Below are 70739 nucleotides of genomic sequence, written 5' to 3' on the forward strand. Positions count from 1 at the left end.
CATAGAGAAATGAGCTCATTCATAACAACGCAGAGGGAAGTTAGTACCTTACCAGCCTCTCTGTGAGCTGTGAAGCAGCTCAAGAAGCGTCATTATATTCCTTTACTAGAGTCACTGCGCGTCACGCACAAAGGTCAGAGAACATTCTAAACTGGACAGAGATCACTTGATCTCTACATTGCAGCCAGGAAATTTCCTGAGGGTGGACTGAACTATCCAGTCCTCTGAGCCTTTGCTGGTCACCAGGTACATACTTTCTCTTTACTACGGTAGATTATTAAGAACAAATCTCATCCTTGTGTAGTCAGTTACAATACCCCACGCGTTTTTACATATTTTACCGGTTAGAAAACTTGGGTCAATCCTCAGAACCGAATGTGAGACAATCACTTGGTGCACTGGCTGTCCATAATGCATGCTCAGTAAACAAACTCCTTACTATTTCTACCAGCCTTTTCCACGGGGTGGCAGTTTTCCAGTGAGGCGAGCGGAGTGCAGGAATGACCCGTCCGGCGCCATGCCGCCGGTGGACGAAGCGGCCACTCCGAACCTGTGCCAGTGAGCCAAGACTGCAGAGTCACACAGGGAGACTAATTCTTTAAAGCAGTCTTTTCTTAGCCTATCCCCCAAATAGAATTCTGTCAGCTCCTGCCCGGCTCAGTGCGTGTCTGACACCAGCAGAGAGACAGAGAGGCCCGAATAGGCCTTGCCGTTGTCTGCTTTGACTGCTGTCTTCTGGAGTATTGGGAAGAAAGCGTTTTATGGAGAACTGGGAAAGGTGATGTGTTCTTCCCTAGAATAATGCCTACATATATACATGTATGCTGTCCTCCTTATAGTCTTGACATCTGTGGAAGCCACAACTCAAAATGACTCAGAGAATGCCATGGAGAGAGCAGAAATATTTTGAAAGATATCACCTGAGGGGTTTCGCTCTGAGACCAATTACGCTCAGACAGGCTTGGTCTGTGCCTCCCGATGTATCTTAGGATTTATGGCAGCACAGGGGCTTGGGACACCAGAAAAGGTGGTAGTCTGTATGTTGTGTTATTCCAAAGCGGTGAGCGTTAAGTGCTTGTCACCGCACAGGCATGTGTCTGTGCGCGGCTTAGACAATGTTAATGCCGTCATTACACAGCTTCTCTAAAGACTGCGCAGAGTCCGGAGCAGCAGCGCAGTGAATGCTCCCAGGAGGTACCTTCTCTGTCTAAAATGTTAAAAATGGGAACATCTGAAAGCCAACCATGGCATTTCTGATTCCCTTTTTTGGGTTAAGTGCATCTACATTCATTGGTTTCAATAACCAGGATTTAATTGTCCGTGCGGGAATTTTACTCAGTCCGAGCCATGTGTGTTCTGCCAGGTTATTCTGAGAACCCTTCCCTCTTCCATGTGCCGCCGGAGTAATGGGACTGCCTGTTCTGATGGGGAGATGGGTGCCTGGGCAGCTCATTTTTAAAAAATCCTCACCAGAGGAGAGTTTCTTGATTGGTTTTCAGAGAGAGGGGAAGGTAGGGAAGGAAGCGGAAAGAGAAAGAAACATCGACACTAGAGAGACCCACGGATTTGGTTGCTTCCTGCATGTGCCCTGACTTGGGGTGGAAAGGGAACCCACAACCCAGGTGGGCGCCCACGTCCTGGAATCAAACCTGGGAGCCATCTGTGCCCGGGTTGGCGCTCTAACTACTGAACTCACTGGCCAGAGCCAGGTAGCTCATTTTTAAGTTCTGAGTAATTTCCCGTCTTTATTGTCCATTTTCTCTTTTACTGAATGCTGGGGTTTCTTTATTCCCTTTCCCTCCCAACTCTCCTATCACTCTGTCTGCACCTTGCGATTCCTCTCTCTCCAAAACCAATGGTGAGGCGAGGGAGGAGGGTTTACCGATGTTCTACACTGCTTTCCTAACGCAGGGCTCTCACAGCTAACGAAGGCTCCGGAGTCTGAGGGAGTTCCTGTAGGCTGCAGTCTTCCCTCTCTTTGGGTTTTCTGCTTTTCCAAGGTAAGCCGACTGTGTTTACAGGGTCCCTTAAGGTTCTTCTCTTGGGGAGATGATTTGTGTTTGCGGCTGGACCTGACCCCAGTGCTTCCCACCATATTTCATAGGATGCTGATGGTAATTTTGTGGCACACCTGGTGTCACCGGCCTCTGCCTGTGCCCAGGCCCGGCCTGCCGCTCTGGTCCTGCACCCCGGGCTGGCCTGGTGCTGCCTGCTTCCATTGCTTTCCTTTCCTGCTGTTGGGGACAGTCATTTAAGCAGAGAAGGTACCTCCTGGGAAAACAAACCCCTCTGGCACTTTTTAAAAAACGGGTGCAGCCATTCAGACTGTTGCTGCCAGTTCCTGTTGCTCTTTAAGTTTGTTGCTATCTGCTCAGCTGCCATTTTCCCCGCAGAAGGACTGCTCTAACTTCAGTAAGTCCTCGTTCCCCAGGAGATCCCTCCCTACGGCAACATAATGCGATTTCCGCCGGAGGTCCGAACCCACCTACGTAAGCACCTATGTCATTCACGAGGAGCAGAGACATAGCAGGAAGGAAGTGACACAGGAAAAAAATTAAAAGATAACAATTCCTGACCTTGTGGTAAATAAATAATAAAAAACAGACGTCAAAATGATGGTACTTTTTAAAAAATATATATATATATTTTTATTGATTTTTTACAGAGAGGAAGGGAGAGGGATAGAGAGTCAGAAACATCGATGAGAGAGAAACATCGATCAGCTGCCTCCTGCACCCCCTCCCCCCCCCCCCCCCCACTGGGGATGTGCCCGCAACCAAGGTACGTGCCCTTGACCAGAATCAAACCTGGGACCTTTTAGACCGCAGGCTGACGCTCTATCCACTGAGCCACACCGGTTTGGCTGGAACTTTTTTTTTATAAATGGGAGATGGCAACGTAACCACGAAACGATATACATCAAGTCCGATGTAACCAGAGGACTGCCTGTACTTAGGTACCTTTATGCACCTAGACGATAAATGATAAGAGGATGATCTATAATAATGAAAGCATAATGTGCTAATTAGACTGGATGCCCTTCCAGATGACCTTCCGGACGAGGCTGGGCTGCCAGGGAAGCCCAGGTCCGGGTGCCAGAGGGCAGCCCGTGATGGCAGCCGGGGGAAGGAGGGCCTGCTTTGCATGAATTTTGTGCATCGGGCCTCTAGTAAGATGAGAAAAAGCCAGGTGTTGGACACACGTTAGTGGTGGACAAGACTTTGTTTCAGTTCTGAGTTCAGTACAAGTTCTTCCAAGTTGATCTCATCCTGTTAAATCCAGATGCTGCAGAATGGTTCTTCCCAAGGCGTAAGACAGTGAGAGAATTAAATTCATAAGAGTCACTGCTGTTAGTAGAACTATAAATTGCCTTCCCTTTTTTCCGAAGGATGACCTTCGTGTTTTCATCCTTTAGGTCTTGGTTTAAATATAACGAAGCCACCCCATCCACTTCACACTTGTACTTGCTGTTTCTGCCCTGTGGGTCCTGCGGGTGTGAGCTCCACGGAGCAGGAGTGCTCGTCCAGCTGGCTCCACTGTGCCCTCTGTGCTGCCAGAGAACTCACCCAGACTTGCTGAACGAATGAAATGCATGACTGTTTTCGGGCAAAGATTTACTTATTTTTAAAAAATCGTATTTTATTATTTAAAATGTTTTTATTGATTTCAGAGAGAATAGGAGAGGGAGAGCCAGAAACACTAATGATGAGAGAGAATGATTGATCAGCTGCTTCCTGCACACCCCCCATTGGGGATCGAGTCCAAAACCTGGGCATGTGTCCTTAACGGGAATAGAACGCAGGACCCTTTAGTCCTCAGGCTGACGCTCTACCCATTGAGCCATACCAGGTAGGGCCGTGGTTGGCAAACTGCAGCTCAAGAGCCACATGCGGCTCTCTGGCCCCTTGAGTGTGGCTCTTCCACAAAATATCACGACCTGGGAGAGTCTGTTTTGAAGAAGTGGCGTTAGAAGAAATTTAAGTTAATAAAATGTGACTCTCAAAAGAAATTTCAATCGTTGAACTGTTGATATTTGGCTCTGTTGACTGATGAATTTGCTGACCACTGAGCTAGGGCATATTTGAAACAGAAAACTTTAAAATACACATTTCCCCCGCCCCCCCAGTTTATTTTGTTTGTAAACTGAGACATTGATTTTGAGCCTCATTAATGTTGGGTGACATTTTATATACACGTTTCGTGTTCTATAGAAATTTAAACTTTAGAATTAAAAACAAACCCCATCCTAACACATTGATTTTACCACGTTCCTCCTGTAAGTTGAGGATTTGGGTTTTCTCCCATTTTGACTGGCAGCCTGACCGCTGGGCCCTGGGGCACCCTCCCGGGCCAAGTGCGGCGTGATGGTGCGGAGGCGCCGCCCAGGTGCGCTCGGGGCGGGCCGAGCCGTTTGAACCGGCCAATCCGCGCTCCCCGCCCCCGGCGGGTGCCACCCCTCCTCCCGCTCCCTTCCGCTCCGGGACGGACAGGCCCCCGGGGGCGAGGCTGCAGTGGGGGACTGCGCCAGGCCGAGCCGGCGCCGCGCCCAGGGAGGAGGCCGGGGGCGCGGAGGGAGGAGGGAGGAACCCGGTGTGGAGGGCGGGGCGGAGGGAGGAGGAGGAGGAGGAGGGCGGGGCCGGGGAAGGAGGGAGGAGGGCAGAGGGAGGAGGGAGGAGGTGGAGGGGGGAGGAGGAGGAAGAGGGCGGGGCCGGGGAAGGAGGGAGGAGGAGGAGGGCGGGGCCAGGCGCGGAGGGAGGAGGGCAGGGGGAGGAGGGAGGAGGGAGGAGGAGGAGGAGGGCGGGGCGGAGGGAGGGGCCGCGCCGGAGCGGGGCGGGCCGGGCGCTCGCACTTCCTGTGCCGGCGCCGCTCCCCGGCGGCGGGCCCGTTTCCTGGAGGCGGGGGGGAAGGGGCGGGGCGGGCGGCGGGCCAAACCACTTGGGCCGCGGGGCGGGGGGGGCGTGGGAGCCGCGGCCGGGGGGCGGCAGGCGGGCCGGGCGGGGGCGGGCCGCGGGGCTCGGGGCGGCCGGACGCGGGCCCGGGAGGCCGCCTGCGGGCTGGGCCTGCGGGGCGGAGCCGGGGTGGCGCCCGCGGCCTCGCGCCCCGCGCCAGCGCCCCCCGCGCGGTGGTTGGGCCCGGAGGCCGCCCCGCCGCCGCTGGGGCCGCCGGGCGGGAGGGCGGGAGGAGCGGCGGCAGCATGTCGGTGGCGTTCGCGGCGCCGCGGCAGCGCGGCAAGGGCGAGATCACGCCCGCCGCCATCCAGAAGGTGCGGCCGCCTCCGGGGCCGGGCGGCGGGGGCCGGGGCGGCGGCGGCGGCGGGGCGGTCCTCCGGGACCTGGCGGCGGGCCCCCCTCGGGGCCGGAGCCCAGGGCCGGCCCTCGGCGGGTGGCGGGGCGGCCGGGGCGGGCGGCGCGCGGGGCCGGGCGGTCGTCCCGAGTTACTCGGAGTCGCCCCGCCCCTCGCGCCGCGGCCGCTCCGCGCTCCGGCCGAGGTCGCGGGAGGCCGGGAGGCCGCGCTGCGCCCGGCGGAGCTGGGAGCCCCAGGAGTTGGGGGACACCGCGGGAGAGCTTGGGGGCGCCCAGGAGGACGCGAGGACGCGCTGGCGTCCCAGCGGAGTGAGGGGCGGTGCGGGAGTCCCCTCCCATTCCGGTTCCCCCGCGCCCCGGGGAGCTGGGCCTGCCCGGCGCTGACAGCGGGGTGTGGGGAGGACCTGGGGGCGCTGGGGGCGGGGTCGCCCCCTCACTGGGAGCTGAGTCCCCGGGGCAGCCCCTGCCCTCGGCCTGCCCGGCCCCGCGGAAAGCCCCCGGCTGAGCTCAGCCCCTCAGACACCGCTCTGCCCGGAGCAGGGTGAGTGAACAGTCAGCTTCCTCACTGAGGGCGCCATCCCGCGCCAGATAGATGTACGAAACTTTTCTTATTGAGTTTACTGGGCGACATTGTTAATAAGATGACACCGATTTCGAGAGGACAGTCTGTACTCATGGCCGGTATGTGGATTGTGTGCCCACCGCCCAAAAGCAAGGCTCCTGGAGTCACCCCTTTTCCTCCTCCCCATCTCCCTCTACGATCCCCACCCCTCTTCCTCTCCTGTTGTCTGCAGTTTGTGCTTAATCCCTTCCCCTTTTCCTCCAAGCCCCTCAGCCTCCCTCTGACAGCTGTCAGTCTGCCGGCGGCTTCTGTTTACTCCAGGTTCCGTGTAGTTTTCCTAACTGTTGCTTTAATTCACGAACTGCGGGCTTGGCGGTGTCTAAACAGGCAGGGTTTTCACAGAGTGAACGGGCTAAGTGTGCACCCTGGCCTACAGCTCTGAGGACACACACACACACACACACACACACAGCATATTTGGGCGCGGGTGAGAATATTTTTGGACTGTAGCAAAGTTCTGAGTATGTCTCTTTTTCCTACAGTTATTCTTACATACTAATACATCTTCAGGTATTCCTCTTGGGTGATTAATTTAGGAGATGCTGGTCAATTGGTTTTCATCCTCCGATGAGAAGGAGAAAGGGATTCCAAATTAAGTGCTCCATTTTGTAGTGTGAAAGATTGATTTTAAATATGAGACATATTCCAACGAAGTTCGTTAGGTTGAGGAATCTGCTGAGAAGATACGTTGTGAGGTTGTTGGTTGGACTAATGCATTTTAAGGATTTGCTTTTCGGCATTCAATGGTTCTATTTAAGAAATATCCACTTTTTAGAGAGGAATGTTAATATGTATATTTTTTCCAGCAAGTGCAGATTATGATTCACATCCGGAAAGAAAAGTCACAGTTAATGTTAAATGGGTCTTGGTTTTTCATAGAAACAGTTGCACTCACTAAATGATGGCATTTTCTACTTGGCGCTTTGGTGGAAGATGGGGCGGGTACCGGAGAATCAGTCACTCCTGCCTTCCCATCTCACAGATAAGCCTGAGCCCTGACTTCCCAGTGCTTGCACAGAATGGCCTCACGTTGTTTTAAGATGATAGGATGGACGAAACTGGTTTGGCTCAGTGGATAGAGCGTTGGCCTGCAGACTAAAAGGTCCCGGGTTCTATTCCAGTCAAGGGCATGTACGTTGGTTGCGGGCACATCCCCAGTAGGTGTGCAAGAGGTAGCTGGTCGATGATTCTCTCTCATCCATGTTTCTCTCTATCCCTCTCTCTTCCTCTCTGTAAAAAAATAAATAAATAAAAATATTAAAAATATTTTTAAAAAAGATGATAGGATGATGTAAATGCATACACTTTTGTTCTTAAGCTTCTGGGACGATCTCAGAGTGAGGTAAGCTCAGAGAGTCAGCCATGCACGTTACGCAGACGCAGGAATCGTGTTTGACTCCATATTTGGAGAACCACAGAGCCGTGCTGTGTGAAGCTGAGAAGCCAGCCAGCTCCCCCGGCCCCCTGGGCTGCATTGCTCCTGTGTGGGCTTCATTCTGGATAAGGGGAATTTTTACTAAAAAGCTTATGAGTGATACGGAGCCAACTTGGACTCAGTTTGTCGTCTTACCAGGCTGAAGCCTCAATGACATTTAGCAGAGGTGGGTAAGTATTCCCTTCGAGCTGCCGGTAACGACTCAGAGGGAGAAGAACTGGAATAGAGTTACTGAGAATGGTTGGTGAAACGGGACATTATGCCCAAGGTGTGAAATAGGTTTAAAAGCTGAGTGGGTTCAGCTCCTGTGTAGTTAAACATTTCTAGAAATCTGAAGGATTTTACCATTTTTTACTTGATATACGAGATTTTCAATAAACTTTTTCTAATTTTATTTCAGATGTTGGATGAAAATAACCATCTGATTCAGTGTATAATGGACTATCAGAATAAAGGGAAGACCTCGGAGTGTTCTCAGTAAGATTGATTTGATATTTTGAAAAGTTTTTATTTTTCTGTGTTGGTTTACTTTTTAGCTTTATTGAGATCTAATTCACGTACCATACAATTCACCCATTTTAAAGTGTACAATTCAAGGTTTTTAGAATACTCATAGAGTTGTACTGTCGAACATTTTCATTATCCCCAAAAGAACGCTTGTACCCATGAGCAGTCACTCCTGGTTTCCAGCCCCCAGTTTCTTACCCCCTGACAACCACTAGCCGTTCTGTCTGCCGATCTGCCCAGGGTGGCTGTTACATTTAAATGGATTCACGTAACATGGGGTATTTTGTGACTGACTTCTTTCACTTAGCACGTTTTCCAGGTTCATCCATGTTGAAGTATGAATCAGTACTTCCTTTTCATCGCTAACAATGTCCTGTTGTCAAGAGCTATGCCACAGTTATCCACCAGTGATAGACATTGGGTTGTTTCCTTGGCTATTCGGAGTGATACTACTATGGACATTAGTGTACCCAGTTTTGTGTGACTCTCCTCAATTTGTCCATGAGGAAAATATGTTCTCTGGAATGGAGTGGGTATTAATTTTTCACTCGCTTCTTATCCTGCATAACGTAAGGACTTCACATTTGTGTGTGGTCTGATTTGTGGAAAAGGTAGGCCTTCACATACGTAGGACCTTTAGTTCTATCCGTATATGTGACGGAGGAAGCACGGGTCAGGTGTAATAGTAGAGAATTGGTCAGCACTATAAGAACCCAGTTGGAGGTGTTATGTTGGAAGTAAAGAGTCTCCCTTAGGAGACTGCTGGAGTGGAACAAGCTGAATGTTTTATCAGAAGTCTAGAACAACACCATCCGGTAGACATGCTTGTGAGCCACATATGTACTTTTACCTTTGCTGGTAGACACTTAAACAAGAAGAAACAGGAGAAATTAACTTAAATAAAACATTTTATTTAACTCCTTATTTTAAAAATAATGTCACTTCAATATATAATCAATATAAAAACATTAATGAGCTGAAACCGGTTTGGCTCAGTGGATAGACTAAAAGGTCCCAGGTTCGATTCTGGTCAAGGGCACGTACCTTGTTTGCAGGCACATCCCCAGTAAGCGGTGTGCAGGAAGCAACTGATCAATGTTTCCAATGTTTCTGTCTCCCTCTCTGTAAAAAAATCAATAAAATATATTAAAAAAAAAAACATTAATGAGATAGTTTACATTGTTTTTTTTTTTTTTTAATATATATTTTATTTCAGAGAGAAAGGGAGAGGGAGAGAGATAGAAACATCAATGATGAGAGAGAACCAATGATTGGCTGCCTCTTGCATGATCCATACTGGGGATCGAACCTGCAACCTGGGCATGTGCCCTTGACCAGAATCAGTCCACAGGCCGATGCTCCATGCACTGAGCCAAACTGACTAGGGCTAGTTTACATTCTTTTGCTTCATATTAAGTCTTTGAAATCTGTTGTGCATTTATTCTAATAACTAGAGGCCTGGTGCCCAAAATTCATGCATGGATGGGGGGAAGGTGGGGTGGGGTGGGTGTCCTTAGCCTAGCCTGCACCCTCTCCAATCTGCGACCCCTTGGGGGATGTCCAACTGTCGGACATCCTTCTCACAATCCAGGACTGCTGGTTCTTAACCACTCACCTGCTTCCCTGATTGCCCCTAACCGCTTCTGCCTGCCAGCCTGATCACCCCCTAACCACTCCTGCCGGACATCTTGTGGTGGCTATCTTTGACCACACTGGGTGGCCATCTTGTGTGAGAGTGTGATGGTCAATTGCTTAATGCCTATTTATTATATAGGATAACAATATTTTGGACCAATCACATTCCAGTGTGTACCTGGAAACGCCTATTTGTGGTGAGGTGGAGAGGTGGGTAGTAACCAGCTGGCCAATCCTGTCAGCCACTGCTGCGAGGGAGAAGGAAGATGGTCCCACCTGCACGTTTGCAGAGCATGCTGGCTCTTCGCGGGGTTGAGGTTTTGACGACGTGACAGTGGCCCAGGGCCGGAATAAGCACACACTTCCGCGCCCTCTGCATTGCAGACCTCTCCGGAAAGCGTGTGCCCCGCTAGGGAATGGTCAGCCGTGTGGTTCCCTTTAGGCCCCTCCCTGCACCTGTCCTCCTCGGTAAAGGGCGAAAAGAACTTTGCTTGTAGTGCTGTTTGAGGATTGAATGAGATGGGGAAGCATATAAACTCCCTGTAACAACATTGAGCCCAGAGACCCTCTGCATTTCTCATCCTCTGTAAAGGTAGGTAGTGGAATTATTGTGCAGAGGAACTAGGAAACAATGAAATGCTACTGATGTTCAGGTAGTAAAGCTTTCGTTAGCCTTGAGAAATGATTATGATGCTGTTTGTATTTAAGCACGTAGGAAGAATTATTTCCTACTGATACTTGTTTTATTTTAATAGGTACCAACAGATGCTGCACACGAACTTGGTCTACCTGGCTACGATAGCAGACTCGAACCAAAACATGCAGTCTCTGCTGCCAGCAGTGAGTACCTCCAGGCAGGGCACGGGGTCTGTGCAGGCCTACGTGTGTGTCAGTTTTGTTTAGTGATTTTTGAGGTTTGTTTAAATCCGGTCCCTGCCCCTCAGAACATGAAACTGTTTAGCTAGCACAGTGGTCGGCAAACTCATGAGCCAACAGAGCCAAATATCAACAGCACAACGATTGACATTTCTTTGGAGAGCCACATTTTTTAAACTTGAACTTCTAACACCACTTCTTCAACATAGACTCACTCAGGCCATGGTATTGTCTGGAAGAGCCACACTCAAGGGGCCAAAGAGTTTCATGTGACTCTTGAGCCGTAGTTTGCCCACCATTGACCTAGGGTTGAATGTTTTGCCTTCGTATTTGATTTAATTCACCTAGAATTGATCCTTCCCTGAGGAAGTCCTATTCATCCACCCATTCACCCATTCACCAGTCCATCTACCTATTTTGTTATTTATTTTAATAGGTAATTGCACAACTAATTTATGAATAAATCTGTAGCAAATCCCAGATATCTTATAAGTTTACTTATTAATACTTCAGTAAGCCTCTTTATCAGATAAGACTATTACCCCACTCAACAAGAGTAACTGACGTTTCTTACTGCCTTGTAATACCCAGACTGTCCACGATTTTCACCAGCTGTTTAGAAAATCCACCGATGTCTCATAATTGTTGGCCACAGAACCCAAACAAAGCCCACACGTGGCATTGAGTGCTGTGTCTTAGGTCTCCCTCCATCGGTTCAGGGGTCTTCTAGTCGCCACGTATTTGGAGAACAGATGGGGCCATGCATTTGTAGAATCCTCACATCTGGACTCGGCCGAGTCTGCCTTCCTGGCCTGTAACAGGCTGTGTCCGTCGCCTCTTCTTTCCTAGAGGCTAATAGAGCTGCGTGAGAGGTGGGGTCGGCGCTGTGGTCCGTTGGTGCTGTGGACTGCCTGCCTCAGGAGGACGTGTTGGCTGGCTGTTCCGTTTTTGGCGATGGGAAGTCTAAACTTAGAGTTCTGTGTTTTTCATGTGTTTAAATCTGTGGCAGGCCTTCTCTGGGCCTCGGGGGTGGCGTCTGTGGTGCTGGGAGCCCTCCGGTGGCTCCTGTGTCCGCCTGCGGCGATTGCAGGACCTTGTGGCCACTCCGCTTTGAGGATTTGAGGGCGATCAGATGGATCATGTTTGTCCCAGAACTGTCCTGCCCTCCGTTTTCCGAGCCTTCCTTTTCCAGTGGGAATTGACACTAGAGACCACGATTTGAATGTTTGGGGCATTCATCGTTACTGCGGTTTCATTGTCTCTTAGGTGTTTTCAGTGGACAGAACCAGGGAACACATTGTTTTAGAAAAAAATAAAGTATTGGATTAGTGATATTTCCCCTTCGGGGAAGGTTTTTTACTTAGTATCTCTTCTGTCTTACTCTAAAAATCTCGGTACCTATGACATTACTGTAGTTGTTTATTTGCTATATACCACTACCAGTAAAATAGGATTTTATTTATTTATTTATTTATTTTAAAGAGTTTAAAATTTTTATTATTATTTTTTAATATATTTTATTGATTTTTTACAGAGAGGAAGGGAGAGAGACATCGATGAGAGAGAAACATCGACCAGCTGCCTCCTGCACATCCCCCACTGGGGATGTGCCTGCAACCAATGTACATGCCCTTGACTGGAATCGAACCTGGGACCTTTCAGTCCACAGACTGACGCTCTATCCACTGAGCCACACCGGCTTTGGCTAAAATATGATTTTAATAGAACACTACCAGGTTTACCACTAGCAATAAGATGCTTCTCTTAAGATGTAGCCTACTCAGGATGTATAATTAGTAAATTTTGTTTTGAATCTGAAATAAGTCTTTGTGTGACGATTGACGTGAATTTGGTTACCAGCTGAGTAGAATTTATTTTTGTGAATAATTGAGTGAGGAATAGGTTCTATTTTACTTGTTTCCACATGCAAGTTCTCTGTCCCAGCATTCTCTCCTGGACACCAGAGCGTCCTGCCTTTGTTTGTCATGCCATCTAGATCGTGACTACCAGGCGGCCACATACATCTGTCGGATCTCTCTCTCCTGCTTCTTGGTCTGTTTTTGTAAATTCCACAGTCTCGCCACACTTGGCATAGTCTCGGAAGTCTGAATGTGTTAGAGAAGTTTACTAACTCCTCGTTTTTCTCAGAATAACTTGACTATCAGTGCTTTGCGCTTCCACGTACACTTAAATCTCAGCGTGTCAGCATACTCCTCAGATGACCTTGGCGTTCCCTTGCCTCTCAGTCAGGAGGGGGGAATTGACACTTTACAATAGCGAGTCTTTCAAATCATGAGGATGGTCTATATTTTCATTTATTTAGTGCTTTAGTATCCAATGAGGTTTTATGATTTTCCTGCAGAGGATTTGCGCATCTTTCTCAGGTGCTTCATGGTTTTTTCCAGGCAAGTAGAGTCTTCGCGCTTTAAGTTTTATTTCCTCTGATTGCTGTCTACATGGAAATGCAGTTGAATTTCACAGTCTTGTTCAATCCTTTCTAATAATTGTTCTGTCGATACTTTTAGTTTTCTATATTCACCACCATATTATTTATGAATAATTGGTTTTGCTTCTTTCTTCTAATTCTTACACCTTTTATTTCTCTCTCTCTCTCCTTACTTCCCTGGCTAGGACCTCCGTACCTTCTGAGTAGTCTGGTGAGAGAGGACATCCTGTCTGTGGCTGACCACAAGGGAAGCTTTCCCTGTCTGACAGGAAGTGCGGTGCTTGCTGTAGTGCTCCCAGATAATGTTTCCTCATCTAAGGAACCATTCCCCTTTGGTTTCTGTTGTGTTCAGAGTTAATATCTTGAATGAATGTTAAATTTTGTTTGAATACTTTCTATTGCATCTAAGGAGATCACAAGTTTTTCTTAATCTGTTAATGTGGTGAACCACATTAATTTACGTTATAATGGTCAGTCAATCTTGATTTCTTGTAATTAACATACTTTTTCTCTGGTCTTGGTCTTAAAAAATTGTATCATTCAGTTAGTTAACATTTCGATCTTGATTTTTATGTCTTTGTTCATGAGTGCAATTGGTGCTTAATTTTTTTTCTTGAAAAGCGTTGTCTGGCCTTTATTGTGACTGTGCTGGCTTCATAAACTGAGTGGAGTATTTCCCTCATTTTCTTAGTCTGGAGTGATTTCATAATGGAGCTGCGGGTTCTCAGGAGTCTGCAGTTCCGTAGCGGAGCCTCCTGGGCGACAAGACTGTACTTCATTTCCGTCGTTGTCATGGGGTCATTGGTGTAGCCTGTGTTCATAAATTGCCTATTTTTATAAATTGTGCTTTTGAACATTTTATCTAACTTTTCAAATTTGTTGGCATAAAGTTTACGAAGTAATGTGATTATTTAATATTCTCAGAATATATAGCGATTTTTTGTTTTAACATACTTTATTTGTATGTTTTCTTTTAAAGTATATTTTTTATCCCTTTTTCCTGGTGTTTATCACATTTTTTTAAAGTCTTTTTAGAGAATCTTTTCGGTTTTAATATTTCTCTGTTGCAGCATTTCTCAGAACTTTTTGTTTTCAGAACCCCTTTACATTTAAAAATTATTGAGGATAGCCGAAACCGGAGCGTCGGCCTGAGAACTGAAAGGTCCCAGGTTCGATTCCGGTCAAGGGCATGTACCTTGGTTGTGGGCACATCCCCAGTAGGGGGTGTGCAAGAGGCAGCAGGTCAATGTTTCTCTCTCATCGATGTTTCTAACTCTCTATCCTTCTCTCTTCCTCTCTGTAAAAAATCAATAAAGATATATTTTAAAATTATTGAGGAGCTTTATGTAGACTAAATAGATATATTGAGATATTTGTTGAAAAGGTATTTATTCACTTAAAATGAACAATAAAAAATGAACAATAAACTTACTGCATGTTAATATAAAATTCTTTAAAGGAAAAATTAACTATATCTTGTGAATAAATGTAGTGAAATATGAATGACATTATTTATAGTAAGCTTGCAGATTTCCTTTAAATGCTTGGCTAAATAGAAAACAGCTGTACTGGCTGCTCCTCTGGGTTTAATCTAGGTTAACACACTTCAGTTGCGGTAGAGTAAGATCTGGGCTGGCCCAGATGGAGGTAGGAAAGGGAAGAATGTTTTACTAACCTTTTCAGATTGTTGTGAATCATCTGATAGCATAGCAGATCCCAACAGAGGTGTTTTTTAAGGTTATTGAAGTATGAAATCTGAAATCATGTTCTTACTGATACTTTAAAGTTCATTGGTCCTTCTTGCATTTTGGATGGGTCTTGTACTCACGCGTGATTTTGTAACATCATGCTTTGGTCATTCAGAAAATGTAAGTTCACTGAGTATGCACTTCTTCTAAACATTGACATATTTTATTCTATGATACCCAAAACCACGTTTGGTAAATCACTGAGTTACCACCGTCTCATCAGCGAAGTCTCTAGTGTTAGGATACTTGAAACTCAAGAGAGTAGTTAGTGAGTTTGCCAAATTCCCAGTTCTTGCTTGAAAAGTCAAGTCTGATCATTGGCTGCAGATGCTATAAAGGTGCTGATCCGTGAAAACGACCTAGGTCAGTGCTCGGCAAACTGCAGCTCTTTGGCCCCTTGAGTGTGGCTCTTTCACAAAGTACCACGTGTGGGCACCCACGTACAGTGCGATTGGAACTTCATGGCCTATGCGCAGAATTTGGTTTTCGGCTCTCAAAAGAAATTTCAATCATCATACTGTGGATATTTGGCTCTGTTGGTTAATGAGTTTGCCGACCACGGACCTAGGTCAGCAGGCAGCGGTGCAGTGTGCTCTCACTCCACTCTGATGTGCAACATTGGTTGTTACTGTCTCATCGTCACACAGAATGTTTGATTGACATGGAGCACTTAATAAATGAGTAATTTTACTGCTTCTTCAAGGATATTTTTAAGTAGAAATGACCTCTTCTCTTAACTGCTGCCTGTGGCCGTCAGTAATAAGTGATTTCCAGTCACTGAATACGTACAGAGGATCAGTTTTGAAACTTGACTGATGATGCCGCTCGCTGAGATTGAGTGTATAAACATGACTCTTAATTGTGAAACAGGCTCAGAGTTGATTGGGATTGCTAATCTGGCTTTCACTTAATTCATTACAAGTTTTTAAAAATCCCTAATTTAACCAGATATACATACTTATTAAAATTAAAATTCATTTAAGATAGTTTTGTTCAGTAGATGTTCTATACAACAAATTAAAGCCTGTACTATTAATAAAAGCTATTTATAGTAAACTTTATATTTTATTTTCTGAATTGCATTTGTTTGCGATGCTGCCTATGCTTGACGTTCCTTTTTTTTTTTAAATTTTATTTTATTGTTTAAAGTATTACACATGTACATATATCTCCTTTTTCCCCCCATTGACCTTCCCCCAGCCTCCACACCCCTGTCACATGCCCTCACCCCACCCCCAGTGTCTGCCCATGGGTCGTGCCCATGGCGCACACACACACACACACACACACACACCCACCCACCCACCCCTCGGTTGAGCTCCCTTGACGTCCCGAGCTCCGTGGGGAGCCCCCGGCTGCCTGCTGCACAGGCCTCAGCGGAAACGCGCTGGTGGGTCTTCAGGGCCGGGACCGAGCTGTGGGGCAGGTGCTTCGGGGCTGCAGTTCGGTGCTTGGAGCTCCCGCTCACAGGTGAGGCCCGGTGCAGGGAGGGCGGAGCTTCTGTGGCCCACCTCCAGGATGAGCAGGATGTATTGCATTCATTGTTCTTTTTCATTTAAATTTTAATTAACTTTTAGCATACGTGATATTTTGATTCGGTTAGAACTTCAAAAGCTATGAAAAGATCTTACAGAATCCTACTGTCTCTATCTTCTACCTGCTTTTTAAGCTTATAAAAGCCACTGTAAACACAGCAGTGGGCAAACGCAGGTTTGTAGTTATGAATGCATGAAACAGCGCTTTCTCATATTGTTACTAATGACTGTTATTTACCATGGAAGCACTTGAAAGCCTGCTTCTGCCCCACCCTGTAGTATAGATTACCACCTCAATTATCTTGAAGTAAGGAAGCTTTGTTAAGAAAAAGGAGAAAACTAAAGAAGGTGCTCATTTGATTCTTTCAAAAATGTAAAATAAAATCTAATATGCCTGTAAGATTTATAAATGAGATTAAAGACAACTCAACTCAAGGTGTATGTAATACATGGTATTTTAGAATACTGTATATGTGAGCACATTTGCAACCCAAAGTGATGCGTTCTGATTGTTGGGGACATCTTCCAGGGCAGGTGAGCTGTGTGTGTGAAGTGAGTTATGGGCACACTTCTCTGATTCAGATAGCACAGGTAGCGTTTGCCAGCCTTGGAGCCTGTCTCGTCTTTTCGCTGTTCTATAGAAAGTCGTGTTAACTATTTGCTGGGCAGTACATAGGAAATTCAGAGGACTGAATAATTGAGTCCAGAGACGTAAGGAGGTCGGATACCTCTTACCATGAGGAATGTAGCTGTTAGTGTGTGTTTGCATGCATGTGTGTGAGTATGATTGTGAACTTGTTCTTGCAGATCTGTATTAGGTAAGTGAGAGCAGCCTGCGTCCCAGGAACCGGAAGATTGCCCCTGTCACTTCTTGAAAACAGCGTATGTAGCTCCTCTCTACAGGAGCAGCTGTCTTGCTGGGTGGCAGGGACAGGACCTGCTGTTGGAATAATGAAGGTTTCCTCTGATTTGCATAGAAGGAGCACAGGAAGGGATTTGTACAAGGCTGTTGATTCAGACATTGTTCATACTCGGAAAACAGACTAGGAGTAAGTTTTGAGGGTGGATTAAAACTGTCACAACTTCCACAGTTGAATTCTATACTTTGAATTTAGTTGAATTTTGTACAGATAAAGAATAATGTCCACAGGAGAACAAAAGGAATCACAAGGAGTGTGACCCTGCTGCCAGAAACTAACCCCCCCCCCACACACACACCCCCTCCACACACACGAATTGTCAGAACTTTCTGGAGGTATGCATATGAAGCTTTTAGCAATGGCTCCCGTTTTCATTTATTTCTGTGTTTTTTTTTTAATGACTACACATTACTTTTGTAATTTAGCCAGACTGGTGTAAATGTTGAAATAATACAAAAATACATTCCTGAGTTCACCATGATAGCTTCCTGTTTATGACTGGATGGTGGTGCTGTGCTATCTTCAGGGAGGCTCAGTGTCTGCCCCCCTAACCCTAACCCTAACCCTAACCCTAACCCTAACCCTAATGCCCCCCGTGTGTGCTGTGGGGTTAGTTGTCTTGTTTTATTTTTTGTATTCTGCAAGTGTAGTCCAGGGATTCTCCTGGTCTGGGAGGAAGGCACTTACTTTTGTTCTATAAGATTATATAGATCTGGAGTGATTGTTTGGTGATTAACATCATCATAGGATTTCAGAGCCCAGGAAGTGTTCTTGAATCTATCACCTGAGGATATGTTTGTTTGTTTTTTTTTTTTTTTAAATATATTTTATTGATTTTGTACAGAGAGGAAGAGAGAGAGATAGAGAGTTAGAAACATCGATGAGAGAGAGTCATCAATCAGCTGCCTCTTGCACACCCCCTACTGGGGATATGCCCGCAACCAAGGTACATGCCCTTGACCGGAATCGAACCCGGGACATTTCAGTCCCCAAGCCGACGCTCTATCCATTGAGCCAAACTGGTTTCGGCTCTGAGGATATGTTTTTACTGATTTTTAGAGAGAGAGAGAGAGGGAGGGAGGGAGGGAGGGAGGAAGAGGGGCGGTGTGAGACAGTCAGACAGACAGACGTGTGTGAGAGAGAAACATGGTTCGGTAGTTTCCCATATACTCCCGACTGGGGGTCAAAGCTGCAATCTGGTGACACGCCTGCCTTGGAATCGAACCCGCCACCTTTATTGGTTTGCGGGACGATGCTCCAGCCCTCTGAGCCACCAGCCAGGGCCAGAGCTGAGGCAGTTCAACGTTCACTTGTTATCGTGGGAGTTTGCTGTTTCATAAAAGAAAGATGCGGTTTAATGGGGAACCTGGGAACGTGGTGTTAGTAGGTGAATCATTTTGGATCCCAATTTCTTAGGAAATTTGGGAAACAGTGCTGTGAAAACACGTGGGCCTGATTATTAGTTAGGACAGTTCAGCTGGTCAGGGTCTTAGGAAGACTGACTCTGTCTGCTGTCTGGGGAGGAGGGGCAAAAAGACAGGACGCGGATGTGCTGATTCACTGCGGAGGTGAGGTGGTAGGTTGAACGCCGCAATAAATCCCAGGCTGCCCAGGGTGCCCCGGACATTGCTGTGGGGCCGAGTGAGAAATCCGGAGATCTTCCTGACCGTTTCACGTGTGCACAGAGCTCATTTCTGGGAGACGGACCTTGGACTAGCAAGTAAGGCAGATAGGCTAGTAACGCTGTGAGCGTTGGCAGCTGTGGGCTGACTAACAGGGCTTCCATCTGTGTAAAGTGCGAACCCTCTCCTGTGCTGAGGTTCTTTTGTCTGTGTGTCCTCTTGGTGCCTCCTTGTGGGGAACTTTATGAATGACACCTATATTAAAGAGAGTTCTACAGCTAGTGATCATTGAACTAAAAGTTGTATTTTGCAGTGTGATATTTTATGTTTTAAAAAAGCATTTAAAATAATTTTATTGTGAGGAGAATTTTTAGTTTTGTGGTAAGTCATTTAAATGCGTTTTTTTCACTTATTTACTAAATATTCGGTATCAGCTCTGGGCCAGGAGGAGTAGTTAGGTATTTGTGAAACATGAGTGAACAAGCTCCCGTGGTTGTGTAAGCCAACAAGCCCTGCAGCACGGGAGGTGGGGATTCTGTTTGCTATTTTCCTCCGAGAGTTAAGTTTTACTTCGGTAGGCGAAGCACTAGGGATCCCCGGAGCCTTTTGAGGGTTCACTGTAAAACGTTTTAGGGTTGAGCTATGTCAGTTTTGACCTTCATCTGTGGGAAGGCTGTTTGGACATCTCAGGAGAGCATGCGTTGTTCATGGAGGCCCTTCTACCTGGGTGGGGCCTACACCGCAGTCTCTGCCCCTCATCCTGGCAGAAGCTAACCCCGCCCCCCGCCCCCCTCCCCTTTTTAGTCTCTGGCTCTCTGGTCCCCAGACTGTCTTCCACTCAGTGCCGGGAGCCTGCCACTTGCCACGGGGCCTCCATACTTTCCCATCACACAGCCGGACTGGGAGAGCCGGGCCGGGAGAGCCGGGGGCCGGGAGAGCTGGGGCCGGGAGAGCTGGGGGCCGGGAGAGCTGGGGGCCGGGAGAGCCGGGGGCCGGGAGAGCTGGGGCCGGGAGAGCCGGGGGCCGGGAGAGCCGGGGGCCGGGAGAGCCGGGGGCCGGGAGAGCCGGGGGCCGGGAGAGCCGGGGCCGGGAGAGCTGGGGGCCGGGAGAGCTGGGGGCCGGGAGAGCTGGGGGCCGGGAGAGCTGGGGGCCGGGAGAGCTGGGGGCCGGGAGAGCCGGGGCGGGAGAGCCGGGGCCGGGAGAGCTGGGATCCTAAGCTGAACTGGGCTTCCCTTTCCAGTCAGTCTAGAATCTAGACTCTAGTCTAGATAATCCTATTATCTAGGCCACATGTGTCAAACACAAGGCCCGCGGGCCAAATCCAGCCCGCCAGGCCTTGCAATGTGGCCCGCACCGCGCTGTCATCACTGCACTCTGCTGTCAGTTTATGACATTGTCAGTTTATGACTGTTCAGTAAACCATTCGGCCCGTGATTTAGGCTGGATTTTAGATTTTGGCCCCTTCTCTGATTGAGTTCGACACCCCTAATCTAGGCAGAGGGTTAGATGGAAGCCCTCTTACTATGACAGGAACTGCAATACTTATGTTTTATGACTCGAATCACAGGAAAGTGAAAATTGACACCTATTGAGAGGGAGAACATGAATTTTCAATAGGAAATTTGGACATGACAATAGGAGGAAGGATTTTTATTCTCAAGTGAGGGTCCAGGTCAGCCATGTTTGAAGGCTGATAAAGGATGCTTTAAAATGAAGAGTATGTGACACTGAGTTGATATTTGGTAACCTTTTTGAAAATTGAGCAAGATCAGTAGGTGCTGAAGCATTTAAGGTCAGCATTGAGAGGAAAGACTGATGGAACTGCCTTTTGTGTGGCCGGGTCGTGAAGGGGCCGGGCGGTGAGTGGCCGTTTGGCACATGAGTGAGTGACCGTCACTGAGGTCGGAGGGCTGAGTGCCAGTGCGGTGGGCTGTGTGCGCGGGGTCTGGCTGAGGGGAACTGGAGACCATGGGGTGGCTGGATAGGAAGAGACGAAGGGCATAGAGAAGTAGAGAAGGAAGGCTGCCATCGACCTGGACAAACCCCGCCCTGTCCCCCTGCTCAGAGGGCTGCAGAGACTGACCATTTGCTCCCCATCACAGCGTCCCGAGAAGGCGGCAGGTGGTCTGTCTCCTTCGCCCTTGGCGAACTCTCAAGGTTAGGCGATTCCTCCTGCCATTAGGCCGGCTGCCAGAGGCTCCTTCGGAGGCAGCTGTCTCTCCCCCGCAGGCCGGCAGCCCTGCTCCGATCGGGGAGGGAGGGGCGCAGCGGGCTGGGCTGACGGCTGATCACAGGCTGGGCGTTTAAAGCTGCCCCCAAACCTCTCCCCCTCCAGCACAGGGGGTGTATTACATTTTGGGTCTTCTGGTTCTGTAATAACTTCTTGTTACTGTTTTTTCTTTCCAGGTAAAATTCATCATTAATAGTGAACACATCTAAATACATTTATAATGAAAGGAGACTTAATCTTTAAAACAATTTAAATAACAACAATGGACACATTGGAGGTCCTTACACATAATAAACGGAAATGGTTTTTGGATAGAATGTTAGAATTTTTATTTTCATCCCTGGGATTTTATAAACTAAAATATACCGTTATTGTGTTCCTGTGTTCTGAGGTGGACAGGCGATGTGTTCACGCTAACGATGGTGTGAAGTGTTGCGCGTATGTTAAATATGTTAATAAGCCCATGACAAAACACTCTGAAATAAGTGGAAATGCACTGTTTTTGCCCCAGTTAGTAACACAGGCCGCTGCGGTCCCACGTGCCCTCTCCTGTGTCACGTCTAACAGCTCCTCCTGTTTCCTAAACTGTCTCCGCAGCCGCCCACGCAGAACATGCCTCTGGGCCCCGGAGGGATGAACCCGGGCGGCGCCCCGCCCCCTCCGCGCGCGCACAACATGCCTTCAGATGGGATGGTCGGCGGGGGGCCCCCTGCGCCCCACATGCAGAGCCAGATGAACGGCCAGATGCCGGGTAAGGGTTTCTCCTCCAAGACATTAACACCAGAGTTGCTTAGCAACCGGAACGACATGGGGGCTCCAGGGACCCTAGATTGTTGATGACAAAACTGCTCCGAATGCCCCCGAGTGCAGGCGCTCGGAGTTTGTTAGCTGCCGAGCTACGTGACCTGTATTCAGTGTTCACCAGGCCGCCCGGGGCTCCGGCTGGCACGCAGGCGCCTCTGATGCACAGAGCTGCTAAATTTAGGCCTGGCCCGGGCAGGGGGCTGGCTGGAGGAGCTTCTGGAAGAAAAAGGCATTGTGCGTGGCTGAGGCATCGAGGTCTGTGTAGGAAAAGGCGTCTTAACGCTCGCCTGCGTTTTGTTAGAAACGTGCTGGTCTCAGACCAGCGACCCTGGGCACACGGGGAAGAACAAAGCCGGTGCAGGCCGAGCAGCAGCGCCTCCCTGTGCGGGGGGAGCGGGCTCAGGTGTGCGCGTGATAACATCACACACACACACACACACACACACACACACACACACGGACGTTGATATTAAAGCCAGGTTAAAAGCTGAACAAGAAGGTCAGTTTTCTTACGCCGTGAGCCATCCTTTGCTATTTACTCGTGGTAAGTTCAGAGGCTCTTGGGATATATTTCCGGCCACTGGTGCTTATTTAGTTCCCTGTTGCTGGTTTGAATTTTTCATCTGAGTGGTATCTTTAAACTGTTTTGTTTTATAACAGTCACAACCCATGACCATAGTTTTTGGTGGAGTGTTTTCTACAGTAAATATGAGAATATTTCTACTTTCTAATGACAGAGGTTATTTTCATTCACAAAGGAAAGTGTCATACAAATGTCAATAATGAAAGTAAATTCAAGTAACAGAATACTTTACTTTTAAAATGAATAATCAGCCTCCTTAGGACAGCGTCCTCCGAGCTGGCTGTGTTGGTGGGCAGCTTTGGTGACCAGGGTGAGGGCAGGCGAGGAATGGAAGGGCAGCGAGCGGCAGAGGGGGCAGTCTCGCCCATAGAGGTCGATGGGCCAGGGCAGGTGGCCCGGGCTGCTGCTGTTTCCTGCCACAGCCAGGCCCTCGCAGCGCCAGGGCGGCCGGGGAGGGCAGGAGTGCTCCCCGGGGTGGGGGGCAGGAGGAATGTTTGTGCTGATCCACACTTGTTCATCAGGACCCGTGTGTAAAACGGAGAGGCAGCGAGTTAGAAGTGTTGTGATTTATTTTATTTTTAATTCAGGATACCTTTAATTAGGATTTGACCTAACTTTTCCATATAACAGTCAAGCCTTACACCTGAAGGAGCAGTTGGGTGGCAGGGTGATTGCCGTTAGCATGCGCTCTGGTTTGTGTGCGAGGCACCTGGAGCAGCGGCAGTCTCTAAGCCGGAGGCGTCAGCTGGTTGTGACCCGGCTGGCCAGAATGCTGCAGATCTTCCAAACAGCGGCTGACAGAGAGCTGTGGCCAGTGTGGGAGAGGCTACCAGTCCCATTACCTGTGTTTCTTTATTTAATAAGTTCTTTAGAGCATTTATCCAACTCTTCTGTACACACAAATTCATATCTAGGCTTTTACTATTTTAGTTTCGTTTTCAATATTTTATCTAAGTTGCAGAACTATTTATATGCTGCTTGTTCTTAGTCAAATGACCTCTCAGTCTCAGGTTTCTGTGTTAAAATTTAACTGATTTTTAAAAAAAGAATAGGTAGTCCAGGCCTCTGGTACCCGGATCAGAAGGTACGAGAGGCAGCCTCTGCCTCACCAGACGCTTGGTGCCGGGTCATGGGCGTCTGGTGTCCTTCAGCAGGTGCTCTCTGTGTGAACCTCTCCTTCTTGTTTCAGACATTAGGCGTTTACATGTCACTGTTCCCCTCCTAAAGGTGTGTCAGCGGTCACGAGAACATACAGACCTCTTAGACAGCACTCAGTATATAGAGGTGTCTCCTTTTTGGTGAGCCACTGCATTCCTTTTTTAAGGATGCCTCCAATATGTGAGCCGTTCCCTTCTGGTAGAAATACAGGTTATTCTTTTAGTATTAAAAAATTATACTGCTGCGAATATGTAAAATATAAGAAAATAAGCAAACATACAATTTTGTGTGTGTACACACGTGTACACAAAAGAGCTTGTTTATTTATAAGATAAACTCGAGGCCCAGTGCATGTAATTTGTGCACAGGTAGGGTTCCCTAGTGCAGTGTTTTTCAACCTTTTTTGGGCAAAGGCACACTTGTTTCATGAAAAAAAATCACGAGGCACACCACCATTAGAAAATGTTAAAAAATTTAACTCTGTGCCTATATTGACTATATATAAAGTAATTCTCTTGAATAGGAATTAAATAAACACAAAGAAAGTATTTTATAATTACTTTATTATGAAATATTAAGTAAACAAAATAGTGAAAAATTATAAAATTCTTGTCTTGTCTGCACCTACAGCACACCAGGCAACAGTGTGCCGCGGAACAGCGGTTGAAAAACGCTGCCCTAGTGGCTGCCAGCTGCTGGCGTGGGCCTCCCTTTCCGCGCCGCCCCCTGGTGGTCAGCGCATGTCATAATGAGCAATCAAACTCCTAGAACTGAAATTGCTGAGTTAAAGTTTTCATGCATTTTCATGTATATATTCCCTGAACAATGCATGAAGGAACTTCATAATAGTTGGGTCAAAACTTTTATCTTTGCCAGTCTGAAAGATGGAAGATGGGTTTCATAGTTTTAACTTGCCTTTTTTATATTATAAGCAAAGCAAACAGTCTGCTATGTTTATGGCCTCCGGTTGCTTTTGTGTGAGATGGTCATTCATGTCCTTGGCCCTTTCATTTACTGCTGGTGGTGTGTTACTAGTTTGGTCTGTGATAGGACTTATTAGAACATTTTCCCAGTTTATATTTGTATTATTTAGTAATTTTGGTTTGTATTGGTCTTGTTCAAATTTTTTATTTTCATATAGTCTAATTTATCAATCTGCATGACTGCATTTCCTGGCAAACTTAAGAAGGCCTTTCCATTTAATTATTTTAAAAAATTTTCTTTCTAAAATTTTCTTTTATGGTTTCTTTTCCTTTCTTCTTTTTTAATGTTGAATTTTTTTAGTCATCTGGAATTAGTCTTCATGGAAGTAATGTGGTAGGGCTCAACTTGGTTTTTCCAGGCAGCTACTCAGCTGTCAGAACATCATTTACTGAACCGTCTTTCTTTTGTCCACCGGTACTTACTATCACCGTTACAATTATTTACTGGATTAGTATTTGGGTCCCTTTTTAGACTCTGCTCTGGGTTTATTGATCTTTTAGTTTATTTATTGGCTAATGCTACAAATATTTTTAAAAAATGAAATTTAACTTTAAAAAAATATTTTTATTAGTTTCAGAGAGGGAGGGAGAGGGAGATAGAAACATCAATGATGAAATAGAATCATTGATCGGCTGCCTCCTGCACACCCCCTACTGGGGATCAAGCCCACAACCCGGGCATATGCCCTTGACTAGAATCAAAGCTGGGACCCTTCAGTCTGCAGACCGACGCTATATCCATTGAGCCAAACCTGCTAGGGCGAATGCTACACACTTTTAATTCCACTGGCTTTTTTTTTTTTTTTTTTGTTCTCATAAGATTAGTCCTCTCCGGTTTCTCTTTTTCAGGATGTTTTCGGCTTTTCAAAAGAATTAGTTTCTCAGTCGGTAAAATGGGAATGACAACATTCACTCCACAGTGTCTGCTCTCATGTAAAGCACTTTCCTGGTTTACTATTGATCAAATACTGAAGTCACTGTTTGGTATTGTTACTGTGGTAATGCACCCCCTCCCCTCAAAAAAAACGCTAAGGTCCTTCATGCAAAGCCTGTGTTTAACGTTCGCATTTTGGTTTTGATCGCTTTCTTCAAGGGCCCAACCATATGCCTATGCAGGGGCCGGGGCCCAGCCAGCTCAACCTGACCAACAGCTCCCTCAGCATGCCCGCCAGCAGCCACGGGTCCATGGGCGGCTACAGCCACGCGGTGCCGTCCTCCCAGAGCGTGCCGGTGCAGAGCCAGATGACCATGAGCCAGGGCCAGCCCATGGGGAACTACGGCCCCCGGCCGAGCATGAGCATGCAGCCGAACCAAGGTAACGAGCTGTGTGCGTGCGGCAGAGACTCGGAGGAGAAAGCAGCGCTTTCAGGCTGTTGGCTGATGTAGAACAGTCTAGGTTGGATGTGAGCAGCAATGAAAAGGAATGTTGAGTTTGAAATTAGCTTAAAATACGTTTCTTACATTTAGAAATTAAATTGCTTAATCTTTTTATGTAAGCTTACTTATTTTTATGTCTTTGATAGTTTATTTGAGATTCTGTGTTTTTGGATTTTTTTGTAAGAAAAGTTAATCAATGAATAATTTGAACGCTAATCAACGAAAGCTTTAGAGCTAAAAAATTGAGAAAATAGGATTTTATTGTTGTAAGTACAACCCCTAACAATTCACCTACTCTCTGGTTCATTTTACCTGGTAAGGATATGTTAATTTGTATGGATTTCCCTTGATTTACATGAATGTCTTCTGATGCTGAGCTTCAGCATTTACAGATAATTGTCACATAATTTGTTATTACAGCATCAGTGGAGGTGCCACTCTGTTCTTGTGTTAGATGGCGTGAGGTCTATTAGCGTTTATTATAGGCTCAGAGAATGGGATTGTTACCCTGTTCCTCTTTTAAGTATTCTTGTGCATAATAGCTAGAAACCGGTAAGTGGCGCTCTGTTCTGCTAATTGCCCGTTAAACATTTGGCATGTTGCCAGCCTAAAGCTTTCTCAATTATGAAATGTGGTGAGGTTACGAGCTTAAGATAGATTTAATGTATTTGCAATAAAATTTTCTAGATTTTGATTACGATAAATCACTAAAGTGAATTCAGATAACGGAAGTCAGTGTTAATCTGTTGACAATTCTTTGTGATGAAATAATATATTCTAAATTTTAAATATTAATACAAGATATTTTCTGTAACTTCGATGAGACATACTGAAAACAAAGGGAGACAATAGATAAATTGTCAGTGAAAGTAGCTGCACAAAACTGGTGCCTGCTCTATTTTTCTCTCCCAAGTGCAGTGCCAGGATGGAACATTGCTCCCTTCTCTCAGGTCAGTTAGGTCAGTGGAGATCAGACATCTCTCCGTACAGCTGGCAGCCAGGAGACAGCACGAAGTCGATAGTGATTCTGACAGCAGCTGCGGTAGGTGGACAGCTCCTCAGAAGCCGAGCGTGCACACAGGAAATGGAGGTGGTTGCAGTATAGTTGCTGTGATGTAAGATTTGAAGAAGAAAATAATGGGTGTAGGAGAATAGTTATTGTTTTTGGAGAAAGGTGTGGTATTCATAAGAATTGTTCATTTCAAACTAAGGACCAACTATTCTTTTTTAAAAAAGTCATCTTTTGTACTAATGTGTAGTTTTTTCTTTTACTATAATTGTTACATTATTTTTTTGTTTTGTTCCCATAAATGACGAATTTTGTAATAGAAAGAAGACTTCAGAAAATGATTATCTAGGGATTTGATTTAAAGAAATATAAGTTACTTTTCAAAAGAGAGATTAGGATGGAAATAAGTGAAGAAATTTTCAATATATTAAAAAATCTCTTCAGTGAAAATAGAATACTTTCAGTTAAGTTTTGATACTTTAGAATCAAAGAAAATTATCCTATATAATAAAGAGGTAATATGCAAATTAATGCTCACACCCTTACAAGATGGCTGCCTACAACCAGGCCAGTGAGGTGAGTTAGTGAGGGACGACCAAACAACTGAGCAGCAGGCTGTGTGGGGCGACCAGGCCGGCAGGGGTCCGTGAGGGGCAACCAGGCTGGCAGGGGGGGTAGTTGGGGTGACCAGGCCAGCAGAAGGGGCAGTTGGGGGCGACCAGGCCAGCAGGGGGGACAGTTGGAGGCGATTAGGCTGGGGGGGGGGTAGTGAGGGGCGACTAGGCCAGCAATGGGGGGAAGGGTGCAGTTAGGAGCAACCAGGTTGGCAGGGGGGCAGTAAGAGGTGACCAGGCAGGCAGGCAGGTGAGTGATTAGGAACCAGCAGTCCAGGATTGTGAGAGGGATGCTCCGGATTGGAATTGGAGAGAGTGCAGGCTGTGCTGAGGGGACTCCCCCACTCCCCGTGCATACATTTCATTCATTGGGCCTCTAGTTCTATATAATAAAAGCCTAATATGCTAAGTGTTTAACCATTCGTTCAACTGTTCAACCAGTTGCTATGATACGCACTGACCACCAGGGGGCAGACACTCTGACTGACAGGTTAGCTTGCTGTCGGGGTCAGGCCAATCAGGACTGGGTGAGAAGGGCCAGAAACGCCCTGAGCCAACCTCCTGCGGTCCCTCCTCAGCCTCTAAAGTATTTCTTCTAATTAATTTCCTTTTAGTGTGTACAAATCCGTGCACTAGGCTTTTAGTGTGATAACAGATTTTTGTGTTTCTCTTTAAGATGTTAATGTTATTTGTAAACAAGATCGAGTGCGTGTTTTGTTTTTCCAGGTCCAATGATGCACCAGCAGCCTCCTTCCCAGCAGTACAACATGCCCCAGGGCGGCGGGCAGCACTACCAGGGCCAGCAGCCGCCCATGGGGATGATGGGCCAGGTCAGCCAAGGCAATCACATGATGGGCCAGAGGCAGATGCCGCCCTACAGACCGCCCCAGCAGGGTAAGAGCCCAGCGGACGTGTCCTGCTTCAGAGAAATAACAGTGGGTGGGAGGCTCTCCATTTAATGACCTTCATCCAGGCAAAGTTAGGGCTTTTATTTCCAGACTAGAGGCCTGGTGCACGCATTCATGCACGTGTGGGGTTCCTTGGCCTGGCTGGCGATGGGGGCTGTCTCACCCGTCCCACTCAGGGCAGAGCAGGGCCAGCCACCCTGGGGGAGGGACTGCGGGAGGTTGGCTGTGGGAGTACATGACTACCAAGGGGCAGCTCCTGCATTGAGCTGTGTGCATCATAGTGACCAGTCATAATGACTGCTTAGGCTTTTGAGTGTGTGTGTGTGTGTGTGTGTGTGTGTGTATTTTTTAAATACACCCCACTATATATTTTTTTCCTGAGAGGTAGTGGATATAAAGGGTTACAAATTGGATAGGAACTTCCTGGTATTCAGCTTTCCTTTAATCTTTTCTGGGAAAAGATTACATCATAAAATTTTATATCAAAAGCTCATTTGCAGCAGAAAATACCATTTATTTTTGAGTATGTACTAAATGTATGGTCAGAAACAAACCCTCATTTATTTTAAACTGCTCTAATATAAAAATAAAAATAAGGGAATTAATTTCCTAATAGTTTGACACTTTTTAAGAAGCTAGTGTTTGTGTTTTTGAGTTGATAATTGCTTGGTACTGCATATGTGGTCTTAGCAACAGTTATTGTGAAATGTGTGTGGTGTTGGTGCGTGTTTATGCACGTGTGTGCATGGGCATAGGGAGAAGTGCATGAACGCCGGAGCAGGGAGGGCCCTGGGCAGAGAGGAATGCACTCCGGGGACATCATTGGAGGAAGCGTGTGGTGCCGAGCCCGTGGTGACGTCTCGCCCGTTGTGGTTTCAGGCCCGCCCCAGCAGTACTCGGGCCAGGAGGACTATTACGGGGACCAGTACAGTCACGGCGGACAGGGGCCTCCGGAAGGCATGAACCAGCAGTATTACCCTGACGGTAATCTCCCTACGCTCGCTTCCCATGCCTGTGGCCCCCCCCCTCTGTTCACGCAGGAAGCTCCCAGCATGCCGTGGGGCCGAAGAAACTGCCGATAGGCTGCCTCTCCGTTAGGACACCCGCCGCCTCAGCACCAGGGCCGCGGCTCTCCTGTGTCATCCATTGTGTTAGAGTGCCACAGCACTGCCGTCGGGTCCTTTCGTTTATAAAAGAGGGTTCTTTCATATTGGTTTCTCTGAACCAAAACTGACGTTATCGATTTGCTTCCCTAAATAACTGCTTTATTGAGGTAGTTCATATACCATAAAGTGTCTGTTGGCTTACTTTTATGCATTGTATAAATGCACAGACTTCCTCAAGTTTTTTTGTTTCATCATTTTAGTTGATGCTGCATACTCTTAAAGAACTATGGTTTGTATATAGCAGCATTTGCATTTGAGGAAAAGTTTGGAGGCTAAATTATACCCAGAATATAGTTGTATGTGGAGTTATGGAAGAGGAAAGGTGTTTAGAAAACAGATTTCATTCTAGGTGTTCGGTTTAACGGTGAGGTGTTCAGTAGGAGGCTGCACTGAGGGTGGCTACTAAAATAATGGCCTGACTTGGTGGCCCGCCAGCACCCGGGCCTGTCGCTGCCCGCTCAGCTTGTACAGCTTCCTGCGTGTCTGGCCAGCTCGCAGTGCAGAATGAAGAGGAAGGATCCCCTCACACAGCGGGCCCCTCAGTGGTTCCCGAGCCACAGAGGGTTGTCTGCTTATGCAGGGACTTGCCGAAGTCCTCACTGACGTAGTCAGCTCCCGGGGTGTGTTCGAGGCCAACCACTTCATAAGAGAAACGAGGGAGCTAAGAACTGACAGCTGAAGTGTTGGAGCCGAAGCAGACGAGCAAGAAGATATCACTTGGTTATTGAAGAAGTCACTTTGCTGCCATTTTTATCTGTATGGATCCTGAAGGCATGTCATGGCAGGCCGTGGGTTCACCGGAGGCTTTGCCAGGCAGGCCAGCAGCACTCACCTGCAGAGCTGCACACGGCACCCGTGTTAGTGGGAACGTGTGGGTGATTGTGGTTAGAACTGCCCCGATTTATTCAGTGTTGTTTTAGTTTTATATGAAGACACTGTATTAAGTAATTTCTTAGACTATAGATGTTTTAAAAAGGTAAAATCTAGGTTCTTAAATTTTATTAGGAAATTTGCTGAATATAAATGATTGGTGTGTTTAACTTTTAAAATGTATTTTAAGTAATTGAGTTGAATTTGGGACTGTTAGTTTGGTTGGTCTTGAGTATGTTCTGAAGTGTGAAATTTGTATTGTTATAAATAGGACCTTTCTATACAAAATAGATGTTTTTGTAAATATCAGAACTTTAAAGTTCTATTAATAATACACCCTATTTCATTGGGATTTAAAATGTTATCCGGTATCATTTTGCATAAGTGTGTGTTAATATGTTTGTCTGACATTTACGTAGATTCTTTGTTCCATTTACAATGACTAATTCTCTTAGACATCATTGGATATTTTCTTACTCTGTTTATTTTTTATTTTTTAAAAATATTTTTATTCAGAGAGGAAGGGAGAAGGAGAGATAGAAATATCAATGATGAGAGAAAATCATTGGTTGGCTACCTCCTGCACACCCCACACTGGGGAAGGAGCCTGCAACCCAGGCCTGTGCCCAGGCCAGGAAATGACCGGTGACCCCCTGATTCATAGGTTGATGCCTGCCCACTGAGCCACCCCAGCCAGCTCTGGCTCTGTTTGGGTATTTATGCAGTGAACATGAGATTGGGAGCTGGCACACTTTTCCTCCAAAGAGCCGGAGAGAAAACCTTTCCATCTTTGTGTGCCACGGGCTATTGATCTCAGCCACTGGACTCGTGTCGCAGCATGAAAACAGCTCTAACTGTAAGCAGGCAGGCGGGCTCAGACTGCAGGCCGGTTCGCTGACCCTCCATCCAGATATCGATGAGATGGTGTAGGAACATGGCTACTAGAGCCCTGAGTGCGGCACTTACTCCAGCTGTGCTCCTCCTTCCTGAGTTAGGGGCCCACTGAATTGTAGCTCAGACCTTTGCCAGCTGAAAGGTTAGTCCTACTTTTCTTTGTGCAATTTAATTCAAAGGCCTAGAGGATCGATTTTCACTAAACTCTAGTCATCTTCGGGCGAAATTTATCATGCCTTAGCAGTAAGGTGTGCTCTGCTCGATACTATATTAACTTCATGAAGGTGTATGTTTATGTCACCCTGGAAACATCATCGGTGGGCCTCTAGAATGGCAGCATTAAGCATTATATTTCACATCTAGAAATACTTTGAGATACTATGTTTTATTCAAGTAAATAGAGTGTGAAAAATTTGTCTCACTTTTTTTCAAGGGAAATTTAGGAGCACTTTCGTATTTCACAGTTTTTAGCGTATGCTGCGGCACTGGCACCCAGAACTGGTGTTTGACACAGTATGATAATTGTTTCCTTTGTTTATTGGAATTTAATTCAAGTTATTTAAAAAAAAGAAAGATAAAAGTTTTTTCTCTCCTTAATGAGGATTATCAGAGTTAAGACTAAGGGTAATGTTTTTAAAACTACTGTTTTTTGCTTTTAAGAAAATTTGCAAGTTGTCTTGATATGAAAACAATCACATTGGTAAATATTTGGCTAATGCAATTGAAATTATTTTTTATGTATTTCCATTTCTTTCTTTTTTTCCAGTTTTATCTGCAAGTTTAAATATATTTAGGGTTTTCACTCAGTGGCCATTAACGTTTCTCCCTGTCTCTTGTCGAATTGATGTAGGTCATAATGAGCACGGTTATCAGCAACCGTCGTATCCTGAGCAAGGCTACGATAGGCCTTACGAGGATTCCTCACAACATTACTACGAAGGAGGTATCGCCATACCTTCACACGCACACACATGCCCCCGCAGGCGCCCGGCCGGCCAGGCCTCCCCGGCCCGGCTCTGGAGAGCGTAGCTGCTGGCTGTCTCATGACAGGGAGCCGGACAGCCAGAATCGCTTCCTTACAGACATTTACAACCTGTAACCGTGACCTGCCCTTCCTAACAACAGTGAAAAGACTAAAACATTTACCAACAATTGCTTCCTCCGCGGATGTTTTCTGTCGGAACACAAACCCAGCTCCAGTGTCGTGTGTGTCCCTGTGTATGGTCTCACCACAGTGTAGTGCCTTAGGCAGCAGCTTGCTGACCGTGTGTAGCTAGCGTGTGCTCTCGTAGTGTCTTTAATTTTGTCTTTTTATTTCATTTAGCGTAGTCATGCTCTCTGACTGGCGTTCCAGTCAGTGTAATGCTCGTATGCAGAGGCGCTGGGAATGCTGCAGTTGAACCTTGCAAATTGGCTTTAACTGCAGTGTGTTTGGCCGAAACCCTTCTGTTTGGTTTGAGTTTTTTCTTTGTTTTGTTAACTTTAAAAAATCAGTACGGCATTTTATTTCGTTCTTGTGTTGTTGGCTCTGCAGCTTAGAGGAAAGAGTTCCTTGAGCACACTCTCAGTTCCCCTCTCCCGTCCCCGCAGGAAGCTCCCAGTACGGCCAGCAGCAGGAGGCCTACCAGGGCCCGCCGCCCCCGCAGGGCTACGCGCCCCAGCAGCAGCAGTACGCGGGCCAGCAGGGCTACGCCGGCCAGCAGCAGGCCTACGGTGAGCGCCCTCCGCCCTCTGCAAGTCACTCTGCCTCCGTCCGTCAGTGTCTAGGCCAAGTGCTCCTAGATAAACTGCAATCCACTCAGAGGGAAACGGAGACGAGGGGGGCTCAGTCAGCACAGGGATGCCTGGACTCACGCACAGGGCAGGACAGGAACCCGGGACTCTGTGCTCACGGCCACGCCGGCTCCGCCTGGGCCTGGACCCCGAGGGAGCGGCTGTTCGCTGCCCTCGTCCACATGGTCCAGTGAGCAGCTTGGTTTCCACCACTGGCGACTGTTTGAACTGTTCCTAGTTTTCTGAGGAACCGCCGGACTGCCTTCCGTGGTGCTGCGCAGTCTGGTTCTCACGGCGGTGAGCGAGGCCCTCTCTCCGCACCTCCCCCCGGCTGCGCTGGCCTTGTGAGAACAGCCCCTTCACAGGCACCAGCGGGTCTCACTGTAGCTCTGATTGCAGATATAAACCTCCATTTCACATGCCAGGTCATTCCTTTGGCTCTGCTGGCTATGGCAAGCACACCAGCGCTCTACAGCTGCAGACACACTGATTCCCAGACATTCAAAAATGGGTCCCGTATTTTAGTTTGAACCTGCTTCTCGCCTTTTCTCTCACCTCTTGCTTACACTGGTCACTTCCTCATTAAACAGGTGCTTTTCTGAGCACAAACAGATGACTGCCCTTAGCGTGGAGTGAGCCTGCCTTCCCCTCCTGGATCTGACTCATTTGACAAACACGTTTGTAATGGCTACTGCAGAACACAGTGGTTACACTGAATCAAAGCACCTGGTTCGGAGCGGTGTCCTTGAGTAACTTCCACTCTTATTATGACCTTTGGAATCTATTTCAAAAAGCATTTGAGAAAAATCAAGATTCCAAACCACCCTTTTTAGCTTAGATATAAACTACCTCGTTCCAAACGCTCTGGGGTTCTGGAGAGAGAGGTTTGCCTGGGCTCTTGTTCATGCTGATTGCTTTGCAGGTCCTTCCCAGGGTGGGCCCGGCCCTCAGTATCCGAACTACCCCCAGGGCCAAGGGCAGCAGTACGGGGGGTACAGGCCGACGCAGCCCGGACCACCGCAGCCCCCGCAGCAGAGGCCTTACGGATACGACCAGGTGGGTACTGGCCAGAGTGTGCCGCTGCAGTGCCTGCACATCCTTGATTAGGTTAAACATTTTACTGGAAGCTCATTTTTCCTTCTGTTCATAGTACATGAGTTGACCAACAAAACCCTACTTCCTTTTAACTCTGTGTCATGGACTGCTAACAGTGGGTGGGAATGCTGTTGACATGGAAGTTCTTCTCTAGGCACAGCCTTTGTTCATATCCTCATCCCCCTCCCGTGCTCATCGCCTTCTCCCCACCTCACGTCCTTGCTGTCCATGGTCTCCCTCCGTAAGTTCTGTGTGTTACCGCCTCTGCCGCCGTCCGGCGCCTGTCCACGGTCTCAGGCTCGGTGGCCTTTCTTCCCGGCGCCTTTCCTTCTTCCGTCAAGCTGGAGGCGGCGCGGCTCTCACCCTGGCAGCGGCTCCCCGACCCCGGGGTCTGTGTAGGTCCCTCTTCGCAGCAGTGCTGCTCAGCTCCACCTGTGCGTCTGACATGGTGAATCTGCTCATACAGACGGAGTCACGGTAGCGAGGACTTACCGGGCTGCCGCTTCTGCAGGTGCGTTTCAGGCCCCGCACGGAGCTCCCGCAGCAGGCGATGCTGCAGGGCCCGCTGCGGTTTGAGGAGCAGTTTGTACGGCGCTGCCGGTGCGGGCCTTCCTCTCTCAGCTGCTCAGGCCTCGGCCCCTGTGCCGGCACTTGCACTGAAGTGAGAGAGAGGGAGCAGAGGCCCGAGGGGCTGGCACTGAGGAGAGGACACTAGATTCTCTTCTCACGATGGGCGTTGAGTGACTGTTGCTGAGCATAACTGTGTATAGTACGTTAGTGACTTTTAAGCACTTTAATTCTGTTCATAGTGCAGTAATCCATTAGCTATCTCGGGGCACTGAACAGCTTTCCAAGGAAATCCACTTCTGGGGAACGTAAACTTGAGGTACGAGGTCCTGTGGGGCGCAGGCATTTCAGCTCCAGAATCCTTGGCTGGTTTAAGTGGTTCCTGGGACTTGGAGGGACTGAGCAGGAGAAGCAGTCAGCTGGTGATGTCCTTGCCAGGGAGTCTGTTTTTGGAAAACAGGTGCGTTTATGAGCACTTTAAGCCATCTTAAGAAGTCTTCCTACTATGTTTCTCTTTCCTTTTACCTGTTTTCTTCTGTCTTACTTTCTTTTGAAAATCTAAACTTAGCAGTTGTATCCTGGACTCACCTGCCTGCACGGCGGGGTTTGGCTGCGCCCCCTCCTGCTGAGTATCTGTGCTCTCTCTCGCCTCTCAGCCAGCTCGCTTCCGAGTCCACTTTGCTAAACACAACAAAACAAATCAAACATTTTTGGATTTAAAAAAAATAAATCTTTATTGTTCAGATGATTACAATTGTTCCTTTTTTCCCTCCATAGCTCCCCTCCATCCAGTTCCCACCCCACCCCACTGTCCTCATCCATAGGCGTACGATTTTTTGTCCAGTTTCTTCCCGCACCCCCACCCCCTTTCCCCTCAAGAATTGTCAGTCCACTCCCTTTCTATGCCCCTGATTCTGTTATATTCACCAGTTTATTCTGTTCATCAGGTTTTTTATTTATTTGATTTTTAGATTCTCTTGTTGATAGATATGTATTTGTTCATAATTTTTATCTTTACGTTTTTCTTCCTCTTCTTAAAGAATGCCTTTCAGCATTTCATATAATACTGGTTTGGCGGTGATGAACTCCTTTAGCTTTTTCTTATCTGTGAAGCTCTTTATCTGACAAATATTCAGCAGGAGGTGATGCAGGCAGATGAGTCCAGGATTCAACTGATAAGTTCAGGTTTTTAAAGAGAAAGTAAAACAGAAGAAAAAAGGTAAAAGAGAAACATACTAGAAAGAATATACTATATTTCAATTCTTAATGATAGCTTTGCTAGGTAATCTTAGTTATAGGTTCTTGCTATTCATCACTTTAAATATTTCTTGCCAATAGTTTCTGTTGAGAAATCAGCTGACAATCGTATGGCTGCTCCCTTGTAGGCAATTAACTGTTGTTCTCTTGCTGCTTTTAATATTTTCTCTTTGTCTTTTGCTCTTGGCATTTTAATTAAGATGTGTCTTGATGTGGTCCTCTTTGGACTCCTTTTGTTCTCTGCACTTCCTGGACTAGTAAGTCTATTTCTTTCACCAGGTGGGGGAAATTTTCGGTCATCATTTCTTCAAATAGGTTTTCAGTATCTTGCTCTCTCTCTTCTTCTGGCACCCCCATAATTCTGATGTTGGTATGCTTGAAGTTGTCCCAGAGGCTCCTTAGACTATCTTCATATTTTTGGATTCTTTTTTCTTTTCTGGTTGGGTGTTGTTTTGCTTCTTTGTATTTCAAATCATTGACTTGATTCTTGAGATCCTATAGTCTATTGTTAGATCTCTGTATAATGTTTTTTATTTCAGTCATTGTATGTTTAATTTCTAGTTGTTCCTTTTTCATAACCTCGAGTGTCTCACTAAATTTATTTGCCTTTTCTAGAAAATTCTTGAAAAACCTTATAACCATGGTTTTGAACTCTATATCCAGTAGTTTGCTTTCCTCCATTTCTTTCATTTGTGATCTGTTTCTTTGTCTCTGTATTTTGCCTGCTTTCCTGAGTTGATAGAGTAGCGTTGTGTGCTAGGTGTCCTATAGGACCTAGTGGCTCAGCCTCCCCAGTTACCTGAGATGGACACTCTTGGTGCACCCCTTTGTAGGCGGAATGCACAGTCTTGTTGTAGTTAAGCTTGATTGTTGTTGGTATCACGGGGAGGAATTGATCTCCAGGACAATTGGCTGTGAGAATCAACTGTGTCTACCATGGGAGAAATTCTGTGCTAGAGACACCCTTATGAGGCAAAACTTGCTTCAGTGGGGCTTTGGTGCTCACTGAGTCTGCCCCCTGAGTGTGTCCTTTATGGATCTGAGGAGTTGTAATCTGGATGGTCCTACTATGACCCCTAGGTGCACTGGCTCTTGGATCTCCAAGGAGGTGCTAAGTTAGCCTCTGCCTGAGGCCACCCAGCAGGAGCTACAGAGAGATCTGCAGATTCCTCCTCTTTGTTTGGGGTTTGGAGGTGCCCAGATGAGGCCCAGCTGTGAAGCAGTGCAGGCTGCTGTGGGGCCTTGGGCCTTCTTTTGGATGTTCTGGGTCTCTGACTCAGCTGCAGTTTGTTAGGTAAGTTTATATTTCAAAGTACCAGGCCATTCATATGAAAAAGCCTCTATGCACAGCTTGGATGGGACGGAGTCTCAGGGCGGAGCAAACAGCAATGGCTTCCCATCAGTCCTGCCCTAAGAGGCCCCTGGGTCTCAGTGTCCCTCAGTAATCGGTAAACACTGCAAGCACCTCTGAGAGAAAGCCGCCCTCGAGTTCTGCCAGAAGCCAGACAGTCCAGTTTCTCCCCATATGAGTCTGGTTCCCCAGAGTCTCGCCCAGAACTGGAGTTCAGAGCAGTTCGGAGCTTGTGTCTTCCTCTGGATTGAAAAAGCCAGCTGCGTACTCCGTTGCCAGCCCTTTCTGTGTGCCTCCGTACCTCTTCACTTTATTTTCGAAGCTCCTCTGAGTCTCTGTGCTTTTCTCTTCCCCTCTAGTTGTAGAATTTCCACTCAGCCAGCCTTCCTGTGTTTCTGGATGATGTTTTTTTGTCTTTTAGTTGTGGTTTTGAAGTTGTTGTGTGAGGCAGCAGTTCAGGTGTTTACCTATGCCGCCATCTTAGTTTCTCTCCTTGCCTGCATTTTATGTACCAGCTTCCTCTCTGAAGTGCTTGGCCTCGTAGGAAGGCCCGTGTCTTTAGAAAGCTCTTTTTCCTTTCCCTCCAGATCTCCCTTCATCCTTGCACTTATCCCAAATATCTTCGATGTTAATTCGTAACAGTAATGATAATAAGCTAAATAGTCACAAAGTTGTTCCACTAGCATCACATTTACATACTCAAATATATCACAGCAGAATTTAGAGCCAGAACTTGTTGTACAAATCTGTCCTACAGGACTCACCAAACATTGAAACTTCCACTGTGTGATAGATATGTTCTATGTTCAGAGGCTCTGAAATTCACTTGCAAGTGAATGTAATGTCAGAAGAAATTATAGAGGTCTATGTAGCTAAATACTAGCAATTTTTGTTATGAATGCAATAGCTTTCATAGCATGGCAATACTAAGATTTATTTGTGATTTTCTTGCCAAAGTATTACCTAATTGTATTTTACAATTTATCTTTTAGGGACAGTATGGAAATTACCAGCAGTGAAGGCTCGCACATTCCAGTGGCCACACCCGCCGGCAGCCACACCCGCGCGGCCCCTCTGGGAAGAGACCCTCCATTCCACCGTTTTTGGAGAAGCCTTGGGCTCGGCTGCTCCTCAGCCAGCAGCCGTGCGGCTTAGTTGTGTAAAAGGCTTTAGTAGCTCAAAAATACTCTTTAATCTCCCATTTCTACTCTAGATGGCAACATTGGACAGAAAATAGGCCGCAGCCCATGTGCAGTGGTTTCGGGACTGTCTCAAACGGATTGTTACAGGCTGGACGGTGTGGGCAGCTTTGTATGTTCTGCAGGTTAAGGGAATTTAATACTTTTCCACAGATTCTTTTGTAAGGGGGGGAGAGGGAAATGTACACTTTTTACAGTTAGCACTATTTTGTATATTATGTTTATTCCATGAGGTGAATGTGCCGAACGGTACACTGCGTGTGGGACAGAGTCAGCCGTCCTGTCAGCGAGGGCTGGGCGTGTGGGCGCCTCATTGTGTTGGTCTCTTGTGAGGCTGCAGGTCCCGTGGGGAAGCCGCCTGCCGCCATGGTGCTCAGAGGAAGTCAGCTCCCTCACCTGACAGCTAATCAGGGCACTGGGATGCAGTTTTGGGTAAAAAGACTTTTTTTTAAAGCTTTCCAGTTTTGTGGATTAAAATTTTTTATAACGATCACTTATAATACAGTTTTAAAATGTGAGGTAATAAGAATTACTTCACGTTGGATCTGAAGAATCTTGGTAAAGGGTTCAAGTAAATGAAATGGTAATCCTCTCCTAAAATAGCAGGAAGTGGAAGTGTTAATTTACCTTGTTAATCAGGGGAGTTAGTAATAGCAAAGCATTTTATACGCTATCAAGGAAAGGCCAACATTGATTCGGTCATTTTAACATCAGGTTAGATGGTTTATATACTAGGATAGTTCAAGAGACTTACAAACCTTTATTTCAACGTTCTTAACTGGAAATAATATACATTTGTAAAGGGACATGAGATTTTCCCTTCTCATGTTGGTGAATATAACAGAGATGTTTAGGAAAACGCTGTTGATGAGGCTCGCAGGGCTATTGGAAGGACGGAGTGCGTCTGGGTCACTGTGCTCACTAGCAGGGCGTAGCCACCATGTGAGACGCTGGGCCTGGTCGTTCAGCTCAGTGCAGGGACAGTGCCCGAGGCAGGAGGCCTGCATGGAGGGCTCCAAGCACAGCCACTCCGGCAGGTCTGAACGCATCCAGCCGGAGGTCAGTGCCGTGTCCATCACGGCTGCCCAGGCCCAGGGGACAAGACGTGCTCTTTTCCATTGACCGGGCTTCCCGCTGCCCCGGAAAGGAAGCGGAGGGCCTGCCGTTCCCCTGAGTGAGGCAGAGCCCTGCCCAGCACACTGCCGGCGCAGAAGGACCTCCGTGTCTGTGTGCGAGAGGCGTGTGGGCCAAGGTCAGAGCAGGTCTTCCTCAGCGCGGTCAGCAGCAAGTGGACATGGAGTCTGAGCGACAGCGCGGACGGCCTGGCGGGGGCATGCTGGCGGTTCTGTGCCAATTCCCACCACTGTGTACTCGGTTGCTATTTAAAACTGTACCAGCTCTAACGGAGGAATAAATTATTTGTGATTTTAATTTTCTCATTTGTTTCTTTAAATTAGATCTCTCTGACTGTTGTTTTGTCTGGAGACTCTGCTGTGGGTATTTTACAGAAGTGCGTCCAGTATAGCAGACTGGATTTGTATTCTAGGACTTGATCAAAATTCTCTTGCCATGCCCAAGTTAATTAGAATTAACTGTTCAGTAATCAGCATGTTGTGTGGGCTGTTTGTTACAGAATTCTTTCTCTGGAAATGAAGTCCATGCGGCTATCATCAGGATGACTGAATGAGATAAATGAGTGAGGAGGCAAAACTGTACTCACCCAACCTGGTGCAGATACGTTATCTCATTTGAAGGAAGCTCAACTGACATTAAGAAATAATTTGTCTTGCCAGCCCATCTTCTGTTGTCTTATTCTCCTTTTAATGGAAACTAAAATTGCAATTTTAATAAGCAGAATTTCCTCCAGGACTCTCTTCCTGGAGACTAGTGCATTTGCAAGCTTTAATTGTTTTATAACAGTCTTATTTCGTAGAAGTTTTTAATTGGCGGTGACAAGAATTACCTTACTCCTTGGGTGCCGGGGAGGAAGAGCCGTACCAGTAGCTTTCTACTGCCCTTGACATTCCCGGATAGACAGTTCATTCTAAAACTGCAATTTGTATTTTATCAAAATGTGCGTTATTATAATGAAGAGATTATTAAAACAGCCCATAACATTCCAGAAGCAAAATATCACTAAGAAATGCAGGGTGATGATTGATTGCCATTTAAAAATACTTCACTGTGTCAGTGTAGTTGCTTGAGAATACGTTAGTATTTTGTAGAGCTGTGGTGACACATCGGTGGTGGGTTTTTTTTTAAATTTTTTAATGGGAGTTTCAAAGAGAAAGCTAGGTGGAGGGGGTGGCAGAATGAGCCCAAGTACCGGTAACCCGACTTTCCACTTAGCAACTGCTGGCCAGTCTTGCATCGCCTCTGCTCACCCACCGACTGAGAACACACCCTGTCCTTTGTCATTTCTGTAGGCATCTTTAAAAGATAAGACTCTTAAAAAACACCCTGGCACTTACAGACTCTTCCTGTTTCTGAAATTCTGTATTTTCAGTGTTAACATTGCTTTAGAAACAATCTCAGATATTGTATGAATCAATGTCTTTCAACTTATTCATGTTAAATAGGACATTAGCGAAATAGATTATACAGAAGGTGAACCTTCTCCCATCATTTCATATCTCAAAGGTAACAATGATTAAAGGCTTTATATGTTTCTTTCAATTTCATTTTACACATCAAAGCCAACATATATTATTGTCTTTTAAAATAAAAATAGAATTATACTACCCATACTACTTTGCACCTTCCTTTTTTTAAAGTTAGAAATATCTTAAATGTTCTTTATTCCTATATTATTGTTCCTATTTTTTTTTTTACTGCTGCAAAAACAACACTTTCCTAAGCTACCTGGCTAGGGTTTATTTTTATTTACTGACTTATTTTGGTATGCTTGTCGCAGTATTTCTATACGATATATTTCTGTTATGTTAGGAGTAGTGCTATATACATTTTTAAGTTTCCCTCTAAAAGATATATCCTTGCTAACACCATATTATTAGTTCTGTTATTTTTTCAATTCTTACAGGCTTTAAAAAACGCTATTTCAGAATTTCATTTGGTTTATTTGTAAGTTTGAGCATCTTTTCAAATGCTTAATGACACTTCATTATTTTTTGCCTGAAATACATTCTGTTTTTCTTTTTTTTTTTTTTAAATATATTTTATTGATTTTTTACAGCCAGGAAGAGAGAGGGATAGAGAGTTAGAAACATCGATGAGAGAGAATCATCGACCGGCTGCCTCTTGCACGCCCCCTACTGGGGAAGTGCCCGCAACCAAGGTACATGCCCTTGACCGGAATCGAACCCGGGACCTTTCAGTCCGCAGACCGACGCTCTATCCACTGAGCCAAACCGGTTTCGGCCATTCTGTTTTTCTATTGGAATGTTTATTGTCTCAGAGAGGGCAGACAGTGTAAGCACACATACACACACGCACACACATAGTTGTATGTGGTTTTTCTCTACATGCACAGCAGTTCCTATCTCTTCTGGGTATTGCATATGTGTTCAGTCTGTTCATTATTTTTAACTTCGGCTGAGATGTTTATCACTGTGTTAAAGTTTTAAGATTTTATGTAGTCAATTTCTTGTTGCAGCCTCCCTAGTTTTACATGTGTAAAAATATTTTCATATTTGCTTATATTTAAAAAAAAATTCATTGTGCCGGGTATGGTTTAGAGCACTAACTTTCCCCTAAATGGATAGAATAGTTTCATAGCATTTATTGAATAAAGCAAGGATTAGGAATGCCACCTTATTTATTTAAGACATCAGTTCCGGTGAAGGCCTGTCTGACAGCCGTTCTAAAGACTAGCTGGATCCATTTAAGTAGAACTTCATCTGATTGGCACAAAGGTGTGTTCCCCTCCCCAAAAGGTGTTTTTTATTAGATAAGAGCTAATTGCAAAAAGTCCGAACAACGACCGGCTTCCTAATAGAGGAGGATTGAAATGTGTAATTTTATGCAGCACGCCCGGAACATCTTGGAGCTCCTTGTTTGTTGAAGATGTCAAGCCTCCCTCTCCCCTTCCCCCTCCCCCCTCGGCTTGGACGAGAGAACCAGCCTGTGGGCTCGGGTGTTATAGTAACAAAGCCTGCGCTTGGGGGCCTGGCCACCGCCCGGACATGCTGTCCATGGGGTTCCCCTGCCCGGACATGCTCTACACCGGGTCCCACCGCCCGGACATGCTGTCCATGGGATTGCTGTCCACACTCACCCCGCTGTCCACACTCACCCCGCTGTCCACACTCACCCTGCTGTCCACACTCACCCTGCTGTCCATGGGATTGCTGTCCACACTCACCCTGCTGTCCACACTCACCCCGCTGTCCACACACACCCCGCTGTCCACACTCACCCTGCTGTCCATGGAGCCCGGCTGTCCACACTCACCCCGCTGTCCACACTCACCCCGCTGTCCACACACACCCTGCTGTCCACACACACCCTGCTGTCCACACTCACCCTGCTGTCCATGGAGCCCGGCTGTCCGCACTCACCCCGCTGTCCACACTCACCCTGCTGTCCATGGGATTGCTGTCCACACTCACCCCGCTGTCCACACACACCCTGCTGTCCACGGAGCCCCGCTCTCCATGGAGCCCCGCTCTCCACACTCACCCCGCTGTCCACGGAAGTCCAGTGGCTTCCTTTCCTCCCAGGACCTCGCTTCCCGGCCAGCATGCATCCGCCCAGCCCCACGTGGCCGCCGTCCTCCCGCATGGACACGGCATTCTGGAAACGCACGGATGTCCGTTACCCAGCACCCAAGGGTGCCCCTCTAAACCAGCAGGCGTCCCCTCACTCAGGCTCCTGGCCACTCTGAGCGCCATGCATCCTCCACGTCCCCCGAAGGCATGGGGAGTGTAGTCCTGAATTCCATGAGAAGGAACTGGATTCCAAGCTGCACTTCAATGTCACTTCGCTCTCGTTCTTTTAAGGGAAGCCTACCTGTGATTGAATGGCTTTGGCCATAACTTGTCTGTCGGAAGAGAACAGTCTACGTGGAATCATTCATATCACGGAAAATGTCTTTTTTACTTACAATTTTCTTTGGAAATAGAAAAGGGGCAAGGAGGTGGGTCACGTAAGACCAGAAAGAATGTATGGTCTGTGTGTTTTTGTTGTTTTGGGGTGTGTGTGTGTGTGTGTGTGTGCGCGCGCGCGTGCGTGCGTGTGAACATCCCATGGAGACTTGGGGCCAAGAGGCATCTCATGCTTGGATGTGCCCTCTCCGCACACATGCTGCTGCCACAGATAAAGCAGACGTGGGCCGAGCCACAGGCACTGCCTCGAACTCCTGAGCGTCTCTGGGACAAAGGAGCCAACGTGTAAACGGGGGCCAGGCTGTGACTGGGCCGTCGGGGCTCTCGGTCCAGAAGCTGGTGGTGGCGTTTGAGGGATGGGCTTCTAGAAGGAGCAGAACCGAAGGCATTCGTCAGGATGGGGCGCTGGAGGCCAGACCGTGACCCCCCCACGTTCCCACTCTGGAAGGAACTAAGCTGGCTCCGGCTGCCGCTCCCGGGTGCTGTGAGGGCGCTGAGGGGAGATGTGGAAGGCGCCTCGCCATTGGAGCCGCACCAGTGCCGGCCGCTGGTGAAGGTCGGTGCGCATTGCTGAATGCCGCGCAGGGAGGAGGTCCTCCAGGACTTGATTCTGGGCGTGATGTGAGGGCCCGGGGCAAGAGGAAAAGGAAGGATGGCAAGAGGAGAAAGGAAAAGACCAGTAAGACCTCTTCCTCTACACCCATGAGCTAAAGTGTCAAAATACATCAACAAAATTATATGACAGAACTTATTTCTACCACGTAAAATTCTACAGGACAGTGACATTTAAAACTTGAATGTTTAGGATGCTCAAGGAAATAAATTCATTAGTTTACACAGATCCTCGGATAGATATGCAATGAAAACATGAAGTGAAGCAAGTACAAAAATGTTTGAAAAATCTTAACTAGTGAAAAATAGAGTAATTGAAACATGCTTAATTGGCATAAACTAGGCTGGGCACAGGGGAAGACATGTGAATGAGATGGCAGTCTGAAAAACTAAAAATGTGAACATTTAAGAGGTAAGAAAAGCTCTAGAAGAAGGAAAAGGAGGGATTGGCAGAAAGGGAACGAGAGAGACAGAGAGGAGAAAAGAGAAAACTAGAGGGGAAGAGAGGAGGGCAGGGAAGGGCAGGGGAGGAGCGGAGAAAAGCTGACAGTTTTCCGCAGCGGAATCTATGAATACTCGGATAGTAAATTCACCCTAAATCCGATCAGGGCAAAGAAAAACGGATCTGCCTCAGATACACTGTGATGGTGTTTGAAAGAAGCAATCTAAAAACTACCTGGGAGAAAAGGCATGTTGCCTGTAGAGAAATACAGTGCAGACCGGGATTTTCTGCAACAAAGGAAAGGACAGGATTGAAGTACTGAGGGAAAACGAGTCACTCTAAAGGTTACACCAGCTGAACTATTTCTATAGTGTGTGTGGGGGAAATAAAACATTTTCCCACAGAGGAAGACCAGCTGAGCTCCTCACCCACTGATGTGTCAGAAAACAAGAATCCGAGACGGAGTGCAAGGTGCACAAAGCAGGAGACATTGCAGCCCAGCTGGCATGGCGCAGTGGCTGAGTGCCAACTTATGAACCAGGAGGTCACAGTTCCATTCCCGTGCAGGGCTCATGCCCATGGCGCAGGCTCCATCCCCAGGGTGGGGCGTGTAGGAGGTGGGCAGTCAATGATTCTCTCTCATCATTGATGTTTCAGACTCCCTCCCTCCCTGAAATCAATAAAAACATAAAAAAGAATACACAAGATCCTATATAATAAAAGCCTAATATGCTAAGTGTCTGGTCATCCAGTTGTCCGTTCAACCAATCAAAGTGTAATATGCCTATGATATGCTAACACCACTCAACTGCTCACTGTGACGTGCACTGACCACCAGGGGCAGACACTCTGACCAGTAGGTTAGCTTGCTGCTGGGGTCCGGCCGATTGGGACTGGACAAGACAGGCTGGACGTGCCCTGGAGCCCTTCCACAGTCCTCCAGCTTGTCAGCCTCCCGTGGTCCCTTCTTGGCCCCGATCGGGCACCGGTGGGGTCCCTCAGCCTGGCCTGCGCCCTCTTGCAATCCGGGACCCCTCGGGGATGTCGGAGAGCCGGTTTCGGCCCAATCTCACACCCAGGCTGAGGGACCCTGGGTGCATGATTCCTGTACCGGGCCGCTAGTTAGTCTATCACATCCATAGGAGCCTCCTTATTTGATGCATCAACAAGCTCGGGTCCATGTGATGGCTGATGCATCCATGACCTCACGTTACCCCTCTCTGCACTCGGGCCTTTCGCCAGGTGGTTTGCGTTGGCCAGTGGCACGTGGCTGATGTGACTGAGATGGAACCTCATAAGAGCGCAGGTGCAATTCCACCTCCACTCAGCCTGTGCCTGTGCCTGTGCCCGTGCCTCTGCCCCTGCCCCTGCCCGTGCCTGTGCCTGTGCCTCTGCCCCTGCCCCTGCCCCAGCCCCTGCCCCTGCCCCTGCCTCTGCCCCTGCCCCTGCCTGTGCCTCTGCCCCTGCCCCTACCCCTGCCCCTGCCTCTGCCTGTGCCTGTGCCTCTGCCCCAGCCCCTGCCCCTGCCCCTGCCTCTGCCTGTGCCTGTGCCTCTGCCCCAGCTCCTGCCCCTGCCTGTGCCTGTGCCTGTGCCTGTGCCTGTGCCGCTGGGGGAGACCTGCCCGGATGACCTGCTGAAGGAACAGGAGACACCAGAGGCTGAGCCAACGCAGTGCAATCAGCGCCGGCCCACTCCCGTGGGGGAGGAGGGGGGAGGAGGGGTGCCCCTCCTGTGGGGGAGGAGGAGAAGGAGGGGCACCCACTCCCGTAGGGGAGGAGAAGCCGCTGGCAGGTGCGGAGCGGGGCTGACAGTGAGCTGTCTCTGAAGCGGATCTGTGTTCACGCTCACCCCGGGTGTGGGTTTCCTGTTGGCAACAGGGGCAGATGGGACACAGGGACAGGACCAGGCGAGGACACGGGGAGTGAAGTGCGCAAAGGGAGGGCATGGTCAGGAGATGGGAAGACTGGAAAACGGTGGATGTTTCTGGAAACTTGTAGCTCACGTTTGATGTGAAAGGATTAGTGTAACAATGGAAGAGTCCCCCGGCCGGTTAGAGCATGGCCAGCTCACAAGGATCACAGACTCGGGGCACGCACCTGGCTTTGCGGTTCGTTTTCTGGCCGTAGTGTGTGTGTGTGTGTGTTTTTCAGGAGTCAACCAATGGAGGTGCCTGTCTCACATGGATGTTTCTCTCTCTCCCCTCTTCCTCACTGCCGCTCCATCTAAAAGCAATTGTGGGAGGAGATATGTGTACTACTATGTGTAATACTTTAAACAATAAAATTAAAAAATAAATAAAAGCCATGGAAAAGACCCTCTGGTGGGTTAGCAGCAGCAACACCAAAAGTAAGAGTCAACGTTAAAGAACCAGACAAAGGAAGGGAGAGGGAAAAGGAAGAGGAAACAGAAAGTGTACTAACCGGTGGAAGGAAGGAAGGAAGAAAGGAAGGAAGGAAGGAAGGAAGGAAGGAAGGAAGGAAGGAAAGACGGAAGGAAGGAAGGAAGGAGAAATGTGGCAAAGATTACTGTCCTAGCCCTAACCGGTTTGGCTCAGTGGACGGAGTGTCAGCCTGTGGACTGAAGGGTCCTGGGTTTGATTCCAGGGCACAGGCCCGGGTTGTGGGCTCGGTCCCCAGTGGGGGGCATGCAGGTGGCAGCCTATCCATGATTCTCTCTCATCATGGATGTTTCTATCTTTCCCTCTCCCTTCCTCTCTGAGATCAACAAAAAGGTATAAAAAAATACTGTCCTATCTAATAGAAATATGATGGACTTATATATAAATATATCAATAATTAACAATAAACAAAAACATTAAACATAGGTATTAAAGTATATTAAATTGGGATAATACTTAACTGTATTATTCCTTTTAGAACAGTGGTTCACAAACTCAGTCAACAGAGCCAAATACCAACAGTACAAGGATTGAAATTTCTTCTGAGAGCCAAATATTTTAAACTTAAACTTCTTCGAAATAGACTCGCTCAGCCGAAACCGGTTTGGCTCAATAGATAGAGGGTCGGCTTGGGGACTGAAGGGTCCCGGGTTCGATTCCGGTCAAGGGCATGTACCTAGGTTGTGGGCATATCCCCAGTAGGGGGTGTGTAAGAGGCAGCTGGCCAATGACTCTCTCTTATCGAGGTTTCTAACTCTGTATCTCTCTCCCTTCCTCTCTGTACAAAAAAATAAATAAGATATATTTAAAAAATATATATATATTTCTTTAAAAAAAAAAAAAAAAAAGACTCGCTCAGGCCATGGTATTTTGTGGAAGAGCCGCACTCAAGGGGCCAAAGAGCCACATGTGGTTCCTGAGCCTTGATTCGCTGACCATTGTTTTAGGAGATACTACTAAAACTGTAACAAAGGTAGAAAATGCCAAGGTTTAAAGCAAGGAGAGAATCTCATAAGCTGCAAGAGGAAGGCAGTTAGTTACCTACAAAGGAGTGCCCATATGACTATCAGCTGATTTCTCAACAGAAACTCTGCAGGCCAGAAGGGAGTGGCAAGAATATTCAAAGTGATGAAAAGTAAAGACCTACAACCAAGATTACTCTACCCAGCAAAGCTATCATTTAGAATTGAAGGTCAGATAAAGAGCTTCACAGAAGAACAAGCTAAAGGAGCTCATCACCGCCAAACCAGGATTATATGAAATGTTGAAGGGTATTATTCAGGAGGAAGAGGAGGAGGGCGGAGGAAGGAGGAGGAAGAAGAAAAAGAGATAAAAGGTATGAACAATACAATGCCAACAAATGCCTATCTATCAACAATTGAATCTAAAAATCAAAATAAACCAATAAGGAATCTAATGAACAAAACAAACTGGTAAAATAGAACCAGAGGCGAGGGAAAGGAGCAGACCGATGGATCTCAGAGGGAAGCGGAAGGCAGCGGGAAGAGAGTAACCGAAGATCTTACCCATGGACAAGCGTGGTGGAGGCCTGGGGTGGAGGCGGGCAATGGGGGGAAGAGAGGAGGACATCTGTAATACTCTCAACAACAAACAATAAAGATTAAAAAAAGGAAATAGATACATTATATTAATATCAAAGTAGAATTTTTAAAAAAGAATATATTTTGTTGGTTTTTTACAGAGAGGAAGAGAGAGGGATAGAGAGTTAGAAACATCGATGATGAGAGAGAAACATCAATCAGCTGCCTCCTGCACACTCCCTACTGGGGATGTGCCCAAAACCAAGGTACATGCCCTTGACCGGAATCGTACCTGGGACCCTTAAGTCCTTAGGCCGACGCTCTCTCCATTGATCTAAACCAATTTCGGCTCAGAGTAGAATTTAAAGCTAAAGTGATAATAGGAATACAGAAAAATAATAAATAAATGTCCATTTAAGATATAATGACTTTGGAACATAGAACCAAAAATTGAAAATTGACAAGCAAAATGTTAAATTCCAAAATCATAGTTTCAAGCTTCCTCTAGCAGAACTGGGCTCAGAAAACAATACAAGTATAGATCTGTTCAATCTAATAGGAACATGCCAGCCCCACATGTGATTTGAAATTTATTAGTAGGCACATTAAAAACAGAAATGAGAACTATTTTAAAAAAATATATTTTATTGATATTTTACAGAGAGGAAGGGAGAACGATAGAGAGTTAGAAAGATCGATAATGAGAGAGAAACATCTATCAGCTGCCTCCTGCACACCTCCCACTGGGGATGTGCCCACAACCAAGGTACATGCCCTTGACCGGAATCGAACCTGGGGCCCTTCAGTCTGCAGGCTGACGCTCTATCCACTGAGCCAAACCGGTCAGGGCGGGAACTATTTTAACAATACATTTTACTTAATCCATGTAAAATGCTATTTCAATATTTAGAAAATTCATGAGATAGTTTATACTTCTAGTAAGTCTTAGAAACCTAGTTATTATTCCACACCATAGATCACTAGTCACAATTCAAGTGCTCAGTAGCCCCTTCTGGTCAGTGGCTCCCCAGTGGGTAGCCTTGGTGCAAAAAATGGAATAAAAATGGAATCCTGTACCTGACAGGGTTGTGTATGTGTGTTTTTTTTTAAAGTTCTTAGTGCTTCTGTAATGCTTCCACTGGTTTTAAATCTGCATACTTCCCTCTACTAGGTTTTGTATGTGATGGTCATGTCATTATTTTGTACGAAGTTTTCTTAGTCAAATCACGGTCCAAGAGAACATCCGCCCAACTTGGTTTCCTTGAACACTGGCAAGAATAAAAACAAGCTCCATTCCACTCCCTCACGCCTCTTCTCAGTTGTAAATAAAAGCTGCCCGTCCTTTTCATTGCATCCTAAGGCTGTGACGGTGAGGAATGACTACCGAAGTTCTCAAAGTGTTTCTTCCTTGGCCCTGGCCAGTTTGGCTCAGTGGATAGAGCGTCGGCCTGCGGAGTCAAGGGTCCCAGGTTCGATTCCTGTCAAGGGCAAGTACCTTGGTTGTGGGCACACTAACTCTCTATCCCTCTCCCTTCCTCTCTGTAAAAAGTCAATAAAAAATATTTAAAAAATATTTCTTTTTGCATTCAGTTTCCAAAATTCCCTCTAAGTCACGCAGGACAGAGAGGCTAAAAATAACTGCTTCTCTTTGGGGTCTGCTGGCGCCTCCTGCCTGCACTGGGGCCTCCTCTCGCTTCATTAAAAACCCGCCCGACCCCAAGCTCCACCGGAATCAATGGGGTCCCTCCCACCAGCCCCCTGCAGCCGCCCTCGCAGTCTCCGGCCTGGTTCTGCACGAACTTGATTTTATAAACTCTATTGTAACCATTTATTAACTTGATAAAATCTGCTGACTCCTCCTGGAAAATGCCCTGTTTACATTTTGTTTTCCGAGCTTTCTTTCTGCGGCCTTTATTACTGAGCATTTACATGAGAATGGGCCCTTTGTTTTTTTAAAAAGTTCATCTGTGCCGCTGTTCGCGGTCTCCCCCGAAGTGGCAGCTCCGGCGTTTGATCTGCTCGTGCTTTTCATACTGAAGGCCCTCTTCGAACCCCGAGTAATTAATCTTCGCCTCGGCCTGCCTGCGGGTTATCTGGGGGAGCTGAGGGAGCCCCGCTTTTCTGGCAGCGCAGCCCCAGAGCCAGGGCAGGGGCCCCGGGGACGGCTGAGAGCCAGGGAAAGCCCTGCCATCCTTTGTCCCGGTGAGGGCCTGCGGGTGAGCACAGGGGCTGCCATCAGGCCCGTCTTCTCTCGCAGCGTTCGGGGAGGACAGCTGTGTCCCGGCAGGAGCGATGGAGCTGGGTGGTGAGACCTCAGCCGTGAGTACTGGCTCCGTGTTTCTTGGTGGCGAGGCTGCGGGGCCCCCTGTTGGAGGAGCGGGGCGGTGGCACCTGTACCCCTATATCCACGGGGGGCGGGGGGGGGGAGGGAGCGAGTCCTCCACACGCGGGCGTTTCTGAGCCACAGCGTGGGGGTCAGTGCGGCGAGCAGAGGGCTCCTCAGCAGAAGGCCCAGGTATGCTCATTAGCCGCTCGGCCAGCCTGGCTTATTCAGGTTCTTCTGATCGCTGTGCTCGGTTGACCTGGAGAAGGTGCTTACTGATCGGCGATCAGCAGCTGTGATGACTAGACATGAATTTAAAACCCTTGTGGGCCGTCCTTCCTGCTCCGTCTGGTGCCTCCGAAAGGGACAGGCCCGCAGCTCCTGTAGGACCGGGGTGTGGGGAGAGGGCCCGTGCTCCCGCCCCCTGCGGTGCCCTCCCAGCGTCTGGTCCTCTTCCTCCATCCACACGGTCCTGCTAACATCCTCCGAGAACCTTCTCGGACGCGGCCACCTCTCCCCTCCGCCGTCCAGTCCTCTGGGACCCGTGCTCTGTTGTGTGTGAAGCTCTCTCACCCGAGACCTCGTCGCCGGCTGTCCTGCCTCCGTTAGGCGACGTTTCTGGGGGAAAAGACGGGATGAATTCTTCCTGTTCTCCGCAGGCCGAGGGCGCCAGGGCGTTCTCCGCTTCCTGTGGGAACGGGGTCCTTCCAGGCCGAGTCACTCCCGGGAAGAAACACTGAACAAACACACCTGCACCCCCGCTCCCGCCCCGCGGCTGTGACTCCGGGGGACCAATCTCAGGGGGAGCCGTCGGGGGAAGGCAGACGGAGGCAGCTTCCTGTTCTCGGCTGGGAGAGCCCTGGCAAACCAGGTCCCCGCCTGGTGAGCTGCCAAGCTTTCCGAGCTCCAACCCGGGAGCAGCGGCTCTCTGAAGGATCCGGGCCTGGCGAGGACCCGGGAGCCGGGGCAGCTCTGCGCGGTGCCAGCTCTGCGCGGTGCCCGGGAGAAGACCCTGGTGGTTGTGCGGGCCCGGCTCAGTGCGAGGAGTCAGGCCCTGCTTCACCTGGGGCCGTGGTCGGCAAACTGCGGCTCGAGAGCCACATGAGTGTGGCTCTTCCACAAAACACCACGGCCTGGGCGAGTCTATGTTGAAGAAGTGGCGTTAGGAGAAGCTTAAGTTTAAAAAATGTGGCTCTCCAAAGAAATGTCAGTCGTTGTGCTGTTGGTATTTGGCTCTGATGACTGATGAGTTTGCCGGCCACTGACTGGGCCTCGGACCCAGGGCCGCCACTGTGGGAGCCGCCATGGAACTCCCCGCCTCCTCAGTGACAGAGCGGGTGGCTGGCCGGGGAGGGAGGCTCAGTGTTTAACCCCACACAGGACCATGCCACGGCCTCACCCACCCGCAGTCAGCTCAGACCTGGACCGGGTCCTGTGAGCTCACCATGTTCACCTTCCAGGGACTCGGGTCACTCCCCGAACCCCCTCTTCCCGAGGCTCCCTCTCCGAGCCCCACACCCTGCAGCTGTGCCCCCGCATCCGGGCCTCTCGAGGCTGGGGGTGAGATCAGTGCGTCCCGCCGAGAGCCATTGGTATGTATGTGTGAGCAGCTCGTACATGTAATTCCACATCCGCTGGTGGAGCCACTCCCTGCCCCCGAGTCTCTGCAGACCCAGCCCGGGGGGTGCGTGTGAAGCCGCTGAGGGAAACAGCTCTCCTGGGAGAAACGTGTCATTGGGGCCACGAGTCACTGCTGCCTCCGTCACGGACACGGCCCGTGGGGTTCGGGCCACGACTGGCCCACAGAGAGGCCTCGTCACCTGACCAGGTCAGGGTAGGACGGGGGAGAGGTAACACATCAACCTCCTGCCGGCTTTTCTGTGTAAGTCACAACGGGGCTTCACCCAGTGTAAATGAGTTCCCTTCGCCTTCGCACGGAGCGGCTGGGGGAGCTGTTACAAACCATCTCTCTGTGTTTGCTGAATCTGGACCTCATTCCATTTCCAAGGAGGCATGTTTGCAGAAACGAGGCACATGGAAATGAACAAATAACGGGAAATAGAATGCAACAAAGCCCCGAACTCCGGGAGAATTAAAGCTTTGTCAGAATTATTTGTAACATGTGCGCCAGGATCCGCACGTGTTTACCGTCTGCTCCGTGGCTTACAGCCTCCGGCGCAGCCCAAACACTCCGGGCCTTTCAGGAGGCGCAGAGCGGGTTTCCGAAATTCGCGCCCGGCCCGCACAGCCGGACGCCCAGATGGCGGCTGGTCATCGTGACACGCGAGATCCCCGCAGCCAGCGGCCGGCGGGGTCACTCCGAGGAGAAGTGGGTTCCGGGTGGCTGAGTATAGACGGCGATCCCTTTCTTGTGACTTCCCGGGATCAGAACAGGGCGGGGGTCAGGAGTCGGGAACGTTGGGCTGCTGGGGGCGGAAGAGGCTGGCTGCACTCCCTTCTCCGGGGAGAAGAGCGGACGAAGACGAGCAGACCCGTTGAAACACAAGGCGCGTCTACGATGTCGCCAAGGGAGGTGTCAGGTCTGAGCGATGGAGTCAGCTCCGGCGTCAGAGGGTCCCCGCAGACGGCGTGTGGGAGGGACACTGCAGAGGGGTCTCCGTGTGCCGCCTCCACCCCGCACCCTCCCTCCCACGACCATCCAGGTGGTGGGACACTGCAGAGGCCGCCTGAGAAGGCACATGGACATCTTTAAATTGTCAGCTGAGCCGAGGCACTGGCAGAGTGCCTGTCCCGATTACAACCCCAAAAGGGGGGGTGGGGGGGTGTTATTCCGTTTCTGACTTACATTGTCCAGGTGTCAGCAGGGGTGGGTCTAGATATGTAAATCCAGCAATGCTAGGGCCTACTTAAGAATGCAAATAAGCTCCTTTGACCCTATAAATAAACCTGCTGCGTGGTTCCGCTCGCTGCCTCTCCATCAGAGAGATGGCGCCCACCTGGCTCCCAGCTTTATGAATCTATTTCTGCCTCTTGGTCTCTTCTTTAATTTCTAATCCCCAGCTCCCCCACTCAGCAACCTGACTGTTTCCTTAGCCGTGATGGAGATGGACACGGAAAACAGAGAAACAGCGCCCCCCCCCACAGGACACCCCGCCATCCATCTGTACCTCTTTGGAACAAGCATCTCACATTCCAGCCTCCTGTTAAACGGGGCACCGAGAGCCAGCTCTTACTGCTCCCGGGTCTCCCCGGCCTTTAGTCCAGCACGGAGCTGCAGCTTCGCACCGGCTGGGTGCCAGTGAGAGAGCCCAGCTGAGTACCAGTGAGAGAGCCCGGCTGGGTGCCAGTGAGAGAGCCCGGCTGGGTGCCAGTGAGAGAGCCCGGCTGGGTGCCAGTGAGAGAGCCCGGCTGGGTACCAGTGAGAGAGCCGGCTGGGTGCCAGTGAGAGAGCCCGGCTGGGTACCAGTGAGAGAGCCCGGCTGGGTACCAGTGAGAGAGCCCGGCTGGGTACCAGTGAGAGAGCCCGGCTGGGTGCCAGTGAGAGAGCCCGGCTGGGTGCCAGTGAGAGAGCCCGGCTGGGTGCCAGTGAGAGAGCCCGGCTGGGTACCAGTGAGAGAGCCCGGCTGGGTGCCAGTGAGAGAGCCCGGCTGGGTACCAGTGAGAGAGCCGGCTGGGTGCCAGTGAGAGAGCCCGGCTGGGTGCCAGTGAGAGAGCCCGGCTGGGTGCCAATGAGAGAGCCCGGCTGGTGCCAGTGAGAGAGGCGGCCCTGAGGACTGGGGAGGGGACGGGCCTGGGGTTGCTGTTCTGGGGAGGGGCTGCCAGAAACATTCCCGGGGCGCGGTCCTCTCCTCGCCCGCCCTGGGGGCGTCCCCGGAACGGCGGGCCGCTGGCACAGTGAGGAGCGGGGTGCAGCGGGGCTCCTGGGGTTAGTAACAGGGCTTGTTTCTCTGGGCAGCAACGCTGAATCGTGTCTGTCTTCCGTTCTGGAACCAGGCAGCCGCGGTCTGAGCTTCTCCCGCTTGCGGTTGTCCCTCACAGTATCTCTAACAGAGGTCGCGTGGAGCTCCGGGAAGCTTAGAAGGTTCTGGAAACAAAACAACTCACCACCTACAAAAAAGGAGAATTTGTCAGGGAACATGTGGGAGAGTAGGATGGAGCGTGCTTCCAAGTTAAAGAAGAATCTCAGTGGGAAAATCATCCGAATTGCAGCAGGTAGCTCACACCAGCGGGGCTCCGCCAAACGAGCGATTTGTTCCCTCATGTTCCTCTCTCCTCCGGCTGTGATGGCAGAGCGGGCGCTCAGGGCGGAGAGCGGTGCCCCTCTGTCCCTCTCCCGGGTCCGTGCAGGTCCCGCTGGCGTCAGGAGTCTCTCAGAGGCGCCTCGGGGCCAGTGGCCCTCAGTGCAGTCTGGGGCTTTGCCGGAAGCACACTCGTGGAGAACCAACTGCAGATGCGGGGCCGGGGGGGGGGGGGGGGGGAGCACCTTCCCCTCGTCCGCGCCAGAGCCGCCTTCTGTCCCCCGAGCGGAGTGGAGCCGCCGTCCGCTGTCCCTGATCGGAGTGGAGCCGCCGTCCGCTGTCCCTGATCGGAGTGGAGCTGCCGTCTGTGTCCCCAGCGAGCCCCGCGGAGACGCCAGGAAGCTGGTGGCCCGCGCTCGGCACACGGAGTTCCGCGCGGCCGGGAAGCTTTGGGGCTGGAAGCGGCCCGAACAATGGGCCACGCGGGGCGGGACAACACTAAACCGAGATGACTACGACGCACATTAGCTAAAATCATATGTGATTTGCCATCGAGAGCTCCCTCCCGCCTCGATGCTGGGAGAGGCCTCTGGGGGAGCGGCTGTGCTGGCTGCCTCTCTGGATGCGGTGGCTCCCGGGGCTGATGGAGCAGCCGGGGGTGGGGGTGGGGAGCCACGGGGCCTGTCCGTGGGCGGGCTCTTGTGACGGACCTGAAGGAAGGCCTGGGAGACATGAGAGAGACCCGTGGGCTCTGAGGGCTGCCCTTTGTTCTCCGGGCCCCGCAGAGAGCAGGCACGGAGCAGACGCTGACTGAGGAGAGGAGTGTTTGTCTTCCTCAGGAAAGGAGGAGGTGACTGGGAAGCAATGGGGGGGTCCGGCCAGCCGTTCTCGGTGACGGGACCGCGTCCCTGGGTGTGAGAGCCGTCGGAAGACAGCGGGCGCAGACTCCGCTCGGACGGGCGCTCCTCGGCTCCCTATCTGAGCCCGCGGTCCACGGCCTCAGAGGTGCGGCCGCAGCGCTGACGTGGCCGCGGAGGGACGCAGAGCCTCCGAGCAGAGGCTGGGCTGAGAGGAACCACAGAGGCGGCCGCCAAGCAGGTGGATTCGGGCGGGAGGAGAGAGGAGGGGCTGGAGGCCCGTCCCCTGCAAAGCAGACCGTGGCCTCTGGTTGACGTGCTAGTTACCACAGTGACGGGCTGGGCTTCCTCCGCCGCCCGATCTTTTTGTGTATCTGCATGAACTGAGGCAGCGGACCTCAAGCAGCCAGGCGGCTGGTTTCTCTTTTTCTTAAAGATCGTTAGACGGCATGTGCCCCCATGTACCCGTGTTCTCTGCTGCCTTCAGCAGAATCTGGGGGGCGGACGCGCTGTTCCGTGCTGTTGCTGGGTGGGGGCCGGGTGGGGGCCGGGTGGGGGCCGGGTGGGGCCGGGTGGGGTGATGGGTGGGTGCTGGGTGGGTGCCAGGTGGGGGTCGGGTGGGGGCCGGCTGGGGGCTGCAGGCCATGGGAGAAGGCCTTTGGGCTCATTCCAGGGAGGACAGGCGGCTGACTGACCATTTCTGTAGGAGAGACAGCTGTCACCTGACAAAGAGCTTCCTTTGCCTTCCGACAGTGCACCCAGGCCCGGGCCATGGCGCCGATGGGGTCCGTGCACCCAGGCCCGGGAGGACGGGCAGAGCCTCTCTGGAGAAGGGACTCTGGGAGGAGAAGGCACCTCGGACCCGGGGCCGCCGAGCTGCAGCGGCCGTGCGTCAGGGAGACCCGGTCAGGCCTGCGAAGCCGCCGTCCGCAGCCTCGGGTGCAGGGCCCGTGCGGACGGCCCCGAAGGCCAGGCCGCCGGCGCTGGTCGGCGCCTCCGGGCGGCGCTCGGGAGACAGCTCTTGGGAAACCCGAGGGGATGGGAGCCTCTAGCCCAGGGGTCCTCAAACTTTTTAAAGTGGGGGCCAGATCACGGTCCCTCAGAGAGCTGGAGGGCTGGACTATATGAACTACTAATCCCTACTGTAACACCTCAGCTGCGCTCACTGCCCAAAAAACCTGGCGGGCCGGATCAGACTCCTCTGCGGGCTGCATGTGGCCCGCGGGCCGTAGTTTGAAGATCCTTGCCTAGCCCGTGGTCGGCAAACTCATTATCAGAGTCCACAGAGCCAAATATCCACAGCACAATGACTGACATGTCTTTGGAGAGCCACTTTGTTTAAACTTAAACTTCTTCTAATGCCACTTCTTCAACACAGACTCGCCCAGGCCGTGGCGTTCTGTGGAAGAGCCACACTCAAGGGGCCAAAGAGCCTCATGTGGCTTGTGAGCCACAGTTTGCCGACCACTGCCCTAGCCCAAGGGGCGTGTGGGGAGGACTCCGGAGGGTGGCTTTTGGAAGTGCAGTCAGGTCCTGAAAGCCCGGAGGTGACTGAGGGGCGGGGTGTAGAGGAAGGCTGGAGCTGCTGGGACTAAGAGCTCTGTGGACCGAGGCCCGGAGACAGGGATGGGCGCTGAGGCTCTGGGCCAGAGCTTCTCACACAAACCCAGGTGGAGTAGTGGGTGTGTTGTTGGAATGTGGGTTCCGATCCCTAGGCCCTGTTGGGGCTAAGATCCTGCATTTCCAACAAGTCCCCAGGCCGAGCTTAGAACACTGCTTCCAAGGTCAGACGTTGGATAGCCAGGGGCCGGGACCAAAGGCCATCCTTCGAACGGTCCGAGGGGCTGGACCGTTATGTCTTAGTGTGGCCGCCATGATTGTTGTTAAAGAAGGGTTTGACGTGACCGGCTGGTGTGGCTCAGTGGTTGAGTGTTGACCTAGGAACCAGGAGGTCACAGCTGGATTCCCGGTCAGGTCACATGCCCAGGTTGTGGGCTCCATCCCAGTAAGGGGGGATGCAGGAGGCAGTGATTCATGATTCCCTCTCACCATGGATGTTTCTATCTCTCTCTCCCTCTTCCTTCCTCTCTGAAACCAATAAAAATATATGAAAAAGGAGTTTAGCAGGGTGCCATGTGAATGATTATACATTTAATTTTATTAGGTAATTAATTAACAGGTAGTTGTTAGTATTTTCAGTATATTGGATGGTAGGCTGTTTGAGCTGCATTGATGACAGCTATTGCACCCATGTCCTATTCAGATTGTGGGCAGTGTGTGCTTCAGGCTGACCCTCTCCCAGACAGCGTCACGCAGAACCTTTACTGCTCTGACTACAGCAGCACATGCTAGGACTCTGCTCTTTCTCCAGATTTTTATTTAAAAAAATATATTTTATTGATTTTTACAGAGAGGAAGAGAGAGGGATAGAGAGCTAGAAACATCGATGAGAGAGAATCATCGACCAGCTGCCTCTTGCACACCCCCTACTGGGGGATGTGCCCGCAAACAACGTACATGCCCCTGACAGGAATCGAACCTGGGACCCGTCAGTCCGCAAGCCAACGCTCCATCCACTGAGCCAAACGGGTCTCGGCTGATTTTTATTTTCTTAACCACGACGGAGGCCGTGGATCCCAGCCAGCTCCCTGGAAGGCGTCCAGCCCTGCGCATTCCTCCTGCCCATTACCCCGGCGTGGGTCGGCGAAGGAGAAACGGCTCTATTTACTGCCGCTCTTCGCCCTGCCGTTTACGGTCTCCACGGGCGCGCCACGCCGATATCGGAGACACGGTTAACACACGGAGGCATTGGGAGGGCGGGGATGGAAATAACACCTTTATCTCGGAGTCCGCTCGGAGGGAGCCGCCTGGGTGCGCGGAACGGAGATCTCAGCCCGTAACCGCGGTTCCGAGCACACAGCGCCCGTTAGCTCCTAATGCGCTCCCGGCGGCCGGCGATGCTTAATTATAACGGCTGCGAATCCCGCCTCCAGTCCCGTCCGGAACCCGCCGCGGGCCGCCCGCCCCCCGGGCTCTGCCGTCTGGAGTGTGCCAAGGCGGAACGCTCATTTTTTGCGTTATTTCGCTTTTATTAGTTTTTAATACATATATGTAATAAACAGGATGAGCAAGACAACACTTAACTACGCACCGGTGGTAATCAAACGCACGATATTAAGCTGCAGCAGGGCCGTTCCACGGGCGGCATATGCTCTGCGGGAGAGGAACGGCTCAGGGCTCAGCGCGGGGACGAGGGAGCCCCCTGGCACGGAGCTGGGGCCGAGGACGGTGCCAGCGCCAGCAACACGAGTGTTTCTCTGGGAAGAGAAGCTCAGAGCCGCCTCACTGCCACCCCCAGGCCTCAGTCCCGCTCCGTCGCAGGTGACAGACGCGCAAGCCGGAGTCCCCGGAGCCTGGAAGTCGGAGCTGAGAGCCGCCCGGGTGTCCCGAGCGTGTGAGTGACAAATCACAGTGGAAATAAAGTGCCTTTTCCCAATCAGAGGAAAGACGTTTTCCAGATAAGCACAGGGTGTGTAACGATCACCTCTAAAACTGAACACCACGCCTCATTTGGAAAAGTAACTAACGAATGACATGATTTGACACAGACACCAGCTTTGGAAGCTGTTTGAGAAGTCGTTTTTCTTCTCGTCGTCGCACAAAGACGTCCGCCGTCATGACAGAACAGGTGATGTTCCCGGAGTGTCGAGGCTCAAAAGGGAAGAGGGTCCTCGCTCTGTCGCCAGTACAGCTTCAGCCCTCACCACTGACTCATCTCCCCGGGGCCGCCGTGCTTGGGTAAATGTAAGAAGAGAAAAAGGAAGAAAAGTACAAAATATATATAAAAAATATATGGCCAATTAAAAAAATTGCCTCTGAGCCCGCTCAGCGGGGAGCCGGTAAAAATTAAGCTGGGCTGGTGGAGCGGAGCCCGCGGAGGGAGGGCCACGGAGGGAGGGAGGGAAGGAGGGAGAGAGGGAGGGCCACGGAGGGAGGGAGGGAGGGAGGGAGGGAGGGAGGGGGGAGGGAGGCGGGAGGAGGGAGGCGGGACTGGCTGCCAGGAGGCAAGTGCTGAGGAGCCTGCAGGCTCCCAGAAAGCAACTTCGCACATCCCCGGGCCCGCCTCCAGGACCCTCCCCCCCTCCCCTCCCCCCCTCCCCTCTCCCTCCCCTCCCCCCCTCCCTCCCCTCTCCCTCCCCTCCCCTCTCCCTCCCCTCCCCCCCTCCCTCCCCTCTCCCTCCCCTCCCCTCCCCCTCCCCTCCCCCCCTCCCTCCCCTCTCCCTCCCCTCCCCCCCTCCCCTCCCCCCCCTCCTCCCTCCCCTCCCCTCTCCCTCCTCTCCCCTCCCCTCCCTCTCTTCCCCTCCCCTCCCCTCTCCCTCCCCTCTCCCTCCCCTCTCCCTCCCCTCTCCCCTCCCCTCTCCCTCCCCTCTCCCTCCCCTCCCCTCCCCTCTCCTCTCCCCTCTCCCTCCCCTCTCCCTCCCCTCTCCCTCCCCTCTCCCTCCCCTCTCCCTCCCCTCTCCCTCCCCTCCCCTCCCCTCTCCTCTCCCCTCTCCTCTCTCCTCTCCCGCAGACATCAGTGCCGCCGCCTCGGGGCCCCGTGCATCCCAGGTGCAGCTCACCCCTCGTCCCTGGGGGAGATGCCACTGGGGGCCCAGGCGGCCGGGAAGCCGGTCTCATTAACCACGGCGCCAGCTCTCCCCGGCCCGCCCAGGTGGGTGCTGGGCCGCTCGGTGGCTCATTAGAAGACTCCCCATTCCCTGGGCTGAACCCAGCTCTGCACAGTGTGCGTGTGCGTGTGTGTGCGTGTGTGTATGTGTGTGAGTGTGCGTGTGTGCATGTGAGTGTGAGTGTGTGTTTCTGTGTGTGTGTATGTGTGCGTGTGTGTGAGTGTGTGTATGTGTGTGTATGTGTATGTGTGTGTGTGAGTGTGTGTGTGTGAGTGTGTGTGTCTGTGTGTGCGTGTGTGTGTGTGTGAGTGTGTGTGTGTGTGCGCGAGTGTGAGTGTGTCTGTGTGTGAGTGTGTGTATGTGTGCGTGTGAGTGTGAGTGTGTGTGTGTGAAGTGTGTGTGAAGTGTGTGTGTGTGCGTGTGCGTGTGCTTGTGTGTGTGTGTGTGTGTGAACCAGACCAGGCAGCTTCCAGCACAGCAGAGTGTGGGGCCCTGCCTTTTCGGTGCCTCATGCCCACATCAGGCTCCGGCATCTCTTTACTACAACACTTTACCCTGCCATTTAACATCTCAAAAACGTGTCTCTAATATCTCGGTCGTGGTTAACAGAGATGGTTTTGAGACCGCCCCCCCCCGCTTCCCCCGAAGTGGGAGCCTCCAGGCCTGGCCTCCCTGAGTCTGGAGCCGCTGCTCAAGCCTCGTCGGCAGGATCCAGGCGCCCAGGTCTCACCTGCAGACCCTCACGCGAATTTCAGATGGACCAGTCCGAGTGCGGTACCGGCCAGCACCCAGCCTGAGAGCTTGTCTGACAGGCACGGCTCAGGCCCCGAGCCACCGGGACTGAGAGCCAGGACACGGCTCCTCGAGGCCGTTTTCTGAAGCTCCTCGGTGGTGATGACCCAGTGAAGGCCTCCACGGCGCTGCCGAAAGAACAATAGTGTGTGATGAACAGGAGTCTGGGTCAAAGCCTTCGGGCTCCGGGTCCTCTGAGGTGTTGCCACAGCCACTCCTCGCCAAGTCCCGCCTCCTCAGGGCCGGCTTGGGGAAAGCAGTGGACAGCTGTAATGACGGAATCCTATGTAACCTGTTAACCGAGCGGGACCTATACATACGTCAAACGCAAACCATATCGGGAACGGGCAGGACGTGTGAATACGTCCTGGAAATATATGTTGCGCCCTGAGAGGGTCGGTATATATTTCTTGTAATCTTTATAATTGTTTGTCAAATTTATAATTTTTTAATTCGATGTTTCCATTTTTTTTTGTTGGTATTCTTTTCTATTTTTTTTGGTAATTTTGTATTTTCCTTTGTGCTTTATATATAAATAAATGAAAAAAATATATCATTTATTTTAATTAAGTATAAATAAAAAATAATAATAATGTGAAATTACATCCTCCGGGCGTGACGTGCTGACACGTCCTAGTGAAAGAGTACAGGTTGCCCATTACAGGTTGTGTAATTAAAAAGGGAACTCCCCGGTTAACAGGTTAATAAAAGCCTAATATGTTAAGTGTTACGTTTTGTATTGGTTGGCCGTTCAAACAATTTAAATGTAATATGCTAATGACATACAACAGCTGCTCAACCGCTTACTATGGCATGCACTGACCACCAGGGGGCAGACACTCCAACGGTAGGTTAGCTTGCTGCTGGGGTCCAGCCAATGGGGACTGAGTGAGACAGGCCAGATGTGCCCTGGAGCCCTCCTGTGGTCCCTCTCTGACTTTCCAATCTCCCGATTCCCTCCTTGGGCCCAACTGTACACCTGTGGGGTCCCTTGGCCTGGCCTGTACCCTCTCGCAATCCAGGGTCCCTTGGGGGATGTTGGAGAGCCGGTTTTGGCCCAATCCCACAGGCCAGGCCGAGGGTCCCCACTGGTGCATGAATTTCTGCACTGGGCCTCTAGTTGAATGTATTTTTCTGGAAGCATGCATCTGTTTTTCCATGGAGCAGGAGATGAATGCAATCATCCAGCAAGTATTTATTAAACGTCAGGGCATAGAACTGCAAGCAGCGTGACGGAACCAGGAATAGCACTGCGCCGGGCCGGGGCCGGGACCGGTTCCATGCCACAGAGCTCTGTGCCTGCTCCTCGCACCCCTGCAGCCCTGAGGCCGGAGGGCTTCGCTGGGGCTGAGTTGGGTGTGAGGGAGGGAGGAGAGTAAATGGAGACGGCAATCCGCTCGCTTCTGCCTCCGCTGCCACCCGGCCCAAACCAGGCCTCGCTGCCGAGGGGAAGGACACTTACCTTCAAGCAGTTGGGACACTGGACAGGTGGCAAGGGGTGAGCGTTTCATTAACGAACGGAGACTGTCTGGGGACCAGACTCGCCGCCAGAACTTCTGTACCTACGTGTGTCCTGACACCTAGGGAACCTGCACCCATTTTCGCCCAAAGAGGTGGGGTGAGCTGGCTCCAGACGGTGCCGGCTCCACAGAGAGGAAGGAGTGGGGGACAAATACAGGTGCTCATGACTAATGGCCATACTTGCTCAAATGCACAGTTTTACTTAAAACATCAACTTACTGATACATGAAGAGATTCCTTGTATGAAGTGTAGAAAGGGTATTGCAAAATCAAGCAATAATTGTATTTAGTTCTTGATGTTGTGAGTTGAAGAGTCTGAGCTGAAGGCGTGGCTGCCTGTGTTACCAGAGGGCAGGTGGTCTCGTTGTGGGTCACAGACCGCACTTCCTCCGGTGACAACTCCGAACCGCCTGGTGGGCGAGTCTCTAAAGCTCTGCGGGTGGCGTTAGCCACAGCTGAGTCATGCGAGGGTGAAAACACACACTTTTCATCTCTACAAGAACCGCTCTGGCCCCCTCGGGCTTCTGGAACTCAAAGAGTTGAAGCCACAGCGTCAGGCCGAGTGTGACAGCGTTCTCCTGGAGCAAGGAAAACACAGTCAGACCAGAAGGGAAGCGCTTCCTGTTCCTTGGATGGGAATTCCAAGACGTAAGCCCGTGTCCGAGCACGCAGACAGTCCATGACGCTCCCGTGGCCTCCAGAGACCCTCAGGGAGACTAAACCAGAGACCAAGGGAGCTCACGTTTAACGTGGCTTTGTTCTCTACTGAGGAGTTTTTGTTCTCATTAACTGAAATGCAAATATTTATGTCAATACAATGTTTAGATTAGAAAATGAAGCACTTTGGGATTTTACTATTGATAAAATTAAAAAAAAAAAAAAAGAAATAGACTTGGTAACATGGCCGTATTATTCCTATTTTATGATGAGCTCTTATTTCAGTCTGGAGAACTTTATCTGAGAGGGTGAGGAGACCAACCCATTCTTCTAGGCATTAATGCAACAACTGGGACAACTGAAAAAAACATATGGCCCAGAAATCCTGCTTCGGGGTATCTACCTGAAACATTCAAAAACATTCATTTGCCAGGATATATTCATCCCTGTGTTCATCGCAGCATTATCCGCAGTGGCCAAGACATGGGAACAATCACGTGTCCTTCAATGGAGGGTGGACAGAGGAGCTGTAGTCCGTACACACCCTGGAATACCGCTCAGCCACGAGAGGGATGAAATACTGCCACTGTGACAGCACGCATGGACCTTGAGAAAACTGCGGCTAAGTGAAACAAGTCAGAAAACATTAAGAACTCTTATGTGGGATGTGAAACTGAAAACAACAAACAAGCAAACAAGAGCAGACACAAGCTCATAGGCGATAGTACGGCTGTCACCGAGGACGGGGGCAGCGAAGGGAGGAAGGTGACAGGAGACGATTGGCTTTGGGGGGTGGCCACCCAGTGCTCGAGTCGTTGAATTGCACAGGTGAAACCTGGTAATCTCATTGTCCAATGTCACAGTCCATTTAATAAGACAGCAAAGAAGTCGTGACGTTTCTGACCGAATCACTGAGATGAAAGTGACGCAGGCTCTCCCGGTTTGGCCACGGGATTTACAGGCGGTCTAGGGCCGTTACTTGACTTTCTGTCCCAAATATATTCATCCGCGCGATTATTTTTCTCTGTTCTGTGGTTTGGAGTTAAAGGAAGGGAGAGTGAACCTCATTTTTCAGGAGGGACCCACTGAGGGCTACAGAGGAGGCTGGAGAACTCTTACATGCGCCTGGAAAACCACTTGTGAAAGCAATTACCCATGAGCCCACGTCTGGGACCCGATGGAGGCCCGTCTGTGCAGGGGCTTCTATCAGTGAGGGGCACTGCTTCCGCCATTCCCACCAGCTTCCTCTTCACCGGTTTCCTCTCCACCGACTTCCTCTCCACCAGCTTCCTGTCCACCAGCTTCCTCTGTGTTTGGCGCTGTATGGCGTGGGGAAATAGCTTCTCTTTTCAAAGGTTCTGACATTTGGGGTGGATGGAGTGGGTAATTCTTTCCTTTGATACTAACTTTCCCCCCCTTTTCTGAAATAAGTAATCCTTGACTTTTATAACAACTTATTGCTAGCCCAGTGGAAACCTGTCCATATTCTAGAATCTCTTCCTGGATCTCCAGCTGTGAATGTAATGATCCCGGCTTTTCTACCAGTTCTCATTGTCAGACATTTGCTTCTTGGGAAATAGTGCTCCCTCATGCATATTTTTAGAGTAAAACACCCTAGTGAGGCCCTGACCCTTTACCATGTTCCTCTAATTAAATAACGCCAAGGGCCATATAGGCATGTGTATAGTAAAAGTTTAATTTTATATCTTTTCTACTTAAAAATAATTTTATTTTTTCCTTATTTTGACATAGTTTCAGAAGTGTCAGAGTTACGGAGGCCTGGCGAGCACAGTACAGAGAGTTCCCGGACGCCCTTCTGTTGTATTCTCCAGATTTTTACATTGCGCCATGTTGCTTTATACTCCCCCGTTCTGTGTGTATGTGTGTATAATGTATATAGGCATTATGTTAGTTTATCTGAACTGCATTTTGAAGAGTAAGCTACAGACATGATGCCCCTATACCCTAAAATACCTCCATGCATGTTTCCTAAAGCAAGGGCATTCTTTTACATAACCCCAATGCAATCACCACACTCAGAAAATTAGCATTGATATAATAATATTATCTACGTTATTTAAATAGCTGATTTTACCCGAAATTTGTTTTATGGTAAAAGGTGACACATTGCATTCAACTGTCAAGTCTCCTTCAATCTGGAACAATCTCCAGTCTGTCACAGCCTTGGCATTTTGGAAGAGTATAAACCAGTTGTTTTGTAGAATATCTCTCAATTTGGGTTTGTTTATAATCTTTAAAAGTTTAAACTATTCATTTTGGAGGAGCTGGAAAATTCTTGTTGCTCTAGAAACCTGTGACTTCAAGATTTGTTGACGTATGTGAGCTTTAAATATGTGAAACCCTGATGAGATTGAACCTATTAATTTAAATGTGCGGTTTCTGAGCCACTTGCATATTGTTCAGATTCTATACACTCAGTGGCCAGATGCTTATGGTCTCTGAATGCATAATAATCTGACCACTCAGTGTATATATATTAGAGGCCTGGTGCATGAATTTGTGCATGGGTGGGGTCCGGCCAGGCTGGCCAGGGGGAGGGGACATAGGCGGTTGGCTGGTCTGCCTGCTGGTTGAATTCCTGGTCGAGGGGACAATTTGCATATTAGCCTTTTATTATATAGGATATACACTGAGGGGCCATATTATTATGCTTTCAGAGATCATAATAATCTGGCCGCTCAATGTACGCTTTGTTCTTAAATAAAAATAGTAAATGAACAAAGCCACAAGGTGAAAAACGTGAGATTCATTTTTAAGAGAAAAGTTCTAAGTCCTTAGTTTTAGTGAGTGTTCTTGTAGAGTGTTTTCCTTCTGTTGGGCTATTTGTCTCACTTTGTCTTAAGTAACAGATAGGAGTGAAAAGCTGCTCGGGAAAGGTTCAGGAGAGGTTAGTAGATAATTGAGTCCATTTACCGGAAAGGTCCAGCAGATGTGCCGTCAACGGGAAGCCTTATTGAGGGACAGCTGACCCATCGCTGCCTGGGGTGCTTTGTCTCTTTATTCTAGTGTTTCCCAAAGTGTGGCACGCGTACCCCCAGGTGTTCGGGAAGAGTTTGGTGGGGGTACGCGTTGCACCGGAGTTTGGTGGGGATATGCACTGCACCGTGCTTAGCTGCGCCTAATTCTACGTTCTCATGAGTACGAGGGGTACTCAGCATTACGAAAATTATAGAAGAGGTACACATATGTCAAAAGTTTGAGAAACACTGCAAGACTGCTCTGCTCCAGGGTGTCTTTGTTTTGGGGAGTCCATACATTCTGCTCTGTCAGATCCACTGTCCACACACAGCAGTGTAGGATTTTAAAAATCACCCATTACATTTTTTGGAATCTTTTCTCCACTTTTATTAAGTTTATTGGGGTGATATCCTATATAATAAAATCCTAATATGCTAAGTGTCCAGTCAACCAGTTGACTGTTCAAGCAATCAAAGCACAATACGCTAAGGTTGCTCAACCCCTTGCTATGACATGCCACCAGGGGGCAGACAGTAGACCAGTTGACCAATTGCTATGATATGTACTGACCACCAGGGGCAGATGCTCCAACCAGTAGGTTAGCTTGCTGCTGGGGTCTGGCCAATTGGGCCTGAGGGAGACGGGTCTGACATGCCCTGGAGCCCTCCTGCAGTCCCTTCCTGGCTGTCCAACTTCCTGCAGCCCTCCCCGGCCAGCTGGCCCCGATTGGCCCCAATTGGGACTGGGTGAGATGGGCTGGACATGTGCTGGAGTCCTCCCGTGGTCCCTCCCCGGCCCTGATCATGCACCAATGAAGTCCCTTGGTCTGGCCTGCGTCTTCTCACAATCTGGGACCCCTTAGGGGATGTCAGAGAGCAGGTTTAGCCTGATCTTGCAGGGCAGGCTGAGGGAACACATTAGTGCACAAATTCGTTAATAATGGCCTCTACTGCCAAAACTGGTTTGGCTCATTGGATAGAGCATCGGTCTGCAGACTGAAAGGTCCCAGGTTCGATTCCGGTCAAGGACAAGTACCTTGGTTGCTGGCACATCCCTGGTGGGGGGTGTGCAGGAGGCGGCTGGTTGATGTTTCTAGCTCTCTGTCCCTCTTTCTCTCTCCCTTCCTCTCTGTAAAAAAATCAATTATATATATATAAATAATGGCCTCTACTTAGTTAATGAAATTATACTCTTTCAGTGTATGTTTCTATGATACATCATCTGTGTATTGCATTGTGTGCCCAGCCCAGACAAGTCTTCTCGGTCCCCATCTACAATATCTGATCCCCTTCACCCTCTTCTACGCCCCCTCCCCACCCCCAGAAGCTCAGTGAGGTCTTGGGAATCAGCTTCCTTTCTCCTCTACGGCAGTAAAAACGGAAACAGAACTGTCATTTCAGGAATCATGTCTCTTCTTGAAAACAGATTTTTATTGTAGAGTTAAGGAGGGAGTCACTTGGACAATACAAATGCTGTTATTATTATACCAGAGGCCCGGTGCACGAAATTCATGCAAGAGGCTCGGCCCTTGGAGCCGCAGTGGCTTGCCTCAGCCCTCACAGCCCCAGCGTCGTCCGGAAGGTTGTTCAGCTATCGGTCTAATTAGCAAATTACTCTTTTATTAGTATAGACTAGAGCACATGTGTCAAACACAATGCCCGCGGGCCAAATCCAGCCCGCCAGGCCTTGCAATGTGGCCCGCACCGCGCTGTCATCACTGCTCTCCGCTGTCAGTTTATGACATTGTCAGTTTATGACTGTTCAGTAAACCATTCGGCCTGCGATTTAGGCTGGATTTTAGATTTTGGCCCCTTCTCTGATTGAGTTCGACACCCCTAGACTAGAGGCCCGGTGCATGAAATTTATGCACGGGGTGTGTGTCCCTCAGTCCAGCCAGCACCCTCTCCAATCTGGGACCCCTTGAGGGATGTCCGATTGCCCCTTTTAGGCCCAATCCCAGTAGGGTTGGGCATAAATGGGCAGTTGGACATCCCTCTCACAATCCAGGACTGCTGGCTCCCAACTGCTCACCTGCCTGCCTTCTTGATTGTCCCTAACCGCTTCTGCCTGCCAGCCTGATCACCCCCTAACCACTCCCATGCTAGCCTGATTAATGTCTAATTGCTCCCCTGCCAGCCTGATTGCTCCCAGCTTCCCTCCTCTGCTGGCCTGGTCACCCTTAACTGCCCTTCCCTGCAGGTTTTATTGCCCCCAACTGCCCTCTCTTGCAGGCCTAGTACCTCCCAACTGCCCTCCCCTGCTGGCCATCTTGTGGTGGCCATCTTGTGTCCACATGGGAGCAGCCAGCTTTGACTACATGGGGGCAACCATCTTGTGAGTTGGAGTGATGGTCAATTTGCATATTACTCTTTTATTAGATAGGATTGTTAATATAACTATGACATAAAGCCCTTTCTGACTAAGATTAGAATTTACTTCCCAGGATACTATATATATATATATATATATATATATATATATATATATATATATATATATATATTTTTTTTTTTTTTTTTTTTTTTTTTAAGAAAAGCAAAGGAAATGCTAAATAAAATTTTAAAACACAAATAGCCAGTGGCATTCGAGCCCTGAGTAGCTGTTGACTTTGGAGAACGGTCACCTGGGCAGAGGAGCTTGTTGTGCTGGACGGGCTGCGGGTCTGGCACCTGTACAGCCACGGGTCCCCCCACCAGGCCCCCGTGGCAGCAGCCTGGGAGGCTGGGAGAGCTGTCCTGAGAAAACCACGCGCCCTCCTCGCATTATAAGACGCCACTGGGTCCTTACGGGCCCGGACCGGATTCCTGATTGAAGCCCCCATAGCCCCGCGGCCCTCACTTTCCGCTGGACCTGCTCTTCCCGCAGGGGAAGCAGCCGATGAAAGAATTCTCTTAACTGAGCTCAGACATCGCCAGGCGTCTCTTCCGGAAATGTCGATGCGAAGCCCCCTTCTGTCTCCTGTTAATTGCTGCCACCTGCCTTCCCCGGGCCGGTGAGCGCTGTTTTGGTGGTTCTTCTGCTCCCGACTGTGAGCAGCAGCAGGCCGGTGCACCACAGCCCCCCCCCCCCCCCCCCCCCCGCAATCTTCCCGAACCCCATCCCTGGCCCCCCCCAATCTTCCCGAGCCCCAGCCCTGCCAGCCCTGCCCTCCCCTGGCGCAGGCTGGGACTCGGCTCTGTCGCACGGCCGCGCACCTCAAAGGCAGCTCAGCATTCACACTTCAAAATTAAAACACACGCTTTCCTGTCGGTGCTGAGCCAGGCACAGCCTGCTGGGGAGCAGGCCGCAGTGGAGAGAACAGAACACACGACCACACGGCCCGCCTCCCGGGACGGCTCCTCCACGCGTGTCCCCGCGCCCCACCCGGGGGGCGGGGGGAAGGCTGAGTGCCGCCGCTCCTTCCCTCGGGGGCAGGAGGCTCCCGGAAAGATGTCTAGTGACCAGAGTGGGCCAAGGCGGAGCACCTGCCCAGGGAAGTGGGACCTTCCCGCCCTTGAACTTCTGGAGAGAGAGGAGCACAGCGGCCCAGGGCTGGCAGCTGGCCTTGTGGGGCTGCGCTGGGCCCTGGAAGGGCCCCAGTGCGGCCAGTGGCTGGCTGTGGAGTTCAGGATGAGCCGCTGGGAGGGGGATGCTTCCCTCGGAGACCTCTTTGGGGCCCTGTGCCAGGACGTGGTCGGCTGTCTTTCCCTGCCCAGGGGTCAGCACGTGTGGCCGGAGAACTCAGAGACGTGCCTCGGGTCCTGCTGCCCGGCTCCAGGGCCCCCAGAAGCTGTCTGTGCCACGTGGCAGCCCCGCGCGGGGCAGGGTCTGAGGGCTTCGCTGTGGCCGCTGAGCTGAGGACGTTCGGTTTCACAGGAGACGCTCTAGGACAGCCTTCCATCCTCCTAGAACCAGGCTGCTGTTGTTAGCAGCCGCGTTATATTACATGATCCTGCACAGACTATAATTTGATTATCTGCTTCGGTGTTTTATTACGTATCGATTTAAGGTTCGTATAAATCTGCTCTTCAATACATTCTCCTCAAATTGTCCAATGTCCCTTTCAAAGAGCCACACAATCAGCTCTCCTCAAAAATCACAGAGGCATCTTGGTAAACGGCTATCCTTCCTTTCACCAGCCAACGAGAGCTGGTGCCTTACACTCTGCAGTGGCCGCAGGGAGCCCAGATACACAGGGTTAGGTCCCGCTCACCGCGGCGG

At 49.6% G+C, this 70739-nt stretch overlaps 1 protein-coding gene across 3 annotated transcripts; it reads left to right on the forward strand.

Annotated features, from left to right (window-relative positions):
- The first annotated feature begins 5129 nt into the window (after positions 1-5129).
- SS18 (SS18 subunit of BAF chromatin remodeling complex) lies at positions 5130-39918 on the forward strand. Of its 3 annotated transcripts, XM_084888262.1 has the most exons (11): positions 5130-5263; positions 7761-7837; positions 10258-10342; positions 21477-21630; positions 25501-25722; positions 28134-28301; positions 29195-29299; positions 32096-32188; positions 32836-32958; positions 33941-34074; positions 38281-39918. In XM_084888262.1, the coding sequence occupies exons 1-11, from the start codon at positions 5195-5197 to the stop codon at positions 38305-38307; spliced, it is 1257 nt and encodes a 418-aa protein (XP_084744388.1). In that variant the 5' UTR covers positions 5130-5194; the 3' UTR covers positions 38308-39918. The 3 variants fall into 3 exon arrangements, with proteins under 3 accessions (XP_084744388.1, XP_084744389.1, XP_084744390.1); XM_084888263.1 differs by lacking the exon at positions 32096-32188; XM_084888264.1 differs by lacking the exons at positions 32096-32188; positions 32836-32958; positions 33941-34074; positions 38281-39918 and adding an exon at positions 29356-32088.
- Positions 39919-70739: the final 30821 nt, after the last annotated feature.

Source organism: Pipistrellus hanaki (assembly GCF_964339955.1).
Source record: "Pipistrellus hanaki genome assembly, chromosome: 6".
Lineage (NCBI taxonomy): Eukaryota > Metazoa > Chordata > Mammalia > Chiroptera > Vespertilionidae > Pipistrellus > Pipistrellus hanaki.

Coding starts and splice junctions, on each gene's coding strand:
- SS18 (XM_084888262.1), top strand. CDS start 5,195: ATGTCGGTGGCGTTCGCGGCGCCGCGGCAGCGCGGCAAGGGCGAGATC. Junction 25,723..28,133: donor GAGCATGCAGCCGAACCAAG/GTAACGAGCTGT, acceptor TTGTTTTTCCAG/GTCCAATGATGCACCAGCAG. Junction 34,075..38,280: donor GGCCTTACGGATACGACCAG/GTGGGTACTGGC, acceptor TTTATCTTTTAG/GGACAGTATGGAAATTACCA.